This window comes from Haematobia irritans, chromosome 1, assembly GCF_050003625.1.
Source record: "Haematobia irritans isolate KBUSLIRL chromosome 1, ASM5000362v1, whole genome shotgun sequence".
Classification (NCBI taxonomy): domain Eukaryota; kingdom Metazoa; phylum Arthropoda; class Insecta; order Diptera; family Muscidae; genus Haematobia; species Haematobia irritans.
In genome coordinates this window covers 118,456,296-118,528,384 of record NC_134397.1, presented here as the reverse complement: position 1 = coordinate 118,528,384, position 72,089 = coordinate 118,456,296, and the positions used below count along the sequence as shown (strand labels likewise).

The 72,089-nt window shown below is 34.1% G+C and overlaps 2 long non-coding RNA genes across 2 annotated transcripts; one reads left to right on the top strand and one right to left on the bottom strand.

The window, feature by feature from the left end:
* The first annotated feature begins 56,692 nt into the window (after positions 1-56,692).
* Positions 56,693-57,524, top strand: LOC142221704 (uncharacterized). The gene is made up of 2 exons (XR_012718195.1): positions 56,693-57,092; positions 57,152-57,524. It is a non-coding gene; the product is annotated as an uncharacterized LOC142221704 (long non-coding RNA).
* Positions 57,114-57,753, bottom strand: LOC142221703 (uncharacterized). Its single transcript, XR_012718194.1, has 2 exons — positions 57,544-57,753; positions 57,114-57,488 (listed from the first exon to the last, which is right to left on the bottom strand). It is a non-coding gene; the product is annotated as an uncharacterized LOC142221703 (long non-coding RNA).
* Between the last annotated feature and the right edge of the window lie 14,336 nt (positions 57,754-72,089).

The window sequence follows — 72,089 nt, the reverse complement described above, 5'->3', positions numbered from 1 at the left end:
ATATTTGCTTAATTTCAAAAAATATTAAAACCAAAATGGAAAATATATAAGGATTTGGGAGCCACCGTGGTGCAATGGTTAGCATGCCCGCCTTGCATACACATTGTCGTGGGTTCGATTCCTGCTTCGACCGAACACCAAAAAGTTTTTCAGCGGTGGATTATCCCACCTCAGTAATGCTGGTGACATTTCTGAGGGTTTCAAAGCTTCTCTAAGTGGTTTCACTTTAATGTGGAACGCCGTTCGGACTCGGCTATAAAAAGGAGGTAACTTGTCATTGAGCTTAACATGGAATCGGGCAGCACTCAATGATAAGAGAAAAGTTCACGAATGTGGTATCACAATGGACTGAATAGTCTAAGTGAGCCTGATACATCGGGCTGCCACCTAACCTTGCCTATATTGGAAGCTTTTTCATCTTTTATCCGAAAATTCAATATCTCAGTTAATTTAAAGAACTTTCTTTCAATTGAAATTTCTTTATTTTAAGGAAAATTGTCCGTAATATTGTATAATTTACATGTCCTAAAATTTAAGTTGCATAATATTTCATATTTTTTGAATATTTTTGAATATTGAATATTAAACAAATAAACACAAGTTTTTTAAATTATATAACTACATACAAAATTGTTAAAAAAGAAATTTGGTTTCAAAAATTTTTTACCATATGTTCTTTCATCCAATTCAAAAAATTAATTTATTAACTTTAATTCATTCGAAAATGTAACAAAACTGCGTTCTGTTGATGCCGACATGAATCGCTGCTCATAGATTCCGCGCAGTATTTTCTTTTAGCATTTATGTTAATCGTTTGAACGACAGTCTCCAATTGTTTTATTTAATTTTTTTATCGTGGAAATAAAAGCTAAAATTTCGTTCTTCAGAAAAGAAAGTTCTTCTTTCAGGGTATTCATGTAAGTTCCAAGTGACTTAATATATTTATTCCGAAAATTTCTCTTCTATTTGGCGGCAATGCCTGTTTTTGTAAGCCAAAAACAACTAATTTCTTACCAGAATTATTTTAACTTTTGAAAATATTAGCATTCAAAAATTTTATACTTTTTAGAGAACTTGTAGCGGAAATAGGAATTCTCGTCAATGGTTCATGTCTTAGCTAGGATTCCACATTTTAAATGTTGTCAACCGTGTAAGGTTTGTGTATTTGCTATGTTGTGTTGTAGTTGTACTACTAGTCGGTAGATGGCGGTAATTCAATTATAGTTTAATACTGGACCACAAATCTTTCGGTTGAATTTAAGTTCATTGAAAAATTATTTCAAATTGTTATATATGGTAAATCACCATATGTTTAAAATACAATATTTTTCTCAGGATCAGGGTATTCCGTGTGTAACACATCGAAATATTGGTTTCAGGCTCCATAAAGTATAAATTTTTTGGGTTGTGGTGAAATTCTGAGTTGATCCAGGGATGTCCGCTGAGTCGATGAAATTACGCTAACTTCCGAACGAAACAAGCTATCCACTTGAAACTTAGCATAAGTAGTTGTTCTTGATGTATGCCAAATGTAGGCTTGCCAGATCCAATTTGCCAAAAAAACTTGTCAATGACAAAAAACAAAAATTGATTTGTTTTTGTTTTGCTATTAGTGATTGATTTTGAAAAAAAAGCCGATGAAATACGTATATAATTAAGTTCGACAAAATTTTCTATAGAAATAAAATTTTGACAGCATTTTCTATAGAAGTAAAATTTGGACAAAATTTTCTATAGAAATAATATTTTAACAAAATTTTCTATACACCCTCAAAAAAAATCGCTTCTTTAACATATGTTCCAAACATATTTTGCAGGAAGCACATAAATATATTATTGGATACTGCCGAAAAATTAATATGTTTGTTTTATGTGAACATATTATATGTTTGGAAGCATTTTGAGCCCAAAAATATTATATGCTTTGAAGAATTTTTCCCAAAGAAGATTGTGCTCAATGCCTAACATACTTGTGATTTTCACTTCCACGAAATATTTTAGTTGTTGACACCTTTTTCTGTAATACAAATAATGTTGAAGAAATTATTCACTTTTATAAATTTTACCTTTCGCCTGCACGGAGAATCGAACCGAGGACCATACAGTTTGTAAGCCAGCACACTATCCACTGGACTACGTAGCTGTTATAGTCACCAGTAGATAGTTATCGTTATAAGTTACATTTATATAGCATAGTTTGCAGCGCCCACGAGCCCATGCAAACATAACATTATTTAACAGAAACATACATTTGTTTGCCACGTGGAGCAGTGGTTAGCATGTCTGCCTTGCATGGAAAGGGTCGTGGGTTCAATCCCTGCTCCAACCGAACACTTTTTTTTTAATTTACACATTTATATTTATACTATATTACATTTTTATAATGAAACTTCGAAATGTGGGTTATTAAAGATTTATAGTCAGTAACAGTGCTTGATATAAACGAAATTGACTGATTTTTTGATAAAATATTATTTTTTTATTGCAAAAATTACAATTTTGTAACAAAAAACTGTTTTTGGTACAAAACTTTAAAATTTGGAAGGAATTCAAAAACTCCAACAAAAGAAGAACGTGGAGTCGAGTATAAACATACATACATAATTTTGTAATGTAAACATAAATTTATTTAGGCGTGAACAGTGGACTACTTATTAATAAAGAGGAACTAAACTTTATTTGTATACATTTTACTATGTAATTTTTCACTATTTCCTCCTTATTTCATTTTACTGTCCCAACTCTAAAAATAGTATAGAGCCCTTTCGTTATTTTTATGAAGACCCCTGTTTTCTTTTAACGAACCTAGAAAAAAATTGTGCCCATAATGCCAAAATGATAAACACATAAGCGTAGGAAGGCCTCTGGGGAGGGGGCTTAGACCCCCCAGAACAATTTTAGTCCCCCCCCCCAGAATTTGAAAACCTCTTTACGATTTTACATTTTTATAAAAATTAAACAAGTATATACAACCGCACAAAGTTTCGCTAAAGACTTTCATGCACAATCGAATTGTGGTAGCAGTTGCCGATGGCAATGTTTGAAGTCTGATATTTATGAAATAAAGCTGTGGTATAGTAATTGATATTAAAACTATTCTTTCATAAATTAATACCTTAATAATGCTGCAAAAAAGCGTCGCCAAAAAAGAAGTGAAAATGTTCTTTTTGGGTCCGGAAGTGGTGCAAATTTGGCGGAGAAGCGATGAATGTAATATGAACTTGTCATAGAACGAATGTCCACCGTTTCAACAGCCGTTGCAATGAATTTGCATCACTTCTTGCAGTGTGATCCGAATTCAGTGTTTGAATGTGAAAAAATGTTGTGACATTTTCCCAAATAAATAATTTTTATATTTTTTACGATTTTTAATGCATTCTAACGCTTGTTTGAAACGTTTTCCCTCGAATATTTTCAAAAATGATCGATCTTTATGGATTTAGCATTTTTGTGGCAAAATTTGAATAATTTGTACCATTTTATTTATTCTTAAAATTTTTTTTGAACTATTTGAGAAAAGAAAAATTTACGCATTAAAATATGAAAAAAAAATGAAGTAAAAAAACTACCTGTGTAGTTAAAATAATTAACTTCTTTGTGAGGACATTTTCAGAAGTTGTGCCTTTAGAAAAGTGTGGAGCTACTTTTAGTTGCTTTATTATAAATTAATTGTCGAGTTATTTTGATGGCTATTTTTTTATTTATTTTTATGAAATAAAACATTAATTGAACCTATAAGTTCAGTCTTTAAATTTTTTAACTAGGGGGCTATAGCCCCCCCGAATGTCTATTATCTTTATTAAAATTAAAAAATGTTTAGACTTAAGCATATCAAATTTTTGGCCTTATCATAAAACAGTTTTCCGAAACAACATACAAGCGGTTTCACAGAAATTGTTCTCTTTTGATTCTTTCGCTGTGTTATGTTGGTATCTTTCGTCAACTCTCCCGGTTTCCATCTCTATTTCTTTCTCTATACTCTCTCTCTCTGTCGCTTTGAATAAAATATCACAACATATGTATGTTTAGTCGAAATTTGTAAATATATTTATGTTTGCATTCACACATATGATTTGTATGAAACATTCTTGCCCCAAACATAATATATTCTAACATATTAACATAGATGTCCCAAACATTTAGTGTTAGTTTAGGAACATTACATGTTTGCACTTAAATATATTGTGTTTTAAAATTGTGCCCGAAACACATTTTGTTTATATCGGAACATATGAAAAACACATTTTTCTAACAGTGTAGAAATAACATTTTGACAAAATTTTCTATAGAAGTAAAATTTTGACAAAATTTTCTATAGAAGTAAATTTTGGCAAAATTTTCAAAAGATTTAACATTTTGACAACATTCTCTATAGAATTAAAATTTTGACAACATTTTCTATAGAAATAAAATTTTGCCAAAATTTACTATAGAAATAAAATTTGACTAAATTTTCTATAGGAATAAAATTTTGACAAAATTTTCTATAGAAATAAAATTTTGACAAAAATTTCCAAAATAAAATTTTGCTAGATTTTTTTTTGCTCGAGTGGCAACCATGATTATGAACCGATATGGACCAATTTTTGTGAGTCAGCCGGATCGGACGAAATTTGCTTCTCTTAGAGGATCCGCAAACTTAATCTTAATCTATATATAATTATGGACAGATATGGACCAATTTTTGCATGGTTGTTAGAGACCATATACTAATACCATGTATCAAATTTCAGACGGATCGGATGAAATATGCTACTCTTATAGGCTCCGCAAGCCAAATCTGAGGGTCCGTTTATATGGGGGCTATACGTAAAAGTGGACCGATATGGCCCATTTGCAATACCATCCGACCTACATCAATAACAACTACTTGTGCCAAGTTTCAACTCGATAGCTTGTTTCGTTCGTTCGTTAGATCGACTCAGAATTTCTCCTCGCCCCAGAATATATATACTTTATGGGGTCTTAGAGCATTATTTCGATGTGTTACAAACGGAATGACAAAGTTAATATACCCCCATCCTATGGTGGAGGGTATAAAAATGCAGTCTTTACACCCTCAAAAAACTCGCTTCTGTAACATATGCCCCAAACACATTTTGCTTCGAGTTTCAACTCGATAGCTTGTTTCGTTCGGAAGGACGGACATGCTTAGATCGACTCAGAATTTCTCCTCGCCCCAGAATATATATACTTTATGGGGTCTTAGAGCATTATTTCGATGTGTTACAAACGGAATGACAAAGTTAATATACCCCCCATCCTATGGTGGAGGGTATAAAAATGCAGTCTTTACACCCTCAAAAAAATCGCTTCTGTAACATATGCCCCAAACACATTTTGCTTCAAGCATATATATTTTCAGGATTGGCCCAAACAAAATATTGTTAGTATTGTTCAAACATATTATGTTTCAACTTAGACATACACTGGTAGAAACAATTTTAATGAAATTTTCTTTGTGTATATATATTTTTAAGGCGCCAATTGGTTACTTCCATTCTTTTACTTGCAGCATACTCTGTAGGTCTCTCTTTCTAAACACATATATGTTTATTGGTTATTTCTAAATTAATATATTTTTGCATCCAAGCACTTTATACTTACAAGCATTTCATGTCCCAAAGATAAAATGTTGTAACATATTAACATATATGTCCCAAACATGTTATGCTAGCTTATGAACATTATATGCTTTCACTCAAAAATATTGTGTTTAAAATATTTGAGTTCCAAACATATATATGTTTTACACCCAAACATATGAAAAACAGTCTTTTTCGTCCGTGTATATATTTAAAAGAAAAATTAGACGTTATGTAAAAGAAATATTGGTACTATCTAAAGAATAAACATATAGTTCTATCTATTTTGCCACATATATTTCGTATTATTAGATACAGAATTAATTAATACCCTACCATCGGGTGTTGTTTTATTATAATTTGAGAAAAAAAATTAAATTGACAAATCACTTTTTTACTTGACACTTTACACAAAAAAAAAATAATAACCAGGCCAAATCCGGCCCGTGTGGCAACCCTAGTCAAGTGGGATTGCAAATGTGTCATATCGGACCGCTTTTAGGTATAGGTATAGAATTCGGTACATGATGTTAGTATATACCATATAAGAACCATACAAAAATTAGTCCATATCGGTCTATTATTTAGACCGCAGCCATATAAACCGATCCCCAGATTTGACCTCTGGAGCTTCTTGGTGGAGCAACTTTCATCCGATCCGTTAGAAATCCTGAGTGGTCCATAATTATATATAGCACCCATATAAACCAATCCCCAGATTTGACTTACGGAGCCTTTTGGAAGAGCAAATTACATCCTTGCAAAAATTTGTCCATAGCGGTCCATAATTATATAAAGCTCCCATGTAAAACGCCCACCCATGATTTAACTTCGGAAGCCTCATGAAGGAACAATTTTCACATGATTCGGTTGAAGTTTGATCTTCTAATTACCATGAGAAAATTGGTTGCATATCGGTTGATAACACCAGTTTACACTGAAAATGTACATTTGATGAGAGGTGACTTTTTTGAATTCGAAAATGAAGGTTATTTATTTATTTTTTTTTTTTTGGAACAGTTTTTGAGAAAGCCAGTTATTTTTAGTTTATCTTCATGTTCGTAAAGAAATAAGACCAACTAGAAGAAAATCGAAGGAAATCGCCGGCCACACAAAAATGTTACTCGGCCACACACACTACCCCCGTAAAAAATTATATGTGCAACGTGTAAATTTATGTTCTAGTCTTATAAAGAACTTTTATTGAACAATTTTTTTTTCTTATTTTATTTACACTTTTGTACGTTACTAATATACTTAAACTAAATCTTTAAGTAAACGTTAAACTTTGACAGAAAATACATACTTAAATTTTTAGTCATACACTGAAAAAAATATTGTCGTGAGGTCAAAGATTTCATGCCTTTAAAATACGAATACAGATTCTGCTTAGCATAGAAGACGCATTTCTCTAAAATAAAGTTATTTTCCTTGTCCAAAAGTCGATAAACTTTTCAATGAAGTCGTATTGTCCTCATAATTAAGTGTTTTGACTTAAAAATTGGTATCTTAACATGAAAGAAAAAATTTATAGGCTAAGGTCAACTTGACTTTATTAATTCAGAAAAATTCTTTAAATTTAATGAAATTGTCTTTAAATTTGTTGTCTTTTTGCATCTTGACTTCAAAGCAAAAAATCGTTCAAATATAGGACATGTTTTTCAAAACTTTTTTTTTAAAGAAGTTTTTACTTCAAACATAGCATAATTTCTACTGGAAGTCGAGTCTTAATTTGGAAAATAAAGTTGCCGTTAACTCGTTTTTAAAGGACTTTGATAGCATATGAAGAAAAAAGCTGAGAAAGCGAAAAATTAAAATTTGCTTCCTAGAAGCAAGTACACAAAACCCAAATTTAAAAGAGAATTGTGTCTTAAAAGTATCCTTACTTGCATTCTCTGCATCTTTGGCTCGGAATCAATACCAAATTTTTTAAAGTAAAGACAAAATCTTTGGAACCGAGTATGCTTTTTTTTTAGTGTAGGTTAGGTTAGGTGGCACCCCGATGTATCAGGCTCACTCAGACTATTCAGTCCATTGTGATACCACATTGGTGAACTTCTCTCTTATCACTGAGTGCTGCCCGATTCCATTTTAAGCTCAATGACAAGGGACCTCCTTTTTATAGTCGAGTCCGAACGGCGTTCCACATTGCAGTGAAACCACTTAGAGAAGCTTTGTAACCCTCAGAAATGTTACCAGCATTACTGAGGTGGGATAATCCACCGCTGAAAAACTTTTTGGTGTTCCGTCGAAGCAGGAGTCGAACCCACGACCTTGAGTATGCAAGGCGAGCATGCTAACCATTGCACCACGGTGGCTCCCTACTCTATAATAAAAATCAAGTTGGGACAATGTGGTCACGTGGATACAAAATTGTCGCAGAAAATCGTTTTGTTTTGTAAAACGAACATTTTCATGGAGAGTTATCTTTAAAATATTGGTTTATTCGATTTAAACCAGCGATGGGCAAAGAGACTACGCGGCGTTTTGCTCTTGCTCACCCAAATATTCTCTCGCTCAGTTAAGTCTCAAAACAGGTTTTTTACACACGACGAAATGAATTTGTATTTTGAAAACACATTTCAGTCTCGCTTGAGCAACCGATCGAGCTGGGTGTGTTGTCGCATGTTGTTCAGCGATTACATGAAATTCGAAATAAATGAGTACTTGCAATATAATTTTCTGTTTCCAGAATTCATAACTTTCAATTAAATAACCGGATGTAATAAAAAAATATTTTTTTTAATAATTATTGAATTTTTTCTATTGTGTGTATTTGAAAACCTAAAAATATTATTTATTTTACTATTTTGAATCAAAGGAAAATACACAATAAACAAAAAACACTTAATATTTTACGATTTTATATGGTACAGTGCCTCTTTGGACAACCAAATAATGTTTCGTTTCGTTAAAAAGTTAATTACATTAAAATTCTGTATCAATGACAGAAATACGTCTTTAAAGTCTTTCATAAAAATCTCATAAAAAACTAACTTAATATACTTATTAAGTATCATTTCTCGAAGTGCATAAAGAGAGCGATCAATTGAAAACGCACACAAACACTGATTCCGAGCTGATTCAGTTTAAATTTTAAACTGAATCAGCTCGGAAAAATAAATTTATATTGTGAGTGTCATCCGCGACAAAAACCGTCTAAATATTAACACCCTGTGCATACGCTCCCAGAGGGCGTAAATGGATAATTGAATGAAAAATGTAAAAAAACACTGGCACATTGGGTGATGAGAGAACCAGAGAAATGAGAAAGAGTCTTGTTTTTAGTTTTTTATACCCTGCGCCACACTGTGGAACAGTATTATAAGTTAGTAGATATGTTTGCAACACCCAGAAGGAGACGAGATAGACACATGGTGTCTTTGGCAAAAATGCTCAGGGTGGGCTCCTGAGTCGATATAGCCATGTCCGTCTGTCCTTGAACACATTTTTGTAATCAAAGTCTAGGTCGCAGTTTAGTCCAATCGACTTGAAATTTGGCACAAGTATGTGTTTTGGCTCAGAATAGAACCCTATTGATTTTGGAAGAAATCGGTTCAGATTTAGATATAGCTGCCATATATATCTTTCACCCGATATGGACTTATATGGCCCCAGAAGCCAGAGTTTTACCCTAATTTGCTTAAAATTTTGCACAAGAAGAACAATGAACACTATAGTCAAGTGTGCCAAATTTTATTGAAATCGGTTCAGATTTAGATATAGCTGACATATATATCTTTCGCCCGATGAGGACTAATACGGTCCCAGAAGCCAGAGTTTTACCCCAATTTGGTTGAAATTTTCCACTAGGAGTACAATTAGTAGTGTAGTCAAGTGTGCCAAATTTTATTGAAATCGGTTCAGATTTAGATATAGCTCCCATATATATCGTTCGCCCGATTTACACTCATACGACCCCAGAGGCCACTGTTTGCTCCGATTTAGTTGAAATTTAGCACAGGGAGTAGAATTAGCATTGTAGCTATGCGTGCCAAATTTGGTTGAAATCTGTTCAGATTTAGATATAGCTCCCATATATATGTTTTTCTGATTTCGACAAAAATGGTCAAAATATCAACATTTTCCTTGTAAAATCGCCACTGCTTAGTCGAAAAGTTGTAAAAATGAGTCTAATTTTCCTAAACTTCTAATACATATATATCGAGCGATAAATCATAAATAAACTTTTTCGAAGTTTCCTTAAAATTGCTTCAGATTTAAACGTTTCCCATATTTTTTTACTAACATTGTTTTCCACCCTAGTGCATTAGCCGACTTAAATTTTGAGTCTATAGATTTTGTAGAAGTCTATCAAATTCTTCCAGATCGAGTGATATTTAAATGTATGTATTTGGGACAAACCTTTATATATAGCCCCCAACGCATTTGACGGATGTGATATGGTATCGAAAATTTAGATCTACAAAGTGGTGCAGGGTATAATATAGTCGGCCCCGCCCGACTTTAGACTTTCCTTACTGGTTTTTTACTAACATTGTGTTCTAGTGCATTAGCCGACTTAAATTTTGAGTCTATAGATTTTGTAGAAGTCTATCAAATTCTGTCCAGATCGAGTGATATTTAAATGTAAGTATTTGGGACAAACCTTTATATATAGCTCCCAACACATTTGACGGATGTGATATGGTATCGAAAATTTAGATCTACAAAGTGGTGCAGGGTATAATATAGTCGGCCCCGCCCGACTTTAGACTTTCCTTACTTGTTTTTATTTAGCGATGGTTCTATCAAAACCCATTGCTTCATAGCAAATATAAAAAATACCAAATCACATTCGTTTTTTATTTTTCATTCATGCTTGGGATTGATCTTGGGGTTCACCCAAGAGGTGAAAATGGATATTCATAAAAAAAACTGCTAATAAACTTTATAGTAATTTATAATTCTTAAATTCTGAAAAGTGGAAAAATCAACTCAAGTAAATTTTGAGTTTAATTGGGCCAATGTGCCAAGAAATTATTTTCCGGAAAAATTATTTCCTAGTTGGGTAAAAGTCCACTACAACTAATACGATATTACACGCTCATATTTTGCTTCAAGCATATACATTTTTGGGTATTGCCCAAACATTTATATGTTTGACCTCTTCCAATATATAATATGTTTGAAAGCATATTGGTCTAAACAATATATATCTGGGTAGTCTAAGTTCCAAACATTTTGTATTTTTGCATCCAAATTCAATAATGTTGTCTTCCAAAAAACAATATGTTATTATGTGAACATATAATATGTTTGGAAGCATTTTGCACCCAAAAATATTATATGCTTAAAAAAATTCTCCCAAACAATATTGTGCTCAAAATTTTATTTATTTATTTATATATTTACAATCATAATGAATTATGAAAATAAACAGGTAATATTGGTGCTAACAACATAGGTTTTCGACCTGAATGCTCAAAATTTTGTTTCTGCCGAATTGTATATTCCCCCACATCTTTCTCACTTCCACGAGATTTTTTAGTTCTTAGCACCTTTTTCTGTAATACAAACATTGTAGAAGAAATTATTCAATTGTATGATTTTTTTTTATTTTAATTTTACCTTTTGCCGGACGGGGATTCGAACAACGGACCACACAGTTTGTAAGGATCAAAGAAGTAGCTGATCAATTGCCCAAGGAAAAATAAAATGTTAATTTTGTAATAACAAGCAACAACCACCAACTTAATTCAATATCGCTCCCTGTTAAATAGCGCTCCAAGCTACTAAACACATATATGTTTATAGGCTATTTCTAAATTAATATATGTTTGCATCCAAGGATATTATATTTACAAACATTTTATGTCCCAAACATAATATGTTCTAACATATTAACATATATGTCCCAAACATGTTATGCTAGTTTATGAACATTATATGCTTGCACTCAAAAATATTGTGTTTAAAAATTTGTGTTCCAAACATATAATGTTTATAGCCAAACATATGAAAAACAGCCTTTTTCATCCGTGTAGTGTAGTGTATATTATTTATTAGAACTTGCTGTAGTCGGTGAGGCACAGAACATACCAAGTTCTTCAGAGTTGCCGTATCGATTTTTCCCATTCTGCCATAATTGCAGACTTCAGTTCTTTGGGTGTTGAATATTGCTTGGACTTCGCAAATACCTTAGCGATTAATATGCCCCAGAGATCTTCTATAGGATTTAGATCGGGGCTTAGCGCTGGCCAGTCCAGTAAAGGTATATCACGAGAGCTAAAAAAGTTTTTTGTGAGGCGTGCAACAAGGATGGGAGCATTATCTTGTTGGAAAGTCCAAACTTCACCATATAACTCATCTGCAAAATCTATTAAATTGTTCTCCAATAAATATAACCGTTTCGAACTCTTCGTCCCTAAACTTGTATTTTTTAGCAAAAGAAATACGAGCATTTTTATGGTGTTGTGTTAAACGCGGTTAAGGAATTTTATTTTCGTATTTTAGTCCTATATCGTGCTTGATAATTTGCTGAATTCGTTGTCTAGTCACATTCAGACCCAATTTATTTCTCTGCAGCTCATAGTTTCATTGGCAGCAAGTTGGCGAATATGTCGTTTTGTCCATTGGTCAACGGTTGAAATGCGCCCACTGCGTTTAGCACAACCATAGTTTGTGGGATTTTTTAAAAAGTTGCTAATCGATTTGTCGCCGATGCAATTTCTACAATTTTTTGCCAGCTAGGTTAATTCACTAAAGATTACAAATTTGAACTAAATTTCTTCTGAATACATAAAAAGAACATAAATGTAATTATTCATAGACTTCCCTATATAAAACGATCATGAACTGAATAGGCCTACATATGTATTTACTCTGACTATCTCACATAGACTCCATATGGGCTAACAAACTATTTAGAAGAATATTAAGAACGTTAAGTATACTCGTACCTTGCCATCGGTAACTGCTACTACAGCCCAAGTAATTCGATAGTGTAGATGACACTTGTTTTCCACTATATTGAGATGGGCCTTGTCGAATTAAAATCCAGATTTTTTATTGATGATATGACAGATTCGTTTTGTTGGCCCTCGGCTGAATAGTACGTCTTGTACCGTCCTTCAGTGAATAATTCATCCGCAAACAAAGTTGGCGTTTATTTGATAATGGGAATGAACAATTTTACTACAAACTGATAAAAAGCTGAAAAATGAATAAATTTAGATTTCATTCTTAATGTGATGTACGTATAATCTCAATTTAAACGTGATTTGCACTTTAAAATATCCTTAGTGTAATGCCTCGCTTGGCTTCCATAAACTAAAATAAAAACAAAAACTTTGAGACTGGTTAAGCAGTTTCTAAATTATTGTACAAATTTACTCTTTAAAATCCCGTATTCTTTATTAAAGTAAAACATCTGCCCTGAAAATAATAGCATCCATGAATATGAAAATCACAATTCCAACCAAAAATTCTTCTTTATATATACAACTTCGTGATTTTCATTTGTTATCCTTGATGCGGGATGCGAAAAATAATTCTTCTATCTTACTTTCGCTAGCATTTGGATTTTGATCACATGTTCCTTCTTATTCATCTCCATGTGAAATCTATGTGGACAGGATGTTTCGCTACAGCCACATTGGCGTGTATCCTGGCGTTCTTTTATTGTGCTCAACTGTCATAAATTCATAAAATTTTATTATGCCCAAAAAATTTTCACAAGTTTTATCATTTCAATGCAAGAAGTACTCTGGAGCATTAAGGATCATAAATTGGATGTCTGTCATGCTGTTTGCATTTTGATGGAATGAAAAAAAAAATGATACATTTGCAAATAGAACGGAATCGATGTTGAAGTGAATGTGGCGTCAACAACATCAGCGGCACGAATTCCAAATCCCTTGGCATGCAATGGAAGCAGATAGCAGTAAATTTTAATTCACGTCTTGACTAAGCACATTTTTATTTAACATACACTACAAAAAATATCGATAACGGCAATTGTGCAACTTTATATTCAATCCGGATAACCTCATACATGCAGAGGAGGAATATGAACACCTCATATATGTTTTAGGAGCAAAATTGTATTTTGAACGGTGAATATGGAAAATTTTTTCCGCAAAAATGATATTTTATCGGAAAACATATGTAGGGTTTGCCGAAATCAGAGAAAAATAACATTTTTGCGACAAACATGTTACATATTGCCCGTTCAAAACTAATATGTTGCTCTTGAAACATGTTTGAGGTGATAATATTCCTTCTTTGGGATAAGGTGCGGAAGTGAAAAGTCTCGCAAGAGTACTTATACTCTGACCATTCCTTTATAAGGTTTTAAATAACTAGCCGACAATTCCAAAATGCTACCGGAATAAGGTGAAAAGAGAACAATCATACAAAGTTTTCGCTGCACTTTTGGAGTGCAAAAACCTCCTCGAAGACTTTCACTAGTGCCGCCATTAGCATTTTTTGGTTTTTCTTTTAATATTCACTATCCGTTCCCTTTCATAGGGGAAGTGGTCCCATGTACATAGGCATATCGGAACTTATTAGATCCTGTCAGATATAAAAACTTGTTATAAACCAAAATGGAGATTTCTGTGTAGAAGATTCCAAAGGCAAGGATGAAGTTTAACAATATTCAGTATAAACAAGTATATACGGCCGCAAGTTCGGCCAGGCCGAATCTTATGTACCCACCACCATGGATTGCGTAGAAACTTCTACGAAAGACTGTCATCCACAATCGAATTACTTGGGTTGTGGTATCTTAAAACTTCTTAACATCGTTTTCTAAATTGTGATTTAGTCCATACATGGTATATATTAGACAAAAAAGTTATGTATAGTTGTCTATAAATAATTACGAATCGATATGGGCTTTTTGTACGTAGAGAGCCAGAATTGAAATATGGGGGTCGCTTATATGGGGGCTATATACATGGACCAATTTTTGTGTGTTTGGGGATCGATTTATCTGAGGGTCATATATAACTATAGACCGATATGGACCTAGTTAGGCATGGTTGTTAACGACCATATACTAGCACAATGTACCAAATTTCAAGCAGATCGGATGAATTTTGCTTCTCCAAAATGCACCGGAGGTCAAATCTGGGGATCGGTTTATATGGTAGCTATATATAATTATGGACTGATAGGAACCAATTCCTGCATGGTTGTTGGATACCATATACTAACATCACGTACCAAATTCCAACCGAATGGGAAGAATTTTGCTCTTCCAAGAGGCTCTGGAGGTCAAATCTGGGGATCGGTTTATATGCGGCCTATATATAATTATGGACCGATATCGACCAATTTTTGCATGGGAGTTTGAGGCCATATATTAACACCACGTACCAAATATCAACTGAATCATATGAACTTTGGTCTTCCAAGAGGTTCCGGAGGTCAAATGTGGTGATCGGTTTATATGGGGGCTATATATAATTATGAACCGATGTGCACCAATTTTTGCATGGTTGTTAGAGACCATATACTAACACCATGTACCAAATTTCATCCGGATCGGATGAAATTTGCTTCTCTTAGAGGCCTCGCAAGCCAAATCGGGGGATCGGTTTATATGGGGGTTATATATAATTATGGACCGATGTCGACCAATTTTTGCATGGTTGTTAGAGACCATATACTGACACCATGTACCAAATTTCAGCCGGATCGGATGAAATTTGCCTTTCTTAGGGGCCTCGCAAGCCAAATCGGAGGATCGGTTTATATGGGGGCTATATATAATTATGGACCGATGTGGACCAATTTTTGCATGGTTGTTAGAGACCATATACTAACACCATGTACCAAATTTCAGCCGGATCGGATGAAATTTCCTTCTCTTAGAGGCCTCGCAAGCCAAATTGTGGGGTCCGTTTATATGGGGGCTATACGTAAAAGTGGACCGATATGGCCCATTTGCAATACCATCCGACCTACATCAATAACAACTACTTGTGCCAAGTTTCAAGTCGATAGCTTGTTTCGTTCGGAAGTTAGCGTGATTTCAACAGACGGACGGACGGACATGCTCAGATCGACTCAGAATTTCACCACGACCCAGAATATATATACTTTATGGGGTCTTAGAGCAATATTTCGATGTGTTACAAACGGAATGACAAAGTTAATATACCCCCCATCCTATGGTGGTGGGTATACAAATATATTATTATTTTCAAGTTTATAAATCCTGTCAAACTGAATAAAAATTACAAAATTCTTACAAGAAGAATATGAGGCCAGAAAATTAAAAAAAAAATATGATTATTCATGTGTAAGTTTTTTTTACATTACATTTACGACTTTTGGGACATACGTATTATACCGTCGTAAATGTATGTCGCAAAAGTCAAAGTTTGCGACAGGCCAACCCTGGCGCTGACCTCTTTGGCAAGTAAACACCTCCATCATAGGATGGGCGATATCGCACCAAATTTACGTTTGGCCACTTATAAACCGACTCCTGATTTGACTTGCGTAGCCTTTTGAAGGAGCAAATTTTATCCGATCCGGTTGAAATGGTCTCTAACAATCATGCAAAAGTTGGTACATATCGGTTCATAATGATATAGTCGCTTTTGCACGTATCCCTAGATTTGACTGGTTGGAATATGGCACTTGATGTCAATATATCGCCTCTGACTACCATGTAAAAAACGGTTTATATCAGTCCATAGTCATATATGGAACCCATATTTGCACCTCCTTTTTACTATAAAAACTACATTTTATTCAAAATCATACACATTATTATTTTAGGCCAATTAATGAACTGAAACAGTTGACCAATAAATCCAAAAATAATACCATGTCTATGTATTTGGGCAATCTTTCATCAACTAAAGAGACAAATTATAGTCTTTGGAAAGCAACACGCCAATTTAATCAGACACCTCCAAAAATACCACCAATTAAAAAAGAAGATGGCACCTGGGCTCGAAGAAATGAAGAGAAGGCTGAATTATTCGCAAATCACTTCTCAAACATATTCAAACCTTTAGATAGTAGAACTAGCAACGAAGATATTCGCCTAATAGATAAAATAGACAGTGTTACTATAAAACCAGCAACTCTTAAAGAACTTGAATTCATTATTTCAAAGGATTTAAGTTCTAAAAAAGCTCCTGGGTATGACTTACTGACCGGAAATATATTTAAAAAACTCCCACAAGTAGCCACAAAAAAATTATTATACATAATAAATGTATGCTTTAGACTTAGGCACGTTCCTCTCGAATGGAAAGTAGCTGAAATCATAGTTATCCAAAAACCTGGTTTCAGAAATAACCACTCGACAATACAACAAGTGCATCGCATAGTCGATGTAGCAGAAAGAGCTCTAGAAAAGAAATGCATTTGTTCCGCCGCATTCCTAGATGTAGGCCAAGCTTTCGATAAAGTTTGGCATCAAGGGCTTTTGGCTAAACTACAAAAAGATCTACCAAAAGAATTTTATGAAATTCTAAAATCATACCTTCAAGACAGATACTTCAGAGTAAGAATAGAAAGTAAATATTCAAAACTCTATCCAATAAAAGCTGGTGTACCCCAAGGGAGTGTACTTGGTCCAATATTGTATCTATTATACACTAAAGATATACCAAACCACAATGATGCAGTAATTGCAACATTTACCGATGACACAGCAGTACTTACAATAGCAAATACAGAAAAAGAAGCCACAAATAAGTTACAATCGATTTTATCAAGCATCCTGCTTTGGATAAACAAGTGGAGAATGCACTTAAATGAGAGTAAATCGGTACACATGTTATTCACAAACAGGGAAATTATTCATACACCACTATACATAAACGGTACTGTAGTACCCTATGCAAATACAGCAAAATATCTGGGCATGACTCTTGACACCAAATTAAAATGGAAAGAGCATGTAAAGAAGAAAAATAAGGAAATGAAAATAAAACTCTCCGAGGTATATTGGATGTTAGTGGACCACAGGGTATCAATACAAAATAAAATCTTACTATACAATCAGATAATTAAACCAGTATGGACCTACGGAATTCAGCTCTGGGGTTGTGCTGCTAAAGAACACTTAGCGAAGATTCAAAAAACCCAAAACCAAATTCTTCGTACCATTACTCATGCCCCTTGGTACATTCGCAACCAGGACCTTCACCGTGACCTGGGAATTCGAACAATTGAGGAGGAAATAACCCTCAACGCACAAAAACATGCAGAAAAACTAGTACTGCATGAAAATTTGGACTTGAATAATATTGTCCGCAATTATAAATCTGACAGAAGGCTGCAAAGGACAATTCCCATGGACTTAGTTCTTTCGAATATAATATAGAATTCATTATTTGAGCTTAGTAATTGTACTATACTCAACAAATATATACATACTAGGTTAAAATTTCTAGTATAAGACTTATACATTATGTTATCAAAAAATTACTAGATGAGTAAGGACTCAGTTGTAATAAATTCCAAATAAAAAAAATACACATTATTTTATAAAAGTTGTATTTCGCACATCGTTTGTTATAAAGGGACCGAATAAAGGGGTGTCTTTGAAATAATTTTTTTTTTAATCTACTTGTGGGCACCGAAAACACCGCGTACCAATTTTTAGCCGGATCGGATGAAATTTCCTCCTCCAAGAGGCAAGCCAATTCAGGAGGTCGCAATTTATGAGGGCTATACGTAAATGTGTTCCGATATCGCCCATTTGCAATAACATACCATGCGACCTACATCAAAAACAACTACTTGTCCCAAGTTTCTACACGCTCACAAAAAATCGCTTCTGTAACATATACTCCCAAACATATTTTGCTTCAAGCATATACATTTTTGGGTATTGCCCAAACATTTATATGTTTGATCTCTTCCAATATATAATATGTTTGAAAGCATATTAGTCTAAACAATATATGTTTGGGTAGTCTAAGTTTCAAACATTTTGTATTTTTGCATCCAAATTCAATAATGTTGTCTTCCAAAAAAACAATATGTTATTATGTGAACATATAATATGTTTGGAAGCATTTTGCACCCAAAAATATTATATGCTTAAAAAATTCTCCCAAACAATATTATGCTCAAAATTTTATTTATTTATTTATATATTTACAATCATAACGAATTATGAAAATAAACAGGTAATAAGGTGCTAACAACATAGGTTTTCGACCTGAATGCTCAAAATTTTGTTTCTGCCCAATTGTATATTCCCCAACATCTTTCTCACTTCCACGAGATTTTTTAGTTCTTAGCACCTTTTTCTGTAATACAAACATTGTAGAAGAAATTATTCAATTGTATGATTTTTTTTTATTTTAATTTTACCTTTTGCCGGACGGGGATTCGAACAGCGGACCACACAGTTTGTAAGGATCAAAGAAGTAGCTGATCAATTGCCCAAGGAAAAATAAAATGTTAATTTTGTAATAACAAGCAACAACCACCAACTTAATTCAATATCGCTCCCTGTTAAATAGCGCTCCAAGCTACTAAACACATATATGTTTATAGGCTATTTCTAAATTAATATATGTTTGCATCCAAACATTTTATATTTACAAACATTTTATGTCCCAAACATAATATGTTCTAACATATTAACATATATGTCCCAAACATGTTATGCTAGTTTATGAACATTATATGCTTGCACTCAAAAATAATGTTTATAGCCAAACATATGAAAAACAGTCTTTTTCATCCGTGTAGTCGATAACTTGTTTCGTTCGAAAGTTAGAGTGATTTCAACAGACGGACGGACGTACATCGCTACATCAATACAGAATTCCACCAGGATCCAGAATATATATATACTTTATGGGGTCTGAGAGCAATATTTCGATGTGTTACAAACAGAATGACAAAGATAATATACCCCCATTTTATGGTGGAAGGTATACAAATTTGACGTGAATAATTTCAAATTATCCGTGGGAGTTGAACACACGACCGAGACATACCGACATATATGGAAAAGCATATTTACAAAATAGTAAAGAAATTGTTGTCGGAGCAAAGATTTCAAATGCTCAAAAGACCACCACAAAGCCCCGATTTCAATCCCATTGAAAATTTATGGTCTCTGGTTAAAGGTGCTTGAGATTACGCCAAAGAGCACCAAAAGGAGCGATGAGATCTAGAGCCAAGTTCATCACAATTAGTCGGAAATTTCAAAAGAAATAATAAAAAACTTAGTAGAAGTATGTTAAGACGAGCTAAAACCATAATTAGAAATGAAGGACTATGCGCTTAATACTAAGACATTTGATTTTAATGTATTATGCATAAAGTGCAAAACAGGATTAAGACTTACTTTTATTTTATTTTAACAAATGCATTAGTATAGGTATAAAATTTATCTGAATGAAATACATGAAATAAATTTTTTAGCAATTGGACTCAACAGACGGTTTGTATTAAGCAAATAAAGCATACTCCTAAGTGGTCAACATACACTCGGTTTTGCTCCCCACTGTATATCGAAAACAAACAGCTAACACGCTAGGCCATAAATTTTCTCCCATTGCAACAAAAGATCAAAATGTTTTTGTAAGCTTTTATACAATAAAGTGAATAGTGGAATAATGTCTATTAGCTGCCACACAAGCAGAAATCTGAAAAGTTCACTTACTTTTCCCGTAACTATAAACAAATTTTTTTGAGTGTATGACCATGGCAAATACAGGATGTTGAAGTAACGAAAACGAAACGGAATCAATTTAATATTTTGGAAATGTTAGTGAGTATGTCTTAACGATGGAAAATGAGGCGGTTCTCCACTCGAGGATTCAAAAGGGACAATAACATCGGCTTGGGAGGGTTGTTTGCCAGCAGCATCATCATCGCCATCATAACTAATGGAGTTCACTTCTCATCTCGAGGCAGCCATAAATGTTTATGGCAAAATAAAATGAGAGTTTTCCATTTTCATTTCGAAATGGCATGTGTTGCAGTATTATTTGCCATAAAAAAAAAAATAATATCCACCACCATTACTTCCACTACAAGCACCACCACCTCCAATACCATCAACAAGCGTATTACAAACGATAAGGCTTTTGTTCGCCATTACCATGGTTAACATTTGGCTTCATCCCCAAAACAGACCAACTCAGGAAAATACAAAAAATTTGATGGTATTACTATGGGAAATGAGGGGTCAGTTTATCTTTGGTGGCGCCTTTATCCAACAGAGTTTACTAATGGAATATGTATCACTCAAAAATCAGAAAAAACTGGTGTTCAAAATTGCAAAAATGTCTTTAGTTCCATACGAAGTTCAAAATGGTCGCATTATTTGTAAAATGCATACATTTTAAGAAATTTTGAACTATATTGTGGAAGACACGAATTTAGTAAAATGTATGCTTTATTTGTGTATAATTTTATCCTCTCAAAACATAATAATTCCATGAACTAAAATAGAATTAAATTGGATTTAGTGCCGTATATAGTTCAATCTTTTTTGAGTGAAGTACTTATATATTTTTGATATCTATATATAGAATTACTTTAATTAAAAACAAGTATATACAGCCGTAAGTTCGGCCAGGCCGAAGCTTATGTACCCTCCATCATGGATTGCGTAGAAACTTCTTCTAAACACTGTCATCCAGAATCGAATTACTTAAGTTGCGGTAACGCTTGCCGATGGCAAGGTATCTTAAAACCTCCAACACCATCTTCTAAATTGTATGTAAGTCCATACGTGGTATATATTAAATCAAAAAAGATCGATCCAATACGTATATAATTCAGTTTGACAACGTAGACATACAATTTTGACAAAATTTTCTACAGAAATAAAATTTTAACAAAATTTTCTATAGAAATAAAATTTTCACAAAATTTTCTATAGAAATAAAAATTTTGACAAAATTTGCTATAGAAAGAAAATTTTGACAAAAATTTCTACGGAAATAAAATTTTAACAAAATTTTCTATAGAAATAAACTTTTGACAAAATTTTCTATAGAAATAAAATCTTGGTAGATTATTTTTGGCTCGAGTGGCAACCATGATTATGAACCGAATAAAATTTGAACAAAATTTTCTATAGAAATAAAATTTTGACAAAATTTTCTATAGAAATAAAATTTTGACAATGATGAAAATTTTATTATGAAGCGAATAAAAATTTAACAAAATTTTATCTAGAAATAAAATTTTGACAAAATTTTTCTATAGAAATAAAATTTTGGTAGATTATTTTTGGCTCTAGTGGCAAGCATGATTATGAACCGATATGGACCAATTTTGGTATGGTTGTTAGCGACCATATACTAACACCACGTTCCTAATTTGAACCGGATCGGATGAATTTTGCTCCTCCAAGAGGCTCCGGAGGTCAAATCTGGGGATCGGTTTATATGGGGGCTATATATAATTATGGACCGATGTGGACCAATTTTTGCATGGTTGTTAGAGACCATATACCAACATCATGTACCAAATTTCAGCCGGATCGGATGAAATTTTCTTCTCTTTGAGGCTCCGCAAGCCAAATCTGGGGATCGGTTTATATGGGGGCTATATATAATTATGGACCGATGTGAACCAATTTTTGCATGGTTGTTAGAGACCATATACCAACACCATGTACTAAATTTTAGCCGGATCGAATGAAATATGCTTCTCTTAGAGGCTCCACAAGCCAAATCTGGGGATCGGTTTATATGGGGGCTATATATAATTATGAACCGATATGGACCAATTTTTGCATGGTTGTTAGAGACCATATACCAACATCATGTACCAAATTTCAGCCGGATCGGATGAAATTTTCTTCTCTTTGAGGCTCCGCAAGCCAAATCTGGGGATCGGTTTATATGGGGGCTATATATACTTATGGACCGATGTGAACCAATTTTTGCATGGTTGTTAGAGGCCATATACCAACACCATGTACCAAATTTAAGCCGGATCGGATGAAATTTGCTTCTCTTTTAGGCTCCGCAAGCCAAATCTGGGGATCAGTTTATATGGGGGCTATATATAATTATGGACCGATGTGGACCAATTTTAGCATGGTTGTTAGAGACCACATACCAACACCATATACCAAATTTCAGCCGGATCGGATGAAATATGCTTCTGCTAGAAGCTCCACAAGCCAAATCTGAGGGTCCCTTTATATGGGGGCTATACGTAAAAGTGGACCGATATGGCCCATTTTCAATACCATCCGACCTACATCGATAACAACTACTTGTGCCAAGTTTCAAGTCGATAGCTTGTTTCGTTCGGAAGTTAGCGTGATTTCAACAGACGGACGGACGGACGGACGGACATGCTTAGATCGACTCAGAATTTCACCACGACCCAGAATATATATACTTTATAGGGTCTTAGAGCAATATTTCGATGTGTTACAAACGGAATGACAAAGTTAATATACCCCCATCTTATGATGGAGGGTATAAAAAAATCTTGCAAACCTTGCGAAAATTTTTGGAATATATTTTATATATGTATGCATATTTTAAAGTTTTTTTTTCAAGATTTTATTTCCTCCCTCAAAAACGAGCGAGGGAGGAAAATGTTTGTTAATTTTATCTTATGATCCCAGCAAAAAAGTAGGTAGTTCTTCTAAGGGCAAAACTTTGAAAGCACTTCTAAAAACATCTTCGTTTCTTCGAGGTTTTTATTTGAACTACAAAGGAAGTTCAAAGGAATGGGGTCAGATTACGTTCATTTACTAACCGATTGGCGTCAAAATCGGCAAAAGTAATCTAATTTACCACTCTTTACGTGTGCAAACTCTCATCGAAATCGGTTCAGATTTAGATATAGCTCCCATATATATGTATAGCCCGATGTTCGCAATTTTTACCATAAATCCCTTATTTATCAAGTGATTCTACTCAAAGTTGGTTAAATCTAATCTTCTATAGTACATACTATATGTACATCGAAATCGGATCAGATTTAGTTATATATATGTATCGCCCGATTTTTCCAAATTTGGCCATAAAACCCTTATTTATCAGCCGATCTTACTCAAAGTTGATTTACTTTAATATTCTATAGTAATAACTGTATGTGTAAAAAATCATGGATATAGGTTCAGATTTAAATATAGCTCCCACATATATATTTAAATTCCCATATATAGTAGTCCCTCGATTTACGTCGTTGATACATACAAGTTACGAGGTTCGGAAACTTCTTAGCCTATCAATGAAAGAGAATAGTTAGTTTTTCAAAAATATTTTTATTTTTCAATATAATCTCCTGAAACTTCAACACACTTTGTCCCACGCTTTTCTAGCAGTTCTATCCCTTGATTAAAATAGTTTTCCTCAAAGTCTTCAAAATAGTGGTTCTTTGAAAACGGTAAAACGCTTGCCAGCAAGGAATTTTTTTCAGATTTGGGAACAAGTAAAAGTTACTAAAAGAGCTAAATCAGGAGAATAAGGTGGGTGGTCAAGCAACTCATACTTTAATTCGTAGATTTTAGCCATTGTTAAAACACTCTTGTGCGCTGGTGCGTTGTCCTGATGAAAAATTATTTTTTTTGTGTTTTTCTCGAATTAGTACATTTAATTGATCGAAAAGGTTGCAATAGTACTCTGAATTTATTGTTTTACCCTTTTGCAGATAGTCAATCAATAAAATACCTTTGAAGTCCCAAAAACCCTTCCCATAACTTTACCAGACTATAGAATTGTTTTTGCCTTCTTTGGGGCACTTCCTCCAGCTCCAGTGTATGGATTGTTCTTTTGTCTCTGGAATATAGTGGTGGATACATGTCTCATCAATAGTTATGAAACGACGCTTAAAATGCATTTTATTTCGCTTAAAACTATCCAAACAAGCTTGAGAAATGTTCATTCTTATGCGTTTTTGATCGACTGTTCGACGAACAAATGCGGCACCCATCTTCCAGAAAGCTTTTTCATCTGTAGTTCTTCATGCAAAATTAAATGGACTCGATCATTTGATGCCCATGATATTAGCAATTTCAGGCACTTTTATTCGTCGATCATTTAATACCATACACAGAAAATAATATTATAATTTTTGAACTAACAATAAATTGTTGTTACTGAAAATTTTAAAGTTCAACAAAATTTTTGTTGATATAACAAAGTGTTTGTTGATATAACAACATTGGTTGCTAAAGTGACTAAAATCGTAATTGTATTTACAAATTACGTTGTTAGCTCAAATATAAACATAATTTTAATTGTATTGACAATCAAATTAATTGATATTTTTTGTGTGTATCATGCACTTTGGCTACAATTTCTGTTGTTGTTGCTGTTTTTGGGCGTCCACTATGTGGTTCATCTTCAATGCTTGTACGACCACGTTTAAATTCAGCAACCCAAATTTTTACTGTTGCATATGAAGGAGCAGATTCACATTCACCATATCATTATGAATTTCTTGTCCCGATAAACCTTTTTTATGTAAATATTTAATGACAGCACGCATTTCTAATTTTTCCATTGTAAAAAAATTGAGGATGCGTCTATTTTGAGCGCCTGTTTCTATATGAAGGAGTTGCCAGATCGAAACAAAACTTATCATGTGTTCATTACAGAGATGGAAGTTTCCAAAACACTTAACTTTTTCTGTCTATATCGCGCTTTTTGTGCTAGACTAAGAAGTTTCCGAACTGCCCTCGTATTTTACTTATGGAAGGCGTTTCTGGTTAAGTGGGCAAAAAAATGGACGACGTAAATCGAAACAACGTAAACCGAGACGATGTAAATCGAGGGATTACTGATATGCATCACTCGATTTTTTTTTAAATATGACCATAATACTATTATTTATTAACCAATGTTACTCATATTTTAAATTTTGAAGTAATAGCCAATCGTAGTTAGACTTACAGGTACCTCTTACAAAAATATATTTCCCATGTTTCACAAATTTAGATTTTTTAATAATAGATAATAATAATGGCTCCTAATATCAGACATTTCCGTTCAGATTGCGATAAAACTCCCATAAACATGTACCCCTTACACCCTTAAAAAAATCGCTTCTCTAACATATGTTCCAAACATATTTTGCAGGAAGCATATATATTATTGGATGCTGCCGAAACATTAATATGTTTGTTTTATGTGAACATATTGTATGTTTGGAAGCATTTTGAGCCCAAAAATATTATATGCTTGGAAGAATTTTCCCCAAAGAAGATTGTGCTCATTCCCTCACATAATTTTCATTTCCACGAAATTTTTTAGTTCTTGGCACCTTTTTCTGTAATACAAATAATGTTGAAGAAATTATTCAATTTTATAATTTTTTTAAATTTTATCTTTCGAGAATCGAACCGAGGACCATACAGTTTGTAAGCCATCACACTATCTACTGAGCTACGTAGCTGTTATGGTCATCAATAGACAATTATCGTTATAAGTTATATTTATATAGCATAGTTTGCAGCGCCCACGAGCCGATGCAAACAAAACATTATTTAACAGAAACATACATTTGTTGGCCACGTGGAGCAGTAGTTAGCATATCTGCCTTGCATGCAAAGGGTCGTGGGTTCAATCGCTGCTCCGACTACACACCATTTTTTTTTAATTTACGTTACACCTTTATATTTATACTATATTAATTTTTTTAATAAAACTTCGAAATGTGGGTTATTAAAGATTTACAGTCAGAAACAGTGCTTGATATAAACGAAATGGACTGAGCTTTTGGATAAAATATCATTATTTTTTTATTGGAAAAATAACAATTTTGTAATAAAAAACTGTTTTTGGTATAAAAGTTTGAAATTTTGGAAGGAATTTAAAAACTCTAACAAAAGAAGAACGTGGAGTCTAGTATAAACATACATAAATAATTTTATAATATACACATAAATTGATTTAGGCGTGTGCAGTTTTTACTAGCATTTAACACCATTTTAAATGCATTTAAAACTTATCGTGTTTTGTACTTAATTTCATTTTTACCTTTAAGGCCGGTATTAAGTTGGCATTATTGCTCTAAAATGACCCTGTTTTGCCTTTTACTTTTCTTTAATAATTCATTTTAAAGAAAATAAACTTTTTCAATTGTTGTAGCTGCAAAACTCGAACTTAATGCCCGCTTTTATATTTGAAGGTGTCCGTCAAGTCCTCTTGGACTACTTATTAATAAAGGGGAACTAAACTTTGTTTTTATACATTTTACTGTTTAATTTTTCACTGTTTCCTCCTTTTTTCATTTTACTGTCCCAACTCTAAAAAGAGTATAGTGCCCTTTCGTTATTTTTATGAAGATCGCTTTGTAATTTTTATAAAGGGTGATTCTTTTGAGGTTAGGATTTTCATGCATTAGTATTTGACAGATCACGTGGGATTTCAGACATGGTGTCAAAGAGAAAGATGCTCAGTATGCTTTGACATTTCATCATGAATAGACTTACTAACGAGCAACGCTTGCAAATCATTGAATTTTATTACCAAAATCAGTGTTCGGTTCGAAATGTGTTTATCGACAAATTTTGTTCAGCGATGAGGCTGGTTGAATGGCTACGTAAATAAGCAAAATTGCCGCATTTGGAGTGAAGAGCAACCAGAAGCCGTTCAAGAACTGCCCATGCATCCCGAAAAATGCACTGTTTGGTGTGGTTTGTACGCTGGTGGAATCATTGGACCGTATTTTTTCAAAGATGCTGTTGGACGCAACGTTACGGTGAATGGCGATCGCTATCGTTCGATGCTAACAAACTTTTTGTTGCCAAAAATGGAAGAACTGAACTTGGTTGACATGTGGTTTCAACAAGATGGCGCTACATGCCACACAGCTCGCGATTCTATGGCCATTTTGAGGGAAAACTTCGGAGAACAATTCATCTCAAGAAATAGACCGGTAAGTTGGCCACCAAGATCATGCGATTTGACGCCTTTAGACTATTTTTTGTGGGGCTACGTCAAGTCTAAAGTCTACAGAAATAAGCCAGCAACTATTCCAGCTTTGGAAGACAATATTTCCGAAGAAATTCGGGCTATTCCGGCCGAAATGCTCGAAAAAGTTGCCCAAAATTGGACTTTCGGAATGGACCACCTAAGACGCAGCCGCGGTCAACATTTAAATGAAATTATCTTCAAAAAGTAAATGTCATGGACCAATCTAACGTTTCAAATAAAGAACCGATGAGATTTTGCAAATTTTATGCGTTTTTTTTAAAAAAAAAGTTATCAAGCTCTTAACAAATCACCCTTTAGTATATGATATTTAACAACCATGCCAAAAGTGGTCCATATCTGTCCATAATCATATATAGCCCCCATATAAACCGATCCCGACATTTGGTTTTGGAGCCTCTTGGAGGACTAAATTTCCTCCGAGTCAGTTGAAATTTGGTACATTGTGCTAGTATATGGCCGTTAACAACCATGCCTAACTAGGTCCATATCGGTCTTATAGGTTAGGTTAGGTTAGGTTAAAGTGGCAGCCCGATTAAATTTCAGGCTCACTTAGACTATTCAGTCCATTGTGATACCACATTTAACTAAAAGTACCTATTACATATGGGCACTTCTAGTCTTAACCACTGAACCTTCTCTATTATTTACTTTTGTGGAACCAAACAGATTGCTCCAAAAACATTAACAAACTGCTTAAGTTAACGTTTTCCAGGTCAGCCAGTAATCTAAAGCTATATGCTCCTAAAATTCGCTTACGCCTTACACAAAAAGCAGGACACTCACACAAGAGGTGTTTAATTGATTCCTTTTCCTCCACATCATGACAGCTTATACAATAGTCATTATACTTCGCACCTATAGTTTTTGCAAATTCGCCTATCAGGCAGCGACCCGTTATAGCAGATATCAGGAGTGCTATCTGACGCCTTGAGAACACTAGCATATCTAGTGTGAGGTTTAAGTTAAAATGGGGCCATATTTGCTTGGTGTCGTTACAACCCTTGAAATTTTCCCATCGAATATTGGCCATCTATAGTTATATATAGCCCACAGATAAATCGATCCCCAATCACACAAAAATTGGTCCATATCAAGTTCATAATTGTATATAGCCCCCATATAAGCGACCCCCATATTTCAATTCTGGCTCCCTACGCACCGTGCAAAAGTCCATATCGATTCGCAATTATTTGTAGACTTTTTGTCTACCACGTGTGGACTAACTCACAATTTAGAAAACGATTTAAGATACCACAACCCAAGTAATTCGATTGTGTATAACAGTCTTTCGTAGAAGTTTCTACGCAATCCATGGTGGAGGGTACATGAAATTCGGCCTGGCCGAACTTACGGCCGTTTATACTTGTTTTATTTGATTTATTTATTTCCGTCCGTCCGCCCCTCTGTCCATGTATTTGTTGTTCGTAGGATTCCGCTCGCAATTATTAACCGATTTTGATGAAATTTGGTATATCGCTCCCATATATAAAGGGTGATTTGTTAAGAGCTTGATAACTTTTTTTTAAAAAAAAAACGCATAAAATTTGCAAAATCTCATCGGTTCTTTATTTGAAACGTTAGATTGGTCTATGACATTTACTTTTTGAAGATAATTTCATTTAAATGTTGACCGCGGCTGCGTCTTAGGTGGTCCATTCGGAAAGTCCAATTTTGGGCAACTTTTTCGAGCATTTCGGCCGGAATAGCCCGAATTTCTTCGGAAATGTTGTCTTCCAAAGCTGGAATAGTTGCTGGCTTATTTCTGTAGACTTTAGACTTGACGTAGCCCCACAAAAAATAGTCTAAAGGCGTCAAATCGCATGATCTTGGTGGCCAACTTACCGGTCCATTTCTTGAGATGAATTGTTCTCCGAAGTTTTCCCTCAAAATGGCCATAGAATCGCGAGCTGTGTGGCATGTAGCGCCATCTTGTTGAAACCACATGTCAACCAAGTTCAGTTCTTCCATTTTTGGCAACAAAAAGTTTGTTAGCATCGAACGATAGCGATCGCCATTCACCGTAACGTTGCGTCCAACAGCATCTTTGAAAAAATACGGTCCAATGATTCCACCAGCGTACAAACCACACCAAACAGTGCATTTTTCGGGATGCATGGGCAGTTCTTGAACGGCTTCTGGTTGCTCTTCACTCCAAATGCGGCAATTTTGCTTATTTACGTAGCCATTCAACCAGAAATGAGCCTCATCGCTGAACAAAATTTGTCGATAAAAAAGCGGATTTTCTGCCAACTTTTCTAGGGCCCATTCACTGAAAATTCGACGTTGTGCCAGATCGTAAGTCTATTCATGATGAAATGTCAAAGCATACTGAGCATCTTTCTCTTTGACACCATGTCTGAAATCCCACGTGATCTGTCAAATACTAATGCATGAAAATCCTAACCTCAAAAGAATCACCCTTTACGTATCGCCCGATTTCGATAAATGGGGCCAGATTACGCTCATTTACTACCGATTGGCGTCAAAATCGGCAAAAGTAATTAATTTACCACTCTTTACGTGTGCAAACTCTCATCGAAATCGGTTCAGATTTAGATATAGCTCCCATATATATGTATAGCCCGATGTTCGCAAATTTTGCCATAAATCCCTTATTTATCAAGTGATCTTACTCAAAGTTGGTTAATTTTAATCTTCTATAGTACATACTATATGTACATCGAAATCGAATGAGATTTAGCTATATATATGTATCGCCCGATTTTTCCAAATTACTTATCAGCCGATATTACTCAAAGTTGGTTTACTTTAATATTCTATAGTAATAACTGTATGTGTAAAAAATCATGGATATCGGTTCAGATTTAAATATAGCTCCCATATACATGAATCACCCGATTTTCCAAAACTTGGTTATAATAGCCTTATTTATTAACCGATCTTACACAAATTTAGCACAAGGTAACCTTCTGTGGTATCAATCAATCCAAATTGGTGCTGATTGAAATATAGCTATAGTAATCCCTCGATTTACGTCGTGATTGGTTCCGGAATTTGACGACGTTAATCGAAAAGACGTAAGCCGAATTAAACATTGTTCATACTTACTCCTAAGTCCATTTATGTGTGTATGTGCGTGTACATAATAAAAAACTTCCAAATTAAAGGTAATTCAGTAATTTCGGTAAGAATTTCAGAAAAAAATGTTTCGATGTCATCATCGTTGATACTTACGAGGGCGGTTCGGAAACTTCTTAGCCTATCAATGAAAGAGAATAGTTAGTTTTTCAAAAAAATTTTATTTTTCAATATAATCTCCTGAAACTTCAACACACTTAGTCCAACGCTTTTCTAGCAATTCTATCCCTTGATTAAAATAGTTTTCCTCAAGGTCTTCAAAATAGTGGTTCATTTGAGGTAAAACGCTTGCCAGCAAGGATTTTTTTTTTTAGATTTGGGAACGAGTAAAAGTCACAAAAAGAGCTAAATCAGGAGAATAAGGTAGGTGGTCAAGCAACTCATACTTTAATTCGTTGATTTTAGCCATTGTTAAAACACTCTTGTGCGCTGGTGCGTTGTCTTGATGAAAAATTATTTTTTTGTGTTGTAAGCCAGGACTTTTTCTCGAATTTGTACATTTGCAATAGTAATCTGAATTTATTGTTTTATCCTTTTACAGATAGTCAATCAATAAACTACCTTTGAAGTCCCAAAAAACCCTTGCCATAACCTTACCAGACTATAGAATTGTTTTTGCCTTCTTTGGGGCACTTCCTCCAGCTCCAGTGTATGGATTGTTCTTTTGTCTCTGGAGTATAGTGGTGGATACATGTCTCATCAACAGTTATGAAACGACGCTCCAATCCATTTTATTTCGCTTAAAACGATTCAAACAAGCTTGAGAAATGTTCATTCTTATGCGTTTTTGGTCGACTGTTCGACGAACAAATGCGGCACCCATCTTGCAGAAAGCTTTTTCATCTGTAGTTCTTCATGCAAAATTAAATGGACTCGATCATTTGATGCCCATGATATTAGCAATTTCAGGCACTTTTATTCGTCGATCATTTAATACCATACACAGAAAATAATATTATATTTTTTGAGCTAACAATAAATTGTTGTTACAGAAAATTTTTAAGTTCAACAAAATTTTTGTTGATATAACAAAATGTTTGTTGATATAACAACATTGGTTGCTAAAGTGACTAAAATCGTAATTGTATTTACAAATTACGTTGTTAGCTCAAATATAAACATAATTTTAATTGTGTTGACAATCAAATTAATTTATATTTTTTTGTGTGTATCATGCACTTTGGCTACAATTTCTGTTGTTGTTGCTGTTTTTGGACGTCCACTATGTGGTTCATCTTCAATGCTTGTACGACCACGTTTAAATTCAGCAACCCAAATTTTTACTGTTGCATATGAAGGAGCAGATTCACATTCACCATATCATTATGAATTTCTTGTCCCGATAAACCTTTTTTATGTAAATATTTAATGACAGCACGCGTTTCTAAATTTTCCATTGTAAAAAAATTGAGGATGCGTCGTTTTTGAGCACCTGTTTCTATATGAAGGAGTTGCCAGATCAAAACAAAATTTAACATGCGTTCATAACAGAGATGGAAGTTTCCAAAACACTTAACTTTTTCTGTCTATACCGCGCTTTTTGTGCTAGGCTAAGACGTTTCCGAACTGCACTCGTATTTTACTTATGGAAGGCGTTTCTGGTTAAGTGGGCAAAAAAAAATCGACGACGTAAATCGAAACAACGTAAACCGAGACGATGTAAATCGAGGGATTACTGTATATGCATCACTCGATTTTTTTTTTAATATGACCATAATACTCTTATTTATTAACCAATGTTACTCATATTTTAAATTTTGAAGTAATAGCCAATCGTAGTTAGACTTACAGGTACCTCTTACAAAAATATATTTCCCATGTTTCACAAATTTAGATTTTTAATAATAGAAAATAATAATGGCATACTAACTCTGTACACGCAAAAAAATAATTCTTTCCTCCCAAACGAAATTTTAGACAAACAAAGTTCGTTTCTCATTTGCTTTTCGTTGAAACGAAGTGTATTTGGAAGAAAAGTATATACTTTTTTCCAGGATGTAAAAACAATTTCATAAAGACTAACTCAAAAAAATTTTTTTCTGGCTAATTGCATTTTCCCTCACATCTTTCTCACTTCCACCAAGTTTTTTAGTTCTTAGCACCTTTTTCTGTAATACAAACAATGTAGAAGAAATTATACGATTTTATAAATTTTCAATTTTTTTTTACCTTTCGCCTGGACGGAGAATCGAACCGCGGACCATCCAATTTGTAAGCCAACACACTATCCACTGAGCTATGTAGCCGTTATTGTTATCAATAGACAATTATATTTATATAGCATAGCTTGCGGCGCCCACGAGCCAATTAAACAAAGTTTATTAAACCAAAAATACATTTAGTTGGGCACCGTGGGGCAGTTGTTGCTACGTCCGACTTGCATGCCAAGGGTGGTGGGTTTGATCCCTTCTAAGACCAAAGTTTTTTTGCATATAGTCCAGATATGGTCGGAAGATTCCGAAAAAATATTCAACATTACATTCTACTATATTAAATTTTTACTATGAACTGTAAAATGTGTCTTATTAAAGACCTAAAGTCAGAAAAGAACAGTGTTTGATATAAATGAAATGGACTGTGTTGTTGGTTCAAAAATAATTTTTTTTATTGAAAAAAAAATATATTAATAAAAACGATTTATACTATTCGAAGCAATTCAAAAAACTCTAACAAAAGAAAAACGTTTTCGGTACACGTTTTCCAAACGTTTTTTTTTTTCTTGCGTGTAGTGCAGAATCACCTATAGCTTCTAATATCAGATATTTCCGCTCAGATTGCGATAAAACTCCCATAAACATGTACCCCTTAGTTTTCTTAAATATGGAAATTTGGTTTATCTCCTAAACCTTTACCAATGATACCCACAAATACTGGTTTAGGGTATGTTATAGTCGCCTTCGCTCGACATTCTACTTTTCTTACTTGCAAATGGGTAATTATAACTTTTCCTGTTTTAATTAGGTTAAAAACGGAGTAAGAATTAATAAAATGGTACAAATTATTCAAATTTTGTCGAAAAATATGCAAAACTCAATTCTAGAAAAATTGTGAATCTTTGAAGTCAAACATAAATATAAGTTAAAAACACAGAAAGACAAACGTTAGAATACATAAAAAATCATAGAAAATTATAGATATTATTTATTTAGCAAAATATCACAAAATTTTTCCATTTACATCCAAACCACTGAATTCGGATCACACCTTAAGAAGTGATGCAAATTCCGTATAACGTGTGTTGAAATGGTGGACAAATGTCGTCCTAGGCCAAGCCCATGTTAAATTCATCGTTTCTGTGCCAATTTTGCACCACTTCCGTATCCAAAAAGAAGCATTTTCACTATTTTTTTTGCGAAACTTTTTTTTTGTTGTGATGCCAATACGACGAAATTTAAGTAAATATTTTTCGACAAGTTCAAGAAAATTTGTTTGGCATTATGAAAATGTTTCACTTGTTAAAGAAAATTGCATAGTCTTAAGGAAAACTTGGAGTTCAAAAATGCAAGTCCAAATTTTAGCGCCATACGAAGTTCGCTATGCGCGCATTTGCGGTAAAATTTAAAAATTTTAAGAAATTTTGAACTGTTTTATGGGAGAGACGAATTTATGCTTCATTTGTGTATAATTTTGTTCTCCTTTTTAGTTCGTTTAACTAACGAACACAAAAAATTATTAGTGTCAAGAAACCTTTCTCAAAACATAATACTTTCATAAACTAAAATAGTCTGAAAAAAAGCTTAACCGGTTCCAAAGATGTTCTCTTTATACTAATTATTTTGCTATTGATTCCGTGAATTCCAAAGAAGCGGAGAATTGAAGCAAGTGCACATTTAAGGCAAAGTTCACTTTTAAATTCGAGTTTTGCGTACTTGACTCTACGAAACAAATTTTAATTTATACGTTTTTTCAACTTTTTTTTTCATGTGCTATCAAAGTCTTTTAAAAATGTCTTTAAAATAAAGTGTTTAAAGACTTATCCTATTTTTAAACGTAGTCAAGTTTCTTTGTAGTCAAGACACAAAAAGTATACAAATTGAAAGACAATTCAATTTTGAAGAATTTTTCTGAACTATTAAAGTCAATTGTCGTTATCTAAAGAAAATTTTCTTTTATGTTAAGATACCGAGTTTTAAATCGAATCGCTTAATTATTAGGATAAAACAAGCTCATTGAAAGATTTATCGACTAAGCATGTTAGTCCATATGGAATCTATGTTAGATAAAACAAGTATATACAGCACTAAGTTCGGCCGGGCCGAATCTTAAATACCCACCACCATGAACCAAATATTAGGGTTTCCTTTGAAATTTCAGGAGGGCTTGAGGACTTGAGAACACTTCCCGAAGATAAATTTAAAGATTTCATCTATGAGGACTATATCAGATTCTGGATTTATAAGAACCATTTTTGTTTGAGTTATAGAGGAATCATTAACATATCTTGTAAGTGTGCAAGAAAATTATAAAATAACGTCTTGATTTGAAATCTTAAATATGTAGAAGTAAAATCTGGAAATTTTACATTGAGTTTCAAACAATTCTCATGATCAGTGCGCCTTCTACACCCTATAGAAGTGAAGTCGGTCTATATGGAGGCATTACCAAATGAACCGATAAAAACTTAATCCGATACACGCTTTTGTGAGCCTAAAATACCAGAATATTTACAATTTCAGGCAAATCAGATAAAAACTACGGTTTCTAGAAACCCAAGGAGTTAAATCGGGAGATCGTTCTTATGGGGGCTATACTAAAATACGGACCGATACTCACCGTTTTCGGCACACCTCTTTATGACCCGAAAATACCTCTAGATTTCCAATTTCAGACAAATAGGATAAAAACTTCGGATTCTAGAAGCCCAAGAAGTAAAATCGGGAAATCGGTCTATATGGGGGCTATACCCAAATATGGACCGATACTCACCATTTTCGGCACACCTCTTTATGGTCCTAAAATACCTCTAGATTTCCAATTTCAGACAAATTGGATAAAAACTACGGTTTCTATAAGCCCAAGACCCCAAATTGGGAGATCGGTCTACATGGGGGCTATACCAAAATATGGACAGATACTCACAATTTTTGGCACACGTATTTGTGGTCCTACAATACCTCTAGATTTCCAATTTCAGGTACATTGAATAAAAACTGCGGTTTTTATAAGCCCAAGAAGTAAAATCGGGAGATCGGTCTATATGGGGGCTATACCAAAACATGGACCGATACTCACCATTTTGGCACACCTCTTTATGGTCATAAAAGACCTCTAGATTTCAAATTTCAGGCAAATTGGATAAAAACTACGATTTCTATAAGCCCAAGACCCCAAATCGGGAGGTCGGTTTATATGGGGACTATATCAAAACCTGGACCGATATAGCCCATCTTCGAACTTGACCTGCCTGCAGACAAAAGACGAGTTTGTGCAAAATTTCAGCACGATTGCTTCATTATTGAAGACTGTAGCGTGATTACAACAGACAGACAGACGGACAGACGGACATCGTTATATCGTCTTAGAATTTCTCCCTGATCAAGAATATATATACTTTATATAGTCGGAAATCGATATTTCGATGTGTTACAAACGGAATGACAAACTTATTATACCCCCGTCACCATTCTATGGTGGTGGGTATAAAAAGACAGAATAAATGCCTATATATTTTTAGTTTTTGATCGTTTTATATAGAGGAGACTATAAATAATTATGAACCGATATAAGTCAGTCTTATATCAATTTAAAAATTTATTGAAGTTTATTGCGTAATCAATTAAAAAAAAACAAGTAAGGAAATTCTAAAATAGGGCGTGGCCGACTATATTATGCCCTGCACATTGTACCCTGAACCGATTTGACCAACATTTTCAAAAGTTGCATATCTAATAACAGCTAAGTCAGATCGACCCATACCTCCACGTATTCCTTCATTAACAGTAAAAAAATCCAAAAGATTTTGACCACCCCTTAAGGATTTTGGTATTGATTCCGAGCCAAGATAAGAAATTTTTTTAGCGACCTATCTGACTTTAAATCTAGGACTAATAAAATTAAAATTAGGATACAGATCTCATTTATAAAATATTCATTCTCTTTTCGCGGTTTTTTAATAAAGGTACTCACGTACAAACTTTGTATTCAGATAGGTCGCTAAAAATTTCTTTATTTTAAAGAAGCCGCATCTTTGGCTCGGAATCAATACCAAAATTTGTAAAGTAAAGACAAAATCTTTGCAACCGGGCATGCTTTTTTTTCAGTGTGGACTATATTTTTTTTCTTAAAGTTCGAATATTCTTCAAAAAAAGTACGAAAGTTTTTCATAAAATGTACGAAACATTTTCATAATAAGAACGAAAATGTACGAACGAAAAAGTACGAAAATTTTTCATAAAAAGTACGAATTTGTTTCTTACAAACTACGAAAAAATTTGAAGAACTTTTCTTCGTACCTTTAGTGAAAAGTTTCTTTGCATGTAAAACAATTACAAATTTCGTACTTTTAATGAAATTTTTCGATCTTTTTACGAAGAGAATTCTTTCGGTGTACAACTGCGACCAAGACTTTGATTACAAAAACTTATTCAAAGACAGACGGACATGGCTGGATCGACTCAAGCATTGTTGCCTGAGACACCATCTGTCTATCTCACTTATACCCTATATTCAGTGTGGCGCAGGGTATAATGAATTAATGCAGTTAACTTTTTAATCAAATTGAAAAATAAAGTCAATTAAGAAAATGATTGAATATTTGTACATTTAATATTTTAATTAAATAAAAAACAACACACACACATATTAAACATGTAATTGAAAATTTCGTTCGCAAAGAATTAGTTTTATACTATTCAGAAAACTTTAAAATATATTCAAATTCAATTCACATTGAAAAAATCAACATACATGAATTCTTACAGCAAAACATATGTTCATAAAAAAATTTGAAGAAACGAACTTGCGTACGATGAGTGGACACTAGATAGGGTCACGGCCTAAAGGAAAAAAAAAAGTTGATGAGGTCACCCCTCAGTTTTGTAGCATATTCGAAGACAGAACACCAAAACTTTTTTTCCGTGCACCCTACGACCCCCCGAAATACAATTTATTGTGCTGTGTCGTCATTTGAAGTCCGATCGAAAAGAAACGCATATCGTTGTTCGTGGTTGATCAGGGGCTATATTTCGTGCATTGGTCATTTTTGACTCCGACGTCAAATTTGATTTTTAATTTTTTTATTTCGCTTCGTATACCCCTATGATTCCCATTTCTTATAACCATTATAAAGATCTTAACAAAATATGAAACTTTTGCTTTTGAAGTATTTACTTATATTCATAAACAAAAAAGTTACAGAGATTTTAAAAAGTCAATAGGTCACCCTACACACCACCAAATAGTTTTTGTTGTGTTGTCATGATGTCCGATCGAAACCACATGCACATCGTTATTCACATCTACGAAATTAATTTATAAGGCATTTAGAACACAAAACCTGTTTATCTGTAAATTTCTAACGTTACCTTTGTATACATACTCGTTGTTAGCCCCTGATCAACCACGAACAACGATATGCGTTTCTTTTCGATCGGACTTCAAAAGACGACACAGCACAATAAATTGTATTTCGGGGGGTCGTAGGGTGCACGAAACAAAAAAGTTTTGGTGTTCTGAAATTGTCTTCGAATATGCTACAAAACTGGGTGGTGACCGCGTGAACTTTTTTTCGCGACCCTATCTAGTGGACACGGCATTCACTTATGATGCCCCTTTCGCATTATCAGTTTCAGAAATTTCGAAACCAGTCTTAGGGATTTTTCTTTATATTTAAACCCGACATGGAATCTTCAATAAATACGAAAATTAAAAATGTTCTTGTATCGTACGCCAAAATTACATTCTTTTTCGAATTGAAATTCAAAGAAAATTGGAAACAACAGTTGTATCTTTTCCAATAGAACATTGAAGATTTATTATGCCATAAACTTTCGATTTCAGTGTGTCCCTAACTTCCTAAGGCTGAGATGTCGGAAAAAACAAAACAACCATTGAACTGAAAATATTTTGACTTTATAAAGAATAACCGACTTGTAAACATTCTCTATGTCAATAAAGGACCCAATATCTCACCATGTGTTTACATCACAGACAGAATATTCTTTTGGGTAGAGGAAAATATCACACTTTACGCTTGATTTGCATATGGTGCATAGTGTCCTCTGTTACGCTTTCCTTCATCTTGCCTTCATGGTGATCTGTTTGTTTCACAGGTAAATGCGATTTGAGGTTAGTGTTGTGTTCTGTGGTTAACTGCTGAAGACTCATGACCGATAATGGTCGAAGCAAGATAAATTCTTTAGCCATTGTTTGTAAACAAGTGTAATTGGTGTAAAACCAGTGGAACGAGAAGATAATTTAAGTTATGACTGATATTTAAATATTGTCCAGTTATTATCTAGGCTGTCTGGAAAGGTAATTTTGTTGGTTTAAATATTCGGGTGACAATATTTGTGGTTATTAAAGAGATCATTTTGAGATTTCTAAATATTCATGATCTGTGCCGGAAGATCTTTCGCAAAATATAGTACACAGAAATTTAAATTCCCTTTGGTGAGTGTGCAAAATACCTTGCCGTTATTTTGGACAGGAAGCTGAATTTTAGGCTTAATATTGAAGAAAGGGCGAGAAAAGCCACGGTAGCTTTGTACTCGTGCAAAAAGGCAATAGGGAAAAAGTAGGGACTAAAACCATAAATTGTGCATTGGCTATACACGGCAGTAGTTAGACCTATAATGCTATATGGTGTTGTAGTCTGGTGGCCGGCACTTCAGAAACCGATAAAGTTCAGCGTATGGCGAGCTTATGTATCTCAGGCGCATTTAGTAAGACAGGAACAGACTCCCTTAATGTCATGCTGCATCTATTGCCTTTAGACATTTTGGCCAAACAGTCAGCTGCAACAACGGCTGTGCGGTTGCGCGAGCTATCGCTGTGTCACAGTTCGGTCCTCAAAGTATTGCCAGATGTGCCTAACGTAGTGGATTACACCCTGGCAAAACCACTTTTCGACAAAAAGTTTGAAACTCTAATTCCCAACAGTAAGGCGTGGTGTACACAGACCCCAGGGAATAAAAGATTTCTATACTGACGGTTCCAAATTGAATGGACAAGTGGGGTTCGGAGTATATTCTAAAGATCTGGAAATTCGAATAGTGAAAAGATTACCTAATCACTGTAGTGTTTTTCAGGCTGAAATATTGGCAACAAGAGAGGTGGTGAATTGGCAGAGAAGTAATGTTCCAACAAATATTGGCATTAATATATACTCAGACAGTCAACCTACAATAAAATCCTTGGACTCTGTGTTCCTTAACTCGAAAACGGCCATAGACTGCCGCAAATCTCTCAACGAGATGGCTGAACAGTACAATATTTACCTTATATGGGTGCCTGGCCATAGGAACATACCGGGGAACTGCGAAGCAGATGAGTTAGCAAGGCTAGGAACTACCTTACATATTACAGGGGAACTAGAATCTGTTGGTATGCCTCTGGCCACCTGCAAGCTTTTACTGCGTGAGAAGGCTGTTATGATGGCCAATATTCGATGGGAAAATTGCAAGGGTTGTAAAGACACCAAGCAATTATGGCCCCATTTAAACTTAAACCGCACACTAGATATGCTAGTGTTCTCAAGGTGTCAGATAGCACTCCTGATATCTGCTATAACGGGTCGCTGCCTGATAGGCGAATTTGCAAAAACTATAGGTGCGAAGTATAATGACTATTGTATGAGCTGTCATGATGGGGAGGAAAAGGAATCAATTAAACACCTCTTATGTGAGTGTCCTGCTTTTTGTGTAAGGCGTAAGCGAATTTTAGGAGCATATAGCTTTAGATTACTGGCGAACCTATAAAACGTTAACTTAAGCAGTCTGTTAATGTTTTTGGAACAATCTGGTTGGTTCAACAAAAGAAAATAGTAGAGAAGGTTCAGTGGTTAAAACTAAAAGTGCCCATATGTAATAGGTACTTTTAGTTAATGTGGTATCACAATGGACTGAAAAGTCTAATGGTGTTTTCTTTTCTGAAAAAAGTGCTTTGACTTCATTTTGTCTGTACAGAATGCGCATATTTTAAATGTTACCAGCAACCTAAAAAAATGTTATAATTTCACCGGACAGAAAAGAATTCAAAGAAGGAAACAGGGCAATCGCAGCACTCTCGTTTGTTGGCAGTGCTGAGAATGCCCGTAATTTGCCTCTACGCGTGGCGCTATTTTCACAACAGAATTTGAAGCCTTTTCGCACTTTTGCCTGTTGTTTTTAGAAAAGAACCTAAAAAGTAAATTTTCCGGGCAAAATGGAAAAACAGTGCGCATTTTTTACAAGAAAAGAAAACGCCATAAGTGAGCCTGAAACTTAACCTAACCTAACATGTTTGATGCAACCATGTTATTTCCTCTGACATTATGTGTCTGATTTCGAAAACAATTTTATGTTTGGCAAGAAAACAACATTTTTGCGACAAACATGTCCACAAATAACATTTTGCTCTATGCACTGAAAACAATATTGACATGAAGCCAAAGATTTCATGTCATTAAAATACGAATTTTCCTTAACAAAGAGGACGCATTTCTCTGATATAAAGTTTTTTTCCTTGTCCAGAATTCGATAAACTATTCCATGTAGTCGTTTTGTCTATATAGTAAAGTGAATCGATTTAAAATTGGGTATCATGACTTGAAAGAAAATTTCGTTTTACAAAGGTCGACTGGGCTTAAACCCTTCTGAAAAAATCTTCAAAATTAATAAAATCGCCTTTATCGTCGCATTTTAATGGACTCTGACAGCACATGAAGAAAACCACTGAAAAAATTAATAAACTAAACTTTGTTTCCCAGGAGAAGGGTACTCAAAGCCCAAATTTAAAAGAGAATTGTGTTTTGAGTGTATCGTTACCAATTTTTATCGTACTTAATTTCCGTTCACTACGAAATACAGTTTGTTTTGCCGTCGCTACGTTTGGAAGATTGCATTTTAACACTTTCGTATGAAATGCTAACAAGGAAACATGCATTCTTTTTGAATCAACAGAACATAGGCCAACATTCACAACACTGAATGTTGTCATCGTTTCTTATTAAACTTCTTATTTGCCTGCAGACAAAAGATGAAGTTGTGCAAAATTTCAGCACGATAGCTTCATTATTGAAGACTGTAGCGTGATTACAACATACAGACAGACGGACATGTCTATATCGTCTTAGAATTTCTCCCTGATCAAGAATATATATATATATATATATATATATATATATATATATATATATATATATATATATATATATATATATATATATATATATATATATATATATATATATATATATATATATATATATATATATATATATATATATATATATATATATATATATATATATATATATATATATATATATATATATATATATATATATATATATATTTATATAGTCGGAAATCGATCTTTCGATTTGTTACAAACGGAATGACAAACTTAGTATACCCCCGTCACCATTCCATGGTGGTGGATATAATAAGAGAATCGATTTCAAATAATAAGTTCGATAGTGTTAAGACTTTCTTCGTTTAAAAGTGGATTTTATTTTATGGAGGGAAAAAGGCATATATAGTGAAATTTCTCAAAAATGGATACTCTCAAAACCGCGCACCTTTCAAAAGTGGTGTCAACGTTGTGGAATGAGTAGCCTACCAGCTTTGCATACCAGGGTCGTGGATTCAATTCCAATTTTGATCGAACACCAAGAAGCTTTTCAGCGGTGGTTTATCCTCTCTCAGTAATGCAGGCAACATTTCTTAGTGTTTCAACGCTTCTCTAAATCTTATAAGTATTTAATGTGCCTTTTTAGAATCTTTAGATATCCGAGTAATTCGGTTATAGTCACCCACCACAGATGAGTGAGTAAGATTCACCTGGTCGAACTTTCGGTTATATATTCAACAAAGCAAAACACTATATATTTTTATACCCTCCACCATAGGATGGGGGGGTATATTAACTTTGTCATTCCGTTTGTAACACATCGAAATATTGCTCTAAGACCCCATAAAGTATATATATTCTAGGTCGTGGTGAAATTCTGAGTCGATCTGAGCATGTCCGTCCGTCCGTCTATTGAAATCACGCTAACTTCCGAACGAAACAAGCTTGAAACTTGGCACAAGTAGTTGCTATTGATGTAGGTCGGATGGTATTGCAAATGGGCCATATCGGTCCACTTTTACGTATAGCCCCCATATAAACGGACCCCCAAATTTGGCTTGTGATTACTCTAAGACAAGCAAATTTCATCCGATCCTTCTGAAATTTGGTACATGGTGTTAGTATATGGTCTCTAAAACCCATGCAAAAATTGGTCCACATCGGTCCATAATTATATATAGCCCCCATATAAACGCACCCCCAAATTTGGCTTGCGATTGCTCTAAAAGAAACAAATTTCACCCGATCCATCTGAACATGGTGTTATTATATGGTCTCTAACAACCATGAAAAAATTGGTCCATATAGGTCCACTTTTACGTATAGCCCCCATATAAACGGACCCCCAAATTTGGCTTGCGATTGCTCTAAGAGAGGCAAATTTCATCCGATCCGGCTGAAATTTGGTACATGATGTTAGTATATGGTCTCTAACAACCATGCACAAATTGGTCCACATCGGTCCATAATTATATATAGCCCCCATATAAACCGATCCCCCGATTTGGCTTGCGGAGCCTCTAAGAGAAGCAAATTTCATACGATATGGCTGAAATTTGGTACATGGTGTTGGTATATGTTCTCTAATGACCATGCAAAAATTGGTCCACATCGATCCATAATTATATGTATATAGCCCCCATTAAAGCCGATCCCCAGATTTGACTTCCGGAGCCTCTTAGAGGAGCAAAATTCATCCGATCCCGTTGAAATTTAGTGCGTGGTGTTAGTATATTGTCTCTAACAACCATGCAAGAATTGGTCCATATCGGTCTTGGAGGAGTAAAATTCATCCGATCCGGTTGAATTTTGGAACATGGTATTAGAATGTGGTCTCTAACAAACACGCAAGAATTGGTCTATATCGGTCCATAATTATATATAGCCCCAAATGAACCGTTCCCCAAATTTGATCTCCGAAGCCTCTTGGAGGAGCAAAATTCATCCGATCCGGTTGAAATTTGCAACGTGGTGTTAGTATAAGGCCGCTAATAACCATGCCAAAATTGGTCCATATCGGTCTATAGTTATATATATAGCCGATCCCCAATCACACAAAAATTGGACCATATCGGTTCATAATCATGGTTGCCACTCGAGCCAAAAATAATCTACCAAAATTTTATTTTTATAGAAAACATTGTCAAAATGTTATTTCTATAGAAAATTCTGTCAAAATTTTATTTTTATAGAAAATTTTGTCAAAATTTTATTTCTATAGAAAATTTTGACAAGATTTTATTTCTATAGAAAATTTTGTCAAAATTTTACTTCTATAGAAAATGTCAAAATTTTATTTCTATAGAAACTTTAAACTTAATTATATAAGTATTTAATTAATTATATAAGTATTTGTAGTTTGATATATACCACGTATGGACTATGTGGTATATATTACGTTGTTAGGAAGTTTTATGATACCTTGCCATCGGCTTCAGTAGACGTTTCTACGCAATCCATGGTGGAGGGTACAAAAGCTTCGGCCTGGCCGAACTTACGGCCGTATATACTTGTTAATTTTTATACTCTCCATCATAGGGGGATATATTAATTTTTTCATTCCGTTTGTAACATATCGAATATTGGTATCAGACCCAATAAAGTATACACACATAACCCATAAAATTTGCGTTCACCATATAATTATTTATATAATGTACTAAAAAATAACTTAAATGCGAAAAATTAAACTAATATTGTAATGTATATTTTATTTGAACTCCTCAATACGAAAACAAGTATATATGGCCGTAAGTTCGGCCAGGCCGAATCTTATGTACCCTCCACCATGGATTGCATAGAAACTTTTACTAAAGACTGTCATCCACAATCGAATTACTTGTGTTGCGGTAACACTTGCCGATGGCAAGGTATCTTAAAACTTCTTAACACCGTGTTCTCAATTGTAAGTTAGTCCATACGGGTAAATATATAAAAACAAAAAAAGGCCGATTAAATACGTAAATAATTCAGTTTGACAAAATTTCTATAGAAAAAAAAATTGACAAAATTTTCTATAGAAAAAAAATTTGACAAAATTTTCTATAGAAATAAAATTTGACAAAATTTTCTATAGAAATAAAATTTTGACAAAATTTTCTATAGAAATAAAATCTTGACAAAAACTTGTATAGTAATAAAATTTTGACAATTTTTTTTTATAGAAATAACATTTTGACAAAATTTTCTATAGAAATAAAATTTTGACAAAATTTTGTATAGTAATAAATTTTGTCAAAATTTTCTACAATACTAAAATTTTGGCAAAATTTTCTATAGAAATAAAATTTTGGTAGATTAGTTTTGGGGATCGGCTATATATAACTATAGACCGATATGGACTAATTTTGGCATGGTTGTTAGCTGCCATATACTAGTGCAATGTACCAAATTTCACCACGTACCAAATTTCAACCGGGTCGGATGAATTTTGCACCTCCAATAGCTCCGGAGGTTTAATCTGGAGATCGGTTTATATGGGGGCTACATATAATTATGGACCAATTCCTGCATGGTTGTCAGAGACCATATACTAACACCACGTACCAAATTTCAACCGGATCGAGTGAATTTTGCTCTTCCAAGGGGCTCCGGAAGTAAAATCTGGGGATCGGTTTATATGGGGGCTACATATAATTATGGACCAATTCCTGCATGGTTGTCAGAGACCATATACTAATACCACGTACCAAATTTCAGCCGCATCGGATGAATTTTGCTCATCCATGAGGCTCCGGAGGTCAAATCCGGGGATCGGTTTATATGAGGGCTATATATAATTATAGACCGATGTGGACCAATTTTTGCGTGATTGTTAGAAACCATATACTAACACTATGTACCAAATTTCAGCCGGATCGGATGAAATTTGCTTCTCTTAGAGGCTCCGCAAGGAGGCTATATATAATTATGGACCGATAAAGACCAATTTTTGCATGGTGATTAGAGACCATATACTAACACCACAAATCAAATTTCAGCCGGATCGAATGAATTTTGCTCCTCCAAGAGGCTCCGGAAGCCAAATCTCAGCGTCGGTTTATATGGGGGCTATACGTAAAAGTGGTCCGATATGGCCCATTTGCAATACAATCTGACCTACATCAATAACAACTACTTGTGCCAAGTTTCAAGTCGATAGCTTGTTTCGTTCGGAAGTTAGTGTGATTTCAACAGACGGACATGCTCAGATCGACTCAGAATTTCACCATGACCCAGAATATATATACTTTATGGGGTCTTAGAGCAATATTTCGATGACAAACGTAATGACAAAGTTAATATACCCCCATCCTATGGTGGAGGGTATAAAAAATTAAAATGAAATGCATTATTATACTGAAGATTGGGAGCCACCGTGGTGTAATAGTTAGCAACCCCAGATTCGACGAAACACCAAAAAGTTTTTCAGAGGTGGATTATGCCTTCTCAGTAATGCTGGTGACATTTCTGAGTGTTTCAAAACATCTCTAAGTGGTTTCACCGTAATGTCACCGCAACGGTTGCACAGTTGGTAGAATTCTACCAAAAATGGTAGGTTTTTTACTGTTTGGAAGATTGCACTATGGGCCAAATTACCGAAATCTCACGCATAAAATCAATTTTTGAACTTGTGAAAATTTTAAATTTGGTGGTACACAGAAGTTGGCAACACATTACTAAAAACAAATCCAAAACGGTAAAACAACACCATTTGGCCGTTTAATGCCACCGAAGTGGCAACTCTTTGCTATTGAAGTTTTTCTTGAATGTATAGTTCAACAAAGTGCTTCAGAGATTGTGCTCGAAAGAAAAAAGTTTTATTATATCAACTTAATTTAAAATGAAAAATGCAAAGTAGGGTATGTAGTATTAGCAAAACGTGACAAAGATTGTAAATAATTGGTTGTATTAAAAAATGTGTGATAAAATGCGATAAAATAATAAAAAATCAAATAAATTACAATTTATTAACCCATATAAGATAGTCAGAAAAGCCACAACTTTTTTCTTACATACGTCTTTGTTTTTCTTATATGGTATAATTATTTATAAGAAAAAATTGTTTTTAAGCATATGTATGGATAGAACACAATTTTTTCTTGTAGGAATATACTAATTATTAAATTACATTCAAAAATCTAAGTTGTACTTTTAACTGGAGATTTCCAAAAACGCTTCTGCACTTTTTAGCAAAAACACCCTGAATTCAGACAAATCGCAATCTTGGACAATACAATTTCAATTTCTTCTTCGAATCGGCAGCAATTCCAGTTCTCTATGCGGTCCTCCAACTTCCGTGAGCACAAATTCACCATATTTCCGTAACAGATCTCCAGTTACTCAAGATATGTATGGGAAGTACACTAATATATAAAACATTACAGAATGGTGACAACGGTGCTTGCGATTTTAACCCCTCTATTTCGATATTAGACGAAAGTTGTGATATTAATACATACATGGAAGAGAATACGGTTGACGCTATAACTGGAATTTATCCCATTTCAAAAAACAGTTCTAAAATTTTAAGCAGCACTTCTGAGATTCCCGAAAAGAACTCTGAAAATCAAAGTGATTCGGTATTAAACAGTTCTTCAAAAGTAACAAGTTCTCCCAACCAACAAATTTTTTTTATGATGTTAGTTCCCAAGCGGAAACAACTGGTAACTCTACAATTGCTCGAGGAGAACCGAAAAGTAGCTTTCATCCTGATTCGACAGCAAAAGCCAAAATTTCAACATTCCAGGATCATCCATTTATTGAGAATCCATCAAAGTCAAAGTAGATTATTCTTGCAATAAATCTAAAAACATTTTAATTAGTATTGCAAAAGTTTAAAGAGCAAATTAGCCAGACACATTACTATGGTGCACAAAAACGAACTAAAAGTAACACATGCTATGAGCTTTAAGCAAGGAACAAAAGAGCGTAACGACATTTTCGACGAAATACGGAAACAAGGTGACTATTTGCACAACACCTCTTCAGAGTTCAACTCAGGAATCCTAATAGTGCCAAGACAGAAGCGCCTTAATATGAAAAATGTTCCCGATGATTATATACTATGCATTAAATGTAAAGCCAACTACTCGAAGAGAACTCTTTGATTACACAAACTAAAATGTGGTGAAAAAAAGGAAGCAGAAGTAACGTCTCAGAAGGGCGAAGCTTTTTTCAATATATTCATTCTGCAGCGAACCAAACAATGAGAACCAATGACACACAACGATATATTTACAAGAGCTATTCGTTATGATGAACTAGCAATAAAGTTTGGTAACAAATTATGTGAAAAGAATATAAACAGCTGGCAAAACTGACAGCTGGCAAAACTGGCAAAATTGAATTGCAAAATTTAGACCCAAATTTGACTGAACTAAAAGATATTTTTCACCCGAAATTTTTCGATACTGTCGTCGAAGCGTTGCGAAAAACTGCAAAATGGAATTTTGCAACTGGTTTCGAAACACCGTCTATTGCCACAAATCTTTCTACGCTAATAAAAAATTGGCAAACAAACAAGGAGCGGAATACATCAAAATGGAGATGGATGATCTAAAGATTAAAGTTGAAAAGTTTTTGTTGCTTTGGGACGAGGAAGTACCACTCCTGATAAATAAGAGAGCTGTGGAAGACCAAAGGAAAAAGAAGAGGATAAAGACCGTTGTTTTGCCGTCTAAGGAAGATATAAAAAAAAACTATATAGTTATTTGAATATGAATATTCTGGATTTAATATCAAAACTACGACAAAATTACAGATATAACGACCGAAAAACTTGGTTCAATTCTCGCTCATTTATATTCAAATATTTAATCGAAGACGGGCCGGAGAAATCGAGGCTGCTGGTGGAAAATTACTCAAGCAAACAGTTTGTGATTTTTGCCAACAATTCGCTAGAATAATACTTCGAGGAAACTAGACTATAGAACCAAGGCTGGGATAAGCAGTAACAATCCTTATGTATTCAGCAAACCAAAAGTTTCCCCTCAATCAACCGACTATTATAGGGCATGCCCACTATTACGGCCATACGCGGTGGAATGTGGTGTGGAATTACCCAAAACTGTACGTGGAACAACGCTGAGAAAACATATATCAACTTATCTATCCTTGCTTAATTGTGAAGAAGCTACAGTTGACAAAATCGCGAATTTTTTAGGACACCATAAGGATATTCATGAGAACATTTATCGAGTATCAGTGCCAATTGACAAAACAAAACAAATGGGACCGACGAGGAGGAAGAAGACGAGAATAACTCGGAACAGGAGGGCGACGACGACTATGGGAAAGAAGACGAAAATGCTGTTGTAGTTAACAAAAAAAAGAACATATCGAAAAATATCCGAATCTGACAGTGATTGGGAAACATGTGGCAAACAATCGAAAAAGAAGCGATCTAGTAAGTGAATTCACTTCTGCACTTTTCAACAAAAACACCCTGAATTCAGATAAATCGCCCATCTTGGACAATACAATTTCAATTTCTTCTTCTAATCGGCAGCAATTCCAGTTCTCTATGCGGTCCTCCAACTTCCGTGAGCACAAATTCACCATATTTCCGTAACAGATCTCCAGTTACTCAAGATATGTATGGGAAGTACACCAATACATAAAACATTAAAGAATGGTGACAGCGGTGCTTGCGATTTTAACGCCTCTTTTTCGACATTAGATGAAAGTTGGGATATTAATACATACATGGAAGAGAATACAGTTGATGCTATAACTGGAATTTATCCCATTTCAAAAAACAGTTCTAAAATTTTAAGCAGCACTTCTGAGATTTCCGAAAAGAACTCTGAAAAGCAAAATGATTCGGTATTAAACAGTTCTTCAAAAATAACAAGTTTTCCCAACCAACAATTTTTTTATGATGTTAGTTTCCAAGCGGAAACAACTGGTAATTCTACAAATGCTCGAGGAGAACCGGAAAGTAGCTTTCATCCTGATTCGACAGCAAGAGCCAAAATTTCAACATTCCAGGATCATCCATTTATTGAGAATCCATCAAAGATAGACTCCGTCAAAGTAGATTATTCTTGCAATAAAGCTAAAAACATTTTTGTTTGTATTGCAAAAGTTTAAAGAGCAAATTAGCCAGACACCTTACTATGGTGCGCAAAAAGGAACTAAAAGTAACACATGCTATGAGCTTTAAGCAAGGAACAAAGGAGCGTAACGACATTTTCGACGAAATACGGAAACAAGGTGACTATTTGCACAACACCTATTCAGAGTTCATCTCAGGAATCCTAATAGTGCCAAGACAGAAGCGCCTTAATATGAAAAATGTTCCCGATGATTATATACTATGCATTAAATGTAAAGCCAACTACTCGAAGAGAACTCTTTGATTACACAAACTAAAATGTGGTGAAAAAAAGGAAGCAGAAGTAACGTCTCAGAAGGGCGAAGCTTTTTTCAATATATTCATTCTGCAGCGAACCAAACAATGAGAACCAATGACACACAACGATATATTTACCAGAGCTATTCGTTATGATGAACTAGCAATAAAGTTTGGTAACAAATTATGTGAAAAGAATATAAACAGCTGGCAAAACTGACAGCTGGCAAAATTGAATTGCAAAATTTAGACCCAAATTTGACTGAACTAAAAGATATTTTTCATCCGAAATTTTTCGTACTGTCGTCGAAGCGTTGCAAAAAATTGCAAAATGGAATTCTGCAACTGGTTTCGAAACACCGTCTATTGCCACAAATCTTTCTACGCTAATAAAAAAATTGGCAAACAAACAAAGAGTGGAATACATCCAAATGGAGACGGATGATCTAAAGATTAAAGTTGAAAAGTTTTTGTTGCATTGGGACGAGGAAGTGCCACTCCTGATAAACAAGAGAACTGTGGAAGACCAAAGTAAAAAGAAGAGGATAAAGCCGGTTGTTTTGCCGTCTAAGGAAGATATAGAAAAACTATATAGTTATTTGAATATGAATATTCTGGATTTAATATCAAAACTACGACAAAATTACAGATATAACATAACGACTGAAAAAACTTGGTTCAATTCTCGCTCATTTATATTCAAATATTTAATCGAAGACGGGCCGGAGAAATCGAGGCTGCTGGTGGAAAATTACTCAAGCAAACAGTTTGTGATTTTTGCCAAACAATTCGCTAGAATAATACTTCGAGGAAACTAGACTATAGATCCAAGGCTGGGTAAGCAGTAACAATCCTTATGTATTCAGCAAACCAAAAGTTTCCCCTCAATCAACCGACTATTATAGGGCATGCCCCCTATTACGGCCATACGCGGTGGAATGTGGTGCGGAGTTACCCAAAACTGTACGTGGAACAACGCTGAGAAAGCATAACGCAACTTATCTCTCTTACTTAATTGTGAAGAAGCTACAGTTGACAAAATGGCGAATTTAAGGATATTCACAAGAACATTTGTCGAGTATCAGTGCCAATTGACGAAATCACAAATGTTTCTAAAATTTTGACAGCTGAAATAGGAGGTTAATGATGCTGGAACCGACGAGAATAACTCGGAACAGGAGGACGACGACGACTATGGGAAAGAATAAGACGAAAATGCTGTTGTAATTAACAAAAAAAGAACATATCGGAAAATATTAGGATCTGACAGTAATTGGGAAACATGTGGCAAACAATCGAAAAAGAAGCGATCTAGTAAGTGAATTCAAGTAGCTGGAAGTAAGTAGTCATTTAAAGTAAATCGTTGTAATATATAGTAAGCAGTAGACTTATAACTAACGTAATTGTAGTATTTGAATTGGAACAAATGTTTTTAAAAAATATATTTCTTTTATTTTTACAGTATCTCCTTATGGAAAAACAAAAAGGAGCAGATGGAGCAATGCCGAAAAAGCCGAAATATATAAGATGGAGCAATGGAAGAAAAAGCCGAAATATATAATAAGTTTGGAGACTTGAAGGAACTGGCACAACTACCATATTTAAGCCATTGCCAGCAGGCAATAAAAACTCCAGTTCTAGCCAGTCGAACACCTCAACAAGTGAAAACATGGATCGACAACCAAAGACGGGATAGAAGCAAAAAGAAAACTAAAAGGAAGGAAATGTAATTTTGTTAACACTAGTTTACAGTGAAATTTTTTTATGGAACAGTTTTTGAGATATTCCGTTCTTTTTAGCTTTTCGCTCTTTTTTCACTAAATATATTTAATCTCGAGATAGAAATGTATACGTTTCAGTGTTTATTTAATGTGTATACGTTAGCCTCTAGAATTATATCATAAACAAATAAAGTTGTATTCTATAAATCCAAGTTTTAATCTATTTGTAATATAATTTTTGTAATATAAAACTGAATATGTTAAAAGAGGCTGGTTAAAAAAATCAATTAAAATTACATGAAACAAATGTTATTTGCTTTGTATTAAAATTAAAAACCCACTTATATGACATTATATATTTTTGATGCTTCATGTAGCCGTTAAGGAAACAACATTTTTGTTTAAATTTATATGGGCAAAACATGTTTAAAAGAAATTAAACAATATAGATTAATTAATCAATTTTGTAGTATAAAACTGAATATATCAAAAGACTAGGTTAGGTTAGGTTAAAGTGGCAGCCCGATTAAGATTCAGGCCTACTTAGACTATTCAGTCCATTGTGATACCACATTAACTAAAAGTACCTATTACATATGGGCACTTCTAGTTTTAACCACTGAACCTTCTCTATTATTTTCTTTTGTTGAACCAACCAGATTGTTCCAAAAACATTAACAGACTGCTTAAGTTAACGTTTTCCAGGTACGCCAGTAATCTAAAGCAATATACCCCTAAAATTTGCTTACGCCTTACACAAAATACAGGACACTCACACAAGAGGTGTTTAATTGATTCCTTTTCTTCCGCATCATGACACCTTATACAATAGTCATTATACTTCGCACCTATAGTTTTTGCAAATTCGCCTATCTGGCAGCGACCCGTTACAGCAGATATCAGGAGTGATATCTGACGTATTGAGAACACTAGCATATCTAGTGTGCGGTTCAAGTTTAAATGGGGCCATATTTGCTTGGCGTCGTTAAAACCCTTGCAATTCTCCCATCGCACATTTGCTATCATGACTGCCTTCTCACGCAGTAAGAGCTTGCCAGAGACATACTAACAGATTCCAAAAGGTCCGGGGGGATTTGAATGTCCCAAAGCTATTTAACGCCCATTTTGTTCTAGATTCCGATATTTTCCTCGATAGGAAATGACCACTGAGCCACTGCTGCAGTAAACATTCCAAGAGTTCCGGAGAATACAAGTAAGGATACTTTTAAGATACAATTCTCTTTTCAATTTAGGTTGTGTGTACTTGCTTCTAGGAAGCAAATTTTAATTTTTCGATTTCTCAGTTTTTTTTCTTCATATGCTATCAAAGTCCTTTAAAAACGAGTTAACGGCAACTTTATTTTCCAAATTAGGACTCGACTTCCAGTAGAAATTATGCTATGTTTGAAGTAAAAAACTTCTTTAAAATAAAGTTTTGAAAAACATGTCCTATATTTGAACGATTTATTGCTTTGTAGTAAAGATGCAAAAAGACAACAAATTTAAAGACAATTTCATTAAATTTAAAGAATTTTTCTGAATTATTAAAGTCAAGTTGACCTTAGCCCATACATTTTTTCTTTCATGTTAAGATACCCATTTTTAAGTCAAATCACTTAATTATAAGGACAATACGACTTCATTGAAAAGTTTATCGACTTTTGGACAAGGAAAATAACTTTATTTTAGAGAAATGCGTCTTCTATGCTAAGCAAAATTTGTATTCGTATTTTAAAGACATGAAATCTTTGACCTCACGACGATATTTTTTTCAGTGTTGTGATACCACATTGGTGAACTCCTCTCTTATCACTGAGTGCTGCCCGATTTCATGTTAAGCTCTATGAGCCTGTAGGAACTTCCCGCATACGATGTTCGTCAATGTCTGCAGTTTTTATGTCTCCTTCGGCTTCGCAAGATTTTTTCACTTCTGACTCTACCGGAGGCTTGTCCGTTTTGAAATCCTTTGGCTGATCGCTTTTGTATATCTTCATATGGATATCATGAAAGCCATAACTTACACGTCCTTGGGTCTGGCCTAGATGTGGCAGCGACTCAATGTTCAATATAAACACCGCATGTCGTCTTGGTCCATCCCCCTCATCCAAACGACCAACCTTCCAATCGGCGGTTGGAAGATCTGGGTTACATTCCTTTAGTCTGTTTAGTATCGACTCAGGATCGGGAGGATTTGCAGGTATCCATGCATGTGCTCTAGGTTTAGCCGGTATTGTCAAGTATGCCGAATATGGTTGAAATCGGTTCAGTTTTAGATATAGTTACTATATATTTTCACTGGGATTTTACTCCAATCGGTACATATTTATATGAAGCATCCATATACAAAAGACTAAAGTGACAGCCCGATGATTTTCAGACTCACTTCTCAACTATTTAGTCCATTGTGATACGCCATATATATGTTCTCCGGTTTAAGTAAATATGACCAAAATACCCACATTTTCTACACCCTGTAATACCACACTTTCCACAGAACGGTTGAGATTTGGCCAATTATTGTCTCAAAACCCACAATTGACCACCTATCATGGCGAGATATATTCCATATCCTAGTAAAATTGTCACTACCAATTGTAAATGTTGCATAAAAATTACTTAAGATTTAACTACCCACATAAATTGACTAACAATATGGCATTAGCCCATTTATTTTCGATGTCTAGAGATTTTCTAATAAGTCGAAAACATCTCCAGTTCGGTTCAGACTTAAATAAATGTATATGGGAACATAAACCTTTATACATAGAAACCAACAAACTTGAAGGATTTGCTATGGTATGGAACATAAAGGTCTATAAGTCGGCCCTGTCCGTCTTTAGATTTTTCTTGTTTTATTTTGCTCCAAAGTTAAGGGTGTATATCTAAAAGTTTATTGTTGATGTAACGTAACGCCGACGTATGGCTAATAGCTTAAAGGCCGACACACAATGAACACGGAGCTTAATTCTTCGCTTTTTTCTTTGCTTCGAAAAAAGTTGAAACGTTCATAATTATATGAGAGTGCGCACAATAAATATATAAGTTAAAGAAATTTTAACTTTTTCGGCTTCTATAGGCTGCTTTGCTTTTGAAGTTAAAAACATTTGTTGCTTCCAGTTTTGTATATGGAAATATAAGTTTGTTTATATTTATAAAGCGACAAATATGATTTTCTATGTGTGTTGGAAAAAAGGAAGCCGCTTTATTTTTTTAATGTTTAAGTTGCCACCTATTCAGGTGAAGGAAGCCGCTTTAAAGCAAAGAAAAAAGCTAAAGCATACGACTGTTTTTTTTTTCATTGTGGTTCGCCCTTAGGGCTTGGTTATGCATCTAAAAATGTAGCGTTATAACTTAACGGCTAAATTTTTATTTTTCCAATAAAAAAGTTAATTGTGAACCAACAACACACTCCATTTCGTTTATATCAAACACTGTTCTTTTCTGACTTTAGGTCTTTAATAAGACACATTTTACAGTTCATAGTAAAAATTTTATATAGTAGAATGTAATGTGGAACATTTTTTCGGAATCTTCCGAATATATCTGGAATATATGTAAAAACAAAAAAAAAACTTTGGTCGAAGCAGGGATCGAACCCTTGGCATGCAAGTCGGACGTAGCAACCACTGATCCACGGTGCCCAACTAAATGTATTTTTCTGTTAGGTTAGGTTAAAGTGGCAGCCCGATTAAATGTCAGGCTCACTTAGACTATTCAGTCCATTGTGATACCACATTTAACTAAAAGTACCTATTACATATGGGCACTTCTAGTTTTAACCGCTGAACCTTCTTGATTATTTTTCTTTGTTGAACCTACCAGATTGCTCCAAAAACATTAACATACTGCTTAAGTTAACGTTTTCCAGGTCCGCCAGTAATCTAAAGCTATATGCCCCTAAAATTTGCTTACGCCTTACACAAAATGCAGGACACTCACACAAGAGGTGTTTAATTGATTCCTTTTCCTCCGCATCATGACAGCTCATACAATAGTCATTATACTTCGCACCTATAGTTTTTGCAAATTCGCCTATCAGGCAGCGATATCAGGAGCACCCTTTTCTGTAATACAAACAATGTAGAAGAAATTATACGACTTTATAAATTAATTTTTTTTTTACCTTTCGCCTGGACGGAGAATCGAACCGCGGACCATGCAATTTGTTAGCCAACACACTAACCACTGATCTATGTAGCCGTTATTGTCATCAATAGACAATTACCCATATAAGTTATTTTTATATAGCATAGCTTGCGGCGCCCACGAACCGAATAAACAAAGTTTATTTAACAGAAACAAACATTTAGTTTGGCACCGTGGAGCAGTGGTTGCTACGTCCGACTTGCATGCCAAGGGTCGTGGGTTCGATCCCTATTTCGACCAAAGTTTTTTTTTTGTTTTTTTACGTATATTCCATGTTCGGAAGATTCCGAAAAAATGTTCAACATTACATTGTAACATAGTATATTAAATTTTGAACTGTAAAATGTGTCTTATTAAACAGTGTTTGATATAAACGAAATGGACTGTGTTGTTGTTCCAAAAACAACTTTTTTTATTGAAAAAATAAAAAAATCTGTAACAAACGATTTTTTTTTTTTGGTGATAAAAGTTTGGAATTTTCGAAGCAATTCAAAATACTCTAACAAAAGAAAAACATTTTCGGTACACGTTTTCCAAAGGTTTTTTTTTTGATATTTTGTTTGCATGTATAGCGATCATATCGTACGTTTTTTTTTTCAAATTGGCTACTAATCAAAAAATAATACTTCACCGTTGCGTTACGACAACGTTACACTTTTTAATGAATAACCAGGGGGGTTACTCTGTATTGCGATACGAAAGCAAATGCGATGCGATAGTTAAATGCGTTAAGAGTACAATTCGGTACTCTGTATCACTTGCGCAAACGCTTTCGCAAAGTAAACTGAAAATATGGTAACGCTTTAGCAAAATAAAGCGAAAATATGACAACGCTGGCTGCACAATGTAAACAATAACGAAAATGATAAAAAGAAATGTCAAAAAATTGTAAATAAAAACATTTTAAACAATCTTCCGTTCGGTGCGTGTTCTTTTAAAACTTGCTAATCGTTTATAACAAAAAAGTAATAATTATGGATTCGATAGCGTTATGGTTTGAAGAAAATTAACATGAACGAATTACAAGAAGAATTTTGCGAGATCGGTCAAATATACTCTCCCTAAGTGACCACGGGTAAGAAAATGGAAACTCAAATTATGTGACAAACGTTTTCGAATATTTCATTTTTATAGATTTCGTCTTAATAAAGATGCGTTTATGTATGTATTAAACGCTATTAAAGACGACCTCGTCGTTCCAAATAAATCCACAGCCATTCCAACTCCAATAAAAGTGGCCGCTGCTTTGAAATTGCTTGGACAAGGTGGTTATCTACACCAAATCGGCCAAGACCATCTTTTAGGACTATCAGAGCAATCTATGTCGCGCTGCTTAAAAGAAGTTTGCGAGGTGATTGAACGAATACTTTGTCCCAAGCACAAACAATTTGAGGTAACTGCGGAAGAGACCATAAAGTCTACCAAAGTTTGGAACTGACGTTGCTGTGTCTGTAACTTTTTTGGTTTTTCCCTAAAACAATAAACAATTTAGATACAAATATAAAAATTTAATTGTGCTTACTTACATATTTGTTACTTTGCGATTGCTATTTTGTTTGCGCACGATTTTTGCGATCAACGAACGAGTTTGACATACGCTTTCGCATTATAGAGTGCGGTGATGCCAGATTTGCGAAAACTAGATGCGCAAGGTAGATACGAAAACGAATTACTGAGTACCAATTACTCGATTCGCGACAATTTTTCTTACGCATCGCAATACAGAGTAACCCCCCAGGCATTAAAATAACAAACCACAAAACTATTTCTCTATCAAATGTAATGTTAGTTTAATAACAATTTGAGCAACATGCTGTCGAATAGAAAATGAATTCAGCACAACGACCACAAGAATGCCAAGTGTTAGTAAAATTATTGGTACATTGCAATACTCAACAACAAGCAGTGAAATTGTTCATTATTCAGTAATATCGCAAGACACATATGAGATATGCCTTGTTCCCGATTCTGATTTTGAAGTTTTGGTTAATGTAGACTTAATGTATCATGAGCTCGTTTTTAAATGCGTTTCATTCTTTTACAAAAAACCGTTGCCATAACCTTATCAGCATATTGAATTGTTTTTGCCTTCCTTGGGGCACTTCCTCCAGTCCATTGTTTGTTTTGTTCTTTTGTCTCTGGAGTATTTTTGTGGATCCATGTCTCATCAACAGTTATGAAACGACGCTTAAAACGATCCAAACAAGCTTGAGAAATGTTCATTCTTATGAGTTTTGATCGAGTGTTAACAAATGCGGCGCCCATCTTGCAGAAAGCTTTTTCATCTGTAGTTCTTCATGCAAACTTAAATGGACACGATCATTTGAGATGCCCATGATATAGCAATTTCACACACTTTTATTCGTCTATCATTTAATACCATTAATATATACTCAGACAGTCAACCTGCAATAAAATTCTTGGACTCTGTGTTCCTCAACTCGAAAACGGCCATCGACTGCCGCAAATCTCTCAATGAGATGGCTGAGCACTACAATATTCACCTAATATGGATGCCTTGCCATAGGAACATACCGGGGAACTGCGAAGCGGATGAGTTGGAAAGGCTAGGGACTACCTTACATATTCCAGGGGAACTAGAATCTGTTGGTATGCCCCTGGCTACCTGCAAGCTCATGCTGCGCGAGAAGGCTGTTATGATGGCAAATGTTCGATGGGAGAATTGCAAGGGTTGTAATGATACCAAGCAAATATGGCCTCATTTAAACTTAAACCGCACACTAGATATGCTAGTGTTCTTGAGACGTCAGATATCACTCCTGATATCTGCTATAACGGGTCGCTGCCTGAAAGGCGATTTTGCAAAAACAGTAGGCGCGAAGTATAATGACTATTGTATGAGCTGTTATGTTACGGAGGAAAAGGAATCAATTAAACACCTCTTGTGTGAGTGTCCTGCATTTTGTGTAAAGGTGGGTATTAAGTTGGAGTTTAGCCGCTAAACCATCATTTTTTCACGATTACTTTTCTTTAATAACCCATTTTAACGAATACAAACTTTGTGAAAATTTGCTTTGGGCTTTTCCCCATCAAGTTATAATAAAATTTGCAACAAATATGTATAATTTCATGCATTTTTCTTACTGATTTAGTTTTCACTTTAGCGATTTTAGCGGCTAAACTCGAACTTAATACCCACCTTAAAGCGCAAGCAACTTTTAGGAGCATATAGCTTCAGATTACTGGCGGATCTGGAAAACGTTAACTTAAGCAGTCTGCAAATGTTTTTGGAACAATCTGGTTGGTTTAACAAAGAAAAATAATCAAGAAGGTTCAACGGTTAAAACTAGAAGTGCCCATATGTAATAGGTACTTTTAGTTAATGTGGTATCACTTAGTGAGCCTGAATCTTAATCGGGCTGCCACTTTAACCTAACCTAACCTAATATCATATCATGCACTTTGGCTACAATTTATGTTGCTGTTGCGGTTTTTGGACGTCCACAACATGATTCATATTCAATGCTTGTACGACCACGTTTAAATTCAGCAACCTAATTTTTTACTGTTGCATATGAAGGAGCAGTTTCACACTCACCATATCATTATGAATTTCTTGTTCCGATACACCCTTAGTAGTAAAAGTGTGTGAAATTGCTAATATCATGGGCATCTCAAATGATCGTGTCCATTTAAGTTTGCATGAAGAACTACAGATGAAGAACTGCAAGATGGGTGCCGCATTTGTTAACAGTCGATCAAAACGCATAAGAATGTGTTTGGATCGTTTTAAACGAAATAAAATGGATTTTAAGCGTCGTTTCATAACTGTTGATGAGACATGGATCCACCAAAATACTCCAGAGACAAAAGAACAAAACATACAACGGACTGAAGCTGGAGGAAGTGCCCCAAAGAAGGCAAAAACAATTCAATAGGCTGGCAACGATTTTTTGTAAAAGAATGAAACGTATTTAAAAACGAGCTCATGATACATTAAGTCTACATTAACTCACAGCTTTTGTACCAAAACTTCAAAATCAGAATCGGGAACAAGGCATATCTCATATGTGTCTTGCGATATTACTGAATAATGAACAATTTCACTGCTTGTTGTTGAGTATTGCAATGTGCCAATAATTTTACTAACACTTGGCATTCTTGTGGTCGTTGTGCTGAATTCCTTTTCTATTCGAGAGCATGTTGCTACCCAGCAAAAACTGGGTAAGCACTAGTGATTCTTTCAGTAATACCGGTAATCAAAAAGTTACTACTTGCGGTATTACCTGGGATTTAAAAATAATAACTTACCTGTGTAGGCAAAAAGTGATTCTTTCTATTAATACCGGTAATCAAAATCATATCTTGAGGTCCGGGTTCGGCTCTACAGAGGGCACCGTTAATAGTAGCGAAAAGTAGTGCCAAATTACATTTAAAAAAAATTGCCAATAAAATATACCTTTGTTTTCTAAAGTTGTATAGTACATAATTTATATTACAAAATAACATCATTGAATAGATCCATGCCGTGGAGCGTGGTATAGTGTGATGACTTACAAAACAACAGGGGTGAGTTCGCACTTTTTGGGTATCTTTATGGCAAAGATATTATTTTTGGAGAGCTGGTATGCTTGCGAAGAAATACTTATTTTTCGACTGCTGGTATGCTTGCACGGAAGTACTTTCCTCCAATGTCATGCCCGTGTAAAAGTATTACTACTGATATATGTACGAGGAAGTTGTTACCAATTTGGCGCAGGCATACTTGTACTCATACCTGGTAATAGGAGTTTTTGCTGGGTAAGATTGTTACTAAGCTAGCAGCACTTTTGATAGAGAAAATAGTTTTGTGTTTTGTTATTTTTATGACTGGTTATTCATTAAAAAGTGTAATGTTGTCGTAACGCAACGGCGAAGTATTATTTTTTGATTTGTAGCCTATTTGAAAAAAACGTACGATATGATCGCTATACATGCAAACAAAACATCAAGAGTCGTAAAAACACAGGCTGGTAAGTTCGTGTTTAGCCTTTTATAACTTGATAGGGAATAGCCCTACTAATACTAAGTTCGCATTATAAAATAGCCATTTTCACAGTTTCATTAAAAAAAAAAAACTTTTTCAATTGATGCTTTGCATTATTACCCAATTTTCCAAATTTTCCAAAAATAATTTGTAGTTTTATGCTGTTTTCACACATTTTATTTCAAACACAGGAATGTTAACTAATTTATGCGAAATAATATGCGCCGTCCAGTTTATACGGGCAGTGCTCTTGAAACAACATACAAGCGGTTTCACAGAAATTGCTCTCTTTTGATTCTCTCGCTGTGTTATGTTGATATCTTTCGTCAACCCTCCCGGCTTCCATCTTTATTTCTTTCTCTATAATCTCTCTCTGTCTCTGCACTGAATAATAATATATATGTTTTCTCGAAATTTATTAATTTTTATGTGTTTACATTCACACATATTATTTTTATGAAACATTCATACCCCAAACATAATATATTGTAACATATTAACATATGTGTCCCAAACATTTAATGCTAGTTTAGGAACATTACATTTTTGCACTTAAATATATTGTGTTTAAAAATTTTGCATGAACACACATTTTGTTTATATCGGAACATATGAAAAACATATTTTTCTAACAGTGTAGTGATGCATTTGAGGATTACAATTGAGAAAATCTTCCTAATACGTTGAGTTAAATTTTTCCGCTAAAGTCAGTTTTTTTTGTTGAGAAAGCGATTTTCTTAACAATTCCACAAATTGAATTTTAAACCAACTTTATGAAAACATATTTGAAATCGTATTACATATGTTATAAGACTTTCTCTAATGTTCGCATTAATTGGGGTTCTTTCAAAGTAAACTCAGAAGTAAATGTTTGTTTGTTTTCAATGAATATGAAATTTTATGCAACAATCATTTATATTTTTATACTGTATCCCAATAAACACAGAGTGAGCGTTTTGCAGCAACTTCTCAGTTTGAGGGTAAATATAATTTTCAACATAAAGTCAACTTGACTTGAAACAGCTCATCTTCAATACATCTTCAAATTGTTTGCGAATTACTTCCAATTTGCCAAAATGTTGATGAAATCGTTGAAAAGGTGTTGAAGATAATATGAGAAAACTTTGACAAAACACTACCCTAAAATGCAACGAAAAAACCATATGGTTTTCAATACTTATTTGTGCAACGAAGTTCGTGGTCAATTGGACGAAATAAAAAAATGGTAAATTTTAGAAATAACTGAATTTACACCAAATAGTTTATAATAATAGGTAAGTGAAAAAAAAATTAAATAAAACTTTAATTTTTCTTTGCAGAAAACTAAAATTATGTTTTCTACATTCTTGAAAACATTAAAAAGCTGACCGATGAAAAAATGTTGGACCATTGACTGGAACTGCTTCAAATAGTTTATAATAATTGGTAAGTCAATATGAAAAATTAAATCAACACTTTAGAGAAGTCGCAAAATTTAAATCTCTTTGCAGAAAACTAAAATCTTTGGATGCTACATTCTTGCAAACATTAAAAAGCTGACCAATGAAAAATGAGTGGCTTATCGACAAGAAAAAGTTTCCAGAAACATTTCAAAGTGCAACCAATTAAAATTGTTAAAACACAACAAATTGTTAAAATCAACAACTTCTGGATGAAAATGTGTATCACATCGTCTGTTTAATTTACATCCTATTATCAGTTTAAAATGCATATTTTGTGAATTCCTTCTGCTGGAAATCTATTCTAACGCGCGATCTAGCACGTTCTAATTTCAAATTGCCCACATATTAATAAATTTTAATGCTGTTTTATGACACGAACAGGAAGGAAATCAAATTATCTTTGCAAAAGTGTTTACAAATAATGTTTAAGATATATAAAGTTTTGTTGTTGTAGTGTATTATGTAGCGTAGTGTATCATTATATATTTTATTTTGACGCAAATTAATAAATTGTACAAAATTCATAGAATTTTGGCTTTGTCTTTCAATTTGAAGTTGGGATATCATTCATACAAATTTTTATTGAGAAATATTTGTAATGATGTTAATTTTTAATTTGACTCGCATCGAAAATTGTTTGAGAAATTATTGAGTAGCGATGCATTTCAATTTGAGAAATTATTGCTAATGTGTTTAATTTTAGTGTTGAGGGTAATGTCTGTTTTTTATTGAGAACGCAATTTTCTCAACAATTTCTCAACTTATATATTATACTAATCCTTTGAAAAAATGTTTGAAAAATTGTTAAAATTTAGCATTTTTCAAACGTTTGTGTTTGTTGGGATTTTTTATAGAAATCTAAGATAGGATTTTTCCTACATGTATGACACTGTCTCACCTCCACACTAGCCCAGTATTTGTTCGTAAACTTAACTAAATCCGTTCTCATATGTTCCGTTATTGTGTAAGGTATGAAAACGTTGATGCGTCGGAATATTTGCAAGCGATTGAAGGTGTTAAAATTTTAAATAACATACCTTTGTTAACATTGGCAATTATTTTTGTTTTTCATCTCATATTTACCCAAGCCATTAGAATGTCGCGCAAGCCTTTATACATTCAGCCATGTAGAGGCACACTTCTATAATAACAATCAATTGAAGCGTTTACTTGCTATAAACAAAAACAAAATATCTCTTTTTTCAAAACAAATTAAGGAATTTCCATTTCGCCGCTTAAATTTTGGTGCCACCTCATTTTGGTTTGACTTGTTTCTTATTTATGATGTCTACACTTAAAATTAAGTTAATTTCACTTTCGGATTAAGATTCGTATAAAATAGAAGTAAAGGATTGTTATTGTGAGCATAATATCATGAAAGTATTATGGCTGTATTTTTTTTTTTTGTATTAAGTAAACGAATTAAGCCAATGTATTTTTTTTTTGCATGATTTAACAAGAATTCAATTGAATCAACCACCCCCGCCTTCGTGAAATAAAGATAACAATGTGAAATATTTTCAATTAAATTTTAAGGGCTCTTTGAAATGGCTGCTGTCGCTTCTGAGTAATGTAGGTGTTGGCCATAATTTCGGCAAAGTGTTGCCGACATTTTCTTATATTCGCATCATGATTTTTCATCCCCTTGTGTTACTGGCAATTTTATTACTATTTCCTATGGCAAAATTGGCTACCACAATTTTGCCACACATTTTTATGGGAGTATTTCATCGACATATGTCGATGGGCAGAGCTACTTTGTATTCTCGTTAACCAATGGTGGATGATATCTTCGAGTTGTGTTTTTCCTATTCCTTGAAAATGTTTTCATTGCGCAGGGTTTCTTTATAGTGGTTTATGCACTGAGCAAAATAAACGTTGCTATAACAATTGGTTTAAGATATCGGTTTGCACCTAGAGAAGGATTATGATAACCCCAAAACTGTTTCAAAAGCAAAATGATATTTTTCAACGCTAAACATGTAACATGTTTGTCACAAACACAACATGTTTGTCATAACCACCACAATTTCCATGCTTCTCTCCCAAAAATAACATTATGTTTGAGGTGATCACATTCCTTCTCTTGATTTGCAGTAACATTTCAATTCAGTTGATAGTATATGTAGAGTGGCTGATATGTATTGCAACCATTTCTAACTCGCTCGTCTGACAGCTGACCGATTTATTCCATTTTATTGTTAACAAGCTTACAAAAGCATTTTGATCTATCGCGTTCAGAAATAAAGATTTTCCTGATGGAATTCGAGTGTAAAGTATGAATGAATTATATTTGGCCAGACAAACTATAAGTAGCTATCGTTAGAGCCCCGCGCATTTAAATGAGAATAAATCTTTTATTTCTCATACCATTATCCGTTACCGTAGTACTGGCAGTGTTGCATTGCGTTCAAAAAGTGGACGGAAAAGACTGTAACAAAACCAGAAATGATCCGAAAAGTGTAGGTCAGATATGATCGAAACCGCGTCGCATTGGTAATAAACTTGCTCCTAAGTCCAACATATCGTGAGAAGAAATGACAAACATATTGAAAAATGAGCTTGGACTAAAGCTATTGAAGTTCCAAAAAGTGCAAGAGCTCACTGATACACCAAAAAAATTAGACTAGAAGAAGCCAAGGAATGGCTTCGCTTGCATGAAAGTGAAGAGTTAACAACTTCGGTATTCCTATGAGTAGCTATTCCAAATTGAGCAGTATGCGGACACACCAAACTACCGGGCGTACTTCATAGTTGCCACCCAAGTCAAAAATAATCTTCCAAAATTTGAAGAAAATTTTACAAAAAAAAACTACCAGATAAAAACTTGTTTTGCAGTTTTGGATCAAAGTTTTATTATGAAAAAGAAAAAAATTACGCAAAATTTTATTTTTTTAGAAAAGTTTGTTAAAATTTAATTTCTATAGAAAAGTCTCTTTCTACAGCTAATTTTGTAAAAATTTTATTTCTTTTGAAAATTTTTTCAAAGTTTTATTTCTTTAGAAAATTTGGTCAAAATTTTATTTCTTTTGAAATTTTTGTAATTTTTTTTTAATTTCATTTCTATAGAAAATTATGTCAAAAATTTATTTCTATTGAAAATTTTATTTCTATAGAAAATTTTGTCAAAATTTTATTTCTATAGAAAATTTTACCAACATTTTATTTCTAAAAAAAAAAATTCAAAATTCCTATAGAAAATTTTGTCGAATTTTTATTTCTATAAAAAATGTTGTCAAAATTTTATTTCTATAGAAAATTTTGTCGAATTTTTATTTCTATAGAAAATTTTGTCAAAATTTTATTTCTATAGAAAATGTTGTCAAACTTTTATTTCTATAGAAAATTTTGTCAAAATTTTATTTCAATAGAAAATTTTGTCAAAATTTTATTTCTATAGAAAACTGTCGAATTTTTGTTTCTGTAGAAAATTTTGTCAAAATTTTATTTCTATAGAAAATGTTGTCAAAATTTTATTTCTATAGAAAATTTTGCCAAAATTTTATTTCTATAGAAAATTTTGTCAAAATTTTATTTCTTTATAAAATTATGTCAAAATGTTATTTTTTGAAATTTTTGTAAATTTTTTAAAATTTCATTTCTATAGAAAATTATGTCAAAAATTTATTTTTATAGAACATTTTATCAAAATTTTATTTCTATAGAAAATTTTGTCAAAATTTTATTTCTATAGAAAATGTTGTCAAAATTTTATTTCTATAGAAAATTTTGTCAAAACTTTATTTCTATAGAAAATTTTGTCAAAATTGTATTTCTATGGAAAATTTTATTTCTATAGAAAATTTTGTCAAAATTTTATTTCTATAGAAAATTTTGTCAAAATTTTATTTATATAGAAAATTTTGTCATAATTTTATTTCTATCGAAAATTTTGTCAAAATTTTATTTCTATAGAAAATTTTGTAAAAATTCGACCAATCTACCAACCAGTAAAAAATGTACCATTTTTGTGGCAACCGTAGTTTACTTGAGGTCGGCTGGAAATGTATATCTTCGATTGGCCACCAGAACGCAAGGGTCGTCGATAGTAATGCTTCAGGCCACCGTAAAGGCCGATAGTCTCACCGCTCCTATTCATCGACCGAGAGATCAAAATAAATTCCGAATATTATCGGATAAATGTCGTAAAGACAGTATTGGAATACACACCAGGGATTGGGAAATTAGTTTGGCACTAAAAATAATAAAAGGTCTATCATCTCAAGACAGCACATCGTACCGAATGGTCCAAAATACTAGTAGATTAATTGAGCAATAATGAAGGCAAAACAATGGCATATCAATCAAATGTGAAATTAAAGTGCTCCGTGTTAACTACGGATATTTTAGAGCCACGGTCGTAGAAAGCATTTTTTCAGAGGGGACCGAGATATTAGATTTTTGAGCTTCTGAATTTTGAAGCAAATTAAATTGGAGAATTTAAGGGTATCATAGATAATAAAAGTAGAATAATGTCATTTCAGAAATTAGGGTAATATTTTCCGATGGTTTAAGGCTATGAAAAATGTGAGCATCTTCTTTCTTCCCACCTGACTTTATTACGAAGTCGTCGAATAATTGTACAAAGTTCTATAGAAAATTTTGTCAAAATTGTATTTCTATATAAAATTTTTTCAAAATTTTATTTCTATAGCAAATTTTTCCAAAATTTTATTTATATAGAAAATTTTGTCATAATTTTATTTCTATCGAAAATTTTGTCAAAATTCGACCAATCTACCAACCAATAAAAAATGTACCATTTTTGTGGCAACCGTAGTTTACTTGAGGTCGGCTGGAAATGTATATCTTCGATTGGCCACCAGAACGCAAGGGTCGTCGATAGTAATGCTTCAGGCCACCGTAAAGGCCGATAGTCTCACCGCTCCTATTCATCGACCGAGAGATCAAAATAAATTCCGAATATTATCGGAAAAATGTTGTAAAGACAGTATTGGAATACACACCAGGGATTGGGAAATTAGTTTGGCACTAAAAATAATAAAGGGTCTATCATCTCAAGACAGCACATCGTACCGAATGGTCCAAAATACTAGTGGATTAATTGAGCAATAATCAAGGCGAAACAATGTCATATCAATCAAATGTGAAATTAAAGTGCTCCGTGTTAACTACGGATATTTTAGAGCCACGGTCGTAGAAAGCATTTTTTCAGAGGGGACCGCGATATTAGATTTTTGAGCTTCTGAATTTTGAAGCAAATTAAATTGGAGAATCTAAGGGTATCATAGATAATAAAAGTAGAATAATGTCATTTCAGAAATTAGGGTAATATTTTCCGATGGTTTAAGGCTATGAAAAATGTGAGCATCTTCTTTCTTCCCACCTGACTTTATTACGAAGTCGTCGAATAATTGTACCAAGTCCCATAAAAAGGGCTTGGGGTACCATTCGTAGAACATATCAGATGGTTCATCTTAATTCGTAGAACATATCATGATAATTGGCAATACCCAAGAAGCTTACCTGCAAACCTATCTCGTTGCGAGATCTACGACAATCAATGGTCACAGACTTCAAGAATTTAATTGGTCCGTGAACATCTTAATTTACTGATTTTGCATAGCTAATAAAATAGTAACTGTAATATTTTTAGGTAATATTCGTACAATTTTTAGTTCTTTTGAATAGACTCTAAAGCCTAATTGTCCATAAACTTGGGAACCATCCGTATCGAAATTTTGATATTTTACCTTTCCTTATATATTATATAATATTTTAAGTGTACTTTGGTATATATGACATTGCAATTTGAGCATGCGCCACAAAGAGAAAAAGCAAACAAGTGCAAAATTATGTTTCATTTTGTCGAAGAAGTAAATCAAAAGTCCATAGAATCCATTGCTCATAGCTCTACTAAAAGAGAATTGCAAAAATTTCAACTAAAATATGTAACTGTAACTCTTAGTATAGAAAACAGCATAAAATGCCATAGGAAACGGATAGAGGGTAGAACAACTGTCACACAATGTATGGCAAACGAAGACATGAACTCTCACTGCTTATGATATGGTGCCATAAAACTTTTAGTGCGTGTGGATAGTAAAAAAGGAAATCCTCACACACATAGTCCCCTTCAAATGCATGCATATATATGCTACGACCGTATGAGTGTGTGCGTATGTGTACGAGTCTCGGCATGATACTAAGATATCATAAATTAACCATTCTTCCACATTGAATGTTGATTTATTCTAACAAAATACAAGAAATTACAGCTCCAGAGGCCTAATAAGAAGATATACAACCTTCCGTCAATGAGAGACAACTGTCAGACATAGAATCCGTTGCTGGGTATTGTCTCTTAGTTACTTGTTACCATCTGTATGACTAAAGTGGGCTTGGCATTGTATAAGGAAAGGGCCTTCTTTCATATTTTATTAAAACTATACAGGGTGGCTGATATACAATGCAACCAAACAAAGCGTTGTAGTTGATCATTTGTATACCCTCAACCTTAGGATGGGGGTATACTAACTTTGTCTTTCTGTTTGCAACACATCGAAATATTAGTCTCAGACCCAGTAAATTATATATAATGTGCATCGTGTTAAAATCCTGAGTCGATCTAGCGATGTACGTCCGTCCATTGAAATCACGCTAACTTCCGAACGAAAAAATCTATCGAACTGAACAAGTAGCTATTTTTGATGGATGTTGGGAGGTATTGCAAATGGGTCATATCGGAGTGCGTGACTCCCGGAGCCTCTTGTTAGAGCAAATTCCATTTGAATTGGTTCAAATTTGGTACTTGATGTCATAGTATGCTCTTTTACAACCAATAAATTTAGCTCCCACATAAACCGAACCCCAGTTTTCACTTCCGAACTCCCTTGGAGGAGTCAATTTCATTCGATCTTTTTTGAAATTTTGTACGTGAAGTCAGTAACAATTGTGATAAAATTGGTCCATATCGGAGTGTCTGGGAGTATATGCCCTCGAGGAACCATGCAGAAATTGGCCGATATCGGTCCATATTTATATATAGCCCCCATACAAACCCGTTCCTGGATTTGACCTGCGGAGCTTCGCGAAGGAGCAAATTTCATCCGATGCGGTTGAAATTCGGTACCATATAAGATTTTCAATAATCATCACGCAAAAAATTGTCCATATCGGTTCATAATTCTTTAAGCCCCAATACTGTTCGCTCTTTATCTTGACGATCTGTCATCGGTCATCCATCACTCAAATATATTAATGTATGCGGATGATGTGAAATTATTTTCGTCGATTAGCACGACGGTTGATTCTTGTCGATTACTGGGCGATTTGGAAGAGGTTGTTCGCTGGTGTGACATTAATGGAATGTGTCTCAACTTTGGTAAATGCAAGAAGATGGCCTTCTTTCGGTCCAATGCTTTATTGACGGAATATTATATTGACAACGTTAAATTGGAGGACGTTCAACTATTTAATGATTTAGGTGTGTTATTTGATTGCAGACTAAAGTTCGATTCTCATGTTGAGTCAATTGTCTCCAGGGCTATTTCCACACTGGGTTTCATTAAGAGATGGTCGAAGGAATTGAATGATCCTTACCTGTCGCAACGTATCTACACTTCACTTGTCCGTCCGATCCTGGAATATCAGTCTGTCGTTTGGTCTCCCAGTTATCAATGCTATGTTGATAGAGTAGAATCCGTTCAGAAGAGATTTCTACTTTTTGCGTCACGTGGTTTAGGTTGGCCTGATCCTTTGGATCTCCCGCCTTATGTCAATCGCTTGAAATTGATAGATTTACCGACTCTGGAGCGAAGACGTTTAGTGTTTGATGTGGTTTTTGTTAGTTGACTCTTGAAAGGTGAAATTAACTCACAACAATTAGTAAACTTGACATTAATGTTCCTTCACGTGTTACGCGACAATATTTTCCATTGAAACTACCCGTCTGTAGAAATAATTACGAGGAACACAGTTCCTTTTACCGGCTCTGTAAACATTATAATGAATTTAGCAACGTATTTGATTTATCTGATCCGATACATACTGTTAAACGGGTTTTGATACACGTCGCCCTGCATCGAACACCACTTTAAGTTTTGCCATGGAACTTCGTTATAATTCTACCTAAGTCTTTTTTCCCTGTACTTTGGAAAATTGGCTGTCTCGAGAATTGTTCCAGTGAACTTCTCACCTGTTCTGATCGTATCACTGTTCCTGCCTTCCAAGTTGTTCCTGCTAGCCTATCTCATTTGTCGGCAAATTGTTCCTGCCTCTACCGTTCTATTTGTCTCTTCTATTTACTGTTTCCTGATTGTCGTCTCACCGATTTCCTGTAATCTGATCGCTTCAATTGTTCCTGTCACCGGCGTACATTTTTTGTTCCTGTTTGTGACTATTCAGTTATTATGCCAACGTACACCAGTTTTTTTCTTCTCAACTTCTTTTTTTTCTGGTTGTAATAGTCACATTTTAAAGAAGTTGAATCTATCTATTTTGTTCATTAAACACCGTTTTTTTATCCTTACTTATTTTTTTTCTGGTCCGTATTTTTTTTTAACTTTAAAGTAGTTATAAACTTATTGTATTAATGAATTTATCTTCAATCTGGCTTACCATAGCTGAATAAATAAATAAACCGACAACCAAGAATTTACTTCTGAAGCCTCATGAATCCATGATGAAGGCCTGGTCGAACTTTCGGCCGTATTTACTTTTTTAACATTAAATTTTACAATCAGTTCGGATTTGTTCGAGTTGGCTGCATTTGACACGAAATATGTCCTTCAAACGTTCGACAAAGCCATCAATTGCTTCACGATAGTGACTCTGCGGCTGGGAAGCGCCGTCTTGAAATGATCGACACTTTGGTATTTGTATATACCACCACCATTTTCGTTTTTAACACAATGAAATATGGATTTAATACAATATACAGAATATATATTTTTGATCAGGGAGACATTCTAAAACAATATAACCGTGTTCGTCCATCCATCTGTCTGTCTGTTGTAGTCAGAATGCAGCCTTCAATAATGGATCTATAGTCCTGAATTTTGGCACAGATCAATAATGAAACTGTCGTCCTAAAATTTGCACAAATTCGTTTTTGAGTTGCAGGAATAGATGAGCTATATTGGTCCATGTTTCGATATAGCCGACGACCTCCCGATTTGGTGTCTTGGGTTTCCAGAAGCCACTGTTTTTATCCCATTTACCTGAAATTGAAAGTCTAGGAGTTTTTTAGGTTCGAAAACGGAGGTGAAAATATGTATTTTGATCCATGTTTCGATATATGCATAAACTGATATCTATATAAATTGATCTCCCGATTTGACTTCTTAGGCTTCTATTAACCTATAACCGATTGCTTGAAATTGGAAAATGTGGGGGTATTTTAGAACTACAAATAGGTGTGCCAAATATGGTGTGTATCGATCCATTGTAATTTTTAGTTGATTTGCTCAAATTAAAAACCTAGATGTATTTTGGACCCAAATAGAACTGCGACGGATTTAATTTTTATCGGTCCATTTTTTGGCAATACATCTATAACGACCGATCCCACGATTTCACTTATTGAGGGGTTGTATAGTTTATCCAAATTGTCCGAAACTAAACATAAAATTTCCAGATTTTACTTCTCGCGCTCTTTCGATAAACGGGTTAGAAATCTACA